Below are 72,089 nucleotides of genomic sequence, written 5' to 3' on the forward strand. Positions count from 1 at the left end.
GCGTGTAATTCGAGGAAAGGTCCTTAGCGCGTAAGCACGTCAGCACACGTACGCAGTTTCATTGGACCAAAGGCCCTTAGCGCGTAAGCGCATCTGTGACGTGACACGCGCAGGTGTTTCCCTCATAGCACGTGATGACAGAGCCCACGTGGAAAAAATGCACGTCCGAGTGTCAGTGCGTGTAATTGGAGGAAAGGGCCTGCGTACATGTGGAAGTGACTTGTACGTGTGGGCCGGTTTAAAAGGTACGTGTAGGACGCCATTTTCTTGTACGTTCTTTTCATGGAGAGCGAGTGGGTGAATTCTGTACTTCTTGTCGGTTCACACGCGATTACTTCACAGCGTTTCAAGTTCGTGCTCCCTGTTACCTCTGACAGCTTTTTTCTTTTTTTTGTTGGGCCTGTTTCCTCAAACAGCGTTCACTTCTTTTGTCCTGTCTCCTCAGACAGCGTATAATTCTTCTTTTGGCGGGGGTGTTGCCAACGTGCACACGCACGTCTTTTTCACCTTCTTTTTCCAGGCAGACGTTGAGTTGCGCACGTATTTACCAACTGTGCTTGCCCCGTGTGTCGCGTACCCCTTCAGAGGTCATTGTAGGCTGCGTGTATTACGCGTACGCTTATTTTTGTGTTTCTGGGTGCCACAGCGGAGTGCGGGTTCATTTTTCCACGCACGTGGTCTACGAGGGGTTGCGTGCACGTTAGTTTTTGTTTTTGGGCTGCCTGTGCGTTGCGTGACCCGTCATCCTCCCCCAGGGGTCACAGACAGCCTTGTTAGAGCACTAGGGTACGAATTCCATCTAGTACCCTACCCCTTTCACCCCCAATTGCCCAGGACAATAGTTTACTGCTCCTCCCATACGCACAACAACATCAGTGCCATGGTTGGGAGGCGACCAAGCGGTAAGGGAGGCAAAGGTGGCCGACCTTCAAAAGGTGGATATGGTGGGCGCGGTAGGGGACGTGGCCTCGATTTGCAGGGTGCCCCTAGGTCCCCATGCGTGGAGGAGCAATCAGGGATGCCCATGCCCCCCCCCATGGGTGAGGGAAACGTGGCTGACACCATCTCAGCTCAGCCCTTGTTGGACCAGCCCATTGTGGCACCTGACCTGGCAAAGGATGACTCCAAGGCTGACTTCCAGGTCAGCAAGTCTAGGCCACGTGTGTCGGTGTAAGTTGGTGTCACCAGGCCACGTGGATCTGGGGCAGCTATGTCATCTGCTGACCCAAGTAGGCAGGGTGGGGAGGCTGCAGGGGCAGCTGCAGCTCCATCCACCCCAGCTCTGACTGTCCCAGCCAGGACAGTGTCGGTCCTGGTCCATCAAACTGACATTCCCCCTGCCAACATTGCACTTCAGCCAAAGCCTGCACCAAGTCCTATGATCATTGTGCATTCGCACGCTCCTACTACCCAGTCCACCGGCGCTTCTGCCCCTACTGACCAGAGCGGCATAAGCCACTCAGACTCAGCTCCACCTTTAAAAAAGAGGAAGAAGGGTGCTCTAGCACTACAGTCTGAGACCCCAGGCACGGCTACACACTCCGGCACGTCAAGGAAGCCTAGCTTTAATGACCCGGAACTTGATGCACTTGTGGGCTATGTGTCGGCACATAAGCACGAAATGCTGGTGACTGCAGGGTGCAAGACCACAACTGGTCAACGTAAGGCACACTGGCAGATCATCGCGAACTGCATAAGTGCCCTTGGATTTGTGAGGCGCACAGCTGATGATTGCTACAAGCGGTGGAATGACCTGAAACGCAGAGCAAAGAACAAGCTGGCCTCAAATCATGCCGCTACTCTGGTGACTGGCGGTGGGTCTCCACCAGAGGACAGCGAACTCACTGAACATGAGTCTGTTGCTGGGGCCTTCATCACAGAGGAACAGATCCAAGGTGTGGGAGAACTACCTGATTACGACGCATTGTCCGGTGAGTGGCCATGCATGTGTGTGTAATCCATGTGTATGTTGTTTGGGTGACGGGTTCTGATTGAGTGGCAGGTGAGGGTGTGTGCACCTGAGTGGTATGGGTCACCCGTGTGCTTCCTCCCAGACATTCACGTGCCTTGGATTTGGGTATGACAGTATCCCTTCTGGCGAGAGTAGCCGTTTAGCGCCACATTAGTGCAGTTGCCCTTGAACTGTCATATTGCAACAACATTGTTCTGATTTTTTAAGTGTTCATTCAGGCTGATTGTTTAAATGCTCACACTTTTGCAAAGCATTTTTCACCACTAATGTCACATATGTGACATGCTTCTGTCATTGATTACACCCCACATTGGCCCACATTTGTTACCTTGTTAGGTGAATGATTTGACCATTCAGGCTGATTGAGTATTGGCCTGCTCACATTAATTTTTGGGGCCTGTTTGAATGTGGAACATGATAGATGTTTCCTGTCATGTTGAAGTGCACAACTATTGATGTGTACATCGGCCTGCAATTACTGTATTTTTGTACACTGGATGTTTTTGCAGTGTGTGGCACATGCGTATTTTGTCGGACTATGTAGCATTTTTCATCTCATCATGTCCATCTCACATGGATGGCTGACAGTACTCATTCACTGACATATGGATGTACTTGTGGAATGTATCATGGCTATGGTACATGCCATCTGTGTGTTGGCATGTGTCATGTATGTGTATTGGACATGCCACTCACAGGCTAATGTGTGATGCCAGTGCTACCCAGCATGCAGCAAATGTCTTGCTTTTCCATCTTGGTGTCCTCTGTGTCTGCTTTTTGCCTCCCCTTCCAACTCATTGACAGTGCATGCATGACAGGGTTATAGTCATGTGGGACATGTGTAAATCATGTACTGGATCTCTGGCTTGTCAGGCCTATGTGTGTGCTATGGTGCTCATGCCTGTTTCCATTTGTTGTCTTTCATGTTTGTGCTGGTGATGACGCACTTGATGTTGTTGAGGTTGAGGAGATGGTGCAGACCCAGGAGGAATCTGAGGCACGACCGGGCACCAGTGGGGGACGTGGTGTGGTGGTGGGTGAGAACCCAATCTTGCTGCAGACCATTCTGTCCAGGGGTGTCTCTGGGTACACCTCCCCAGACCTGTATTCAGGTGCTGAATCGGTTGATGAGACTCATGTGCCGTCGCAGGTAAGTGTTTCTGGCAGGGATTCGGTTCTGTCCAACCGACCTGCACCAGGGGTAGAACCCTCTATGGGGATGTCAGTGTTGGTATGTCCGCCTTTGGCGGTTATGGATGCAGGGTCACACTCCACAGCATCTGATCCTGTTCCTGGGCCAGCAGATCAGAGGGGGAATGCAGTCCTGCAGCCTCAGGCAGTGCCAGCACAGCAAGGTGCAGATCGCCTTGCCCCAAACAGGTGTGGTGCCCGTCGACGCGGTGGCCGTACACCACCAGGCACCAGGCAATACCGTATGGGAGAACTCCATGTACGGTATGGCGACCCAACAGGCAACATCGGTTGAAATGATGGCTCAGGCAATGGAGAGGGTGGCCACTTCCATTATCCCCCCTGAAAGGCAGATGGAGCAACAACAGCAGGCAACAGACTCCATTTGCCATTCACACAGGGAAGACATGTTGGCGTCCAACAGGGACCGACGGGCGGCACTGGAGACTCTGCGCCAATCCATATCAATAGAGTCACAGGCCCACAGGGAAGCCCTGAGGGAAGAACTACATAACCTCAGGCAGAGTCTGCTTGACCTTGAGGCTTCCAGTAATTTTAGGGCAGAACAGCAGCTGGAGCAGCTCACACGTTCGCTCTCAGCTGAGATGCAGGCAACACGTGAGGAGATCCGGGCATCACGCGAGGCCATGCATGCAGAAATGCATGCAACCCGGGAGGTGGTGCATGGGGATCTCCGCACTTTAATCCTCCAGAATCAGACCTTCCAGACCTGCATGCTTGCTGCCATTGAGGACCATAACAGGGCTTTGCCTGGGCTGCCTCCCATAGTGCCACCACCTCCTGATGCAGCAGCAGAGGCTGAAGAGAGCAACAGCAGTTCTCCCACAATGGCATAGCCGTGCAGGCCATGAGCCCAAGGAGGTCCTGTCCTCGAACCTCCTGGGAGGCCTCCCCCACCCCCTTACCCCCACATGGCCATTTTTGATTTTTGATTTTTGATTTTTGATTTTTGATTTTTGATTTTTGATTTTTTAAATTTCTTTACAGTGTGTTGCCTTGTGTGGCTCCCATGGGCATCCACAGTATTCCGACTGGGCACATGCAGGCTTGTCCTGAGTTTGGGTTAGATGCTTGGGTTTGTGAGACACACACCCCTCCTGCTTCCCGTTTCCATGGGCTTGCAAAGGGTGTGCCCAAGTGACAGTGAATTACACAGTGACATTGGACTCCCATGAGCTGTGTGGGCAGTCTCTAGTCAATACTGTGTATACATTCCTATTGGATATTGTTGTTGTATTGTACACTGCAGGGTGTATTGATATGTGCTTGTGCCATCTACTTTGGAGACGGAGTTCATGTTCTATGCAGTACACTGACAAATTTGGAAGGATGCAACACTACAGTTGGAAGGGGTTGATGTGGTGGCATATTCATGTTGTAAGACTACGACTACTTTAACTTAGTACTGTCATGTTTTTCCTATGTTTGAGGTTGTGTAGCTGCATTTTATTGTTGGTAAGTATTTGGTCATGTGTGTTGTTAGTTCTACATTACTGGGAGCATATTGTGTGTGGCCAGTTTCCATTAGGGACAGTGTACTTTGTGACACTTGTGTCAGGTTTTGGGGATTGCTTTGTTTGCTTTCACATAGCATGACATGCCATGGTGTGTTGGGTGGCGGAGCTGGGGAGGGGTTGGGTGACATGGCGCTGTTGTCATGTTGTATTTTGCAAGGGGGTCATGAATTTAGAAGCATAGAAGTGTCTTTTGATGACACAGCATTGGTGGTGTTTGTGTAGGTAGGGATGCACACAATGTAACACTTCCAGGTGACCAATCTCAGGCTGGTATGGTTGTGACAGTTGACTGTCCCTTATGTCATCATCATTGATTGTCAGCTGGTATGTGCCAGGGCTGTGTGCACTCTGCAGGGGTGTGATTTTAGGTGAAGTAATTAGCCACCAGCTGCGTACGGGCTGCCTCACCCTGTGCCCTTTCCCCTCCCATGCGCAGTGGGCGTGCAGGTGGTTGGGGATATGGGGGCACCACCATGTCCACCGGCAGGCCCCGGCATGTTGCAACGTCGTGCAGGACACATGGCACCACTATGATCCTGCACACTACTGAGGGAGCGTATAATAGCTGCCCGCCAGAACGGTCAAGGGAGCGAAAGCGTGACTTGAGCACTCCGAATGTGCGCTCCGCTATGCCGCGGGTTGCAATGTGGGCTGTGTTGTATCTTACCTTGGGTGGCATGGTGGTGTTCCGAATTGGCATCATCATGTGGGTGCTCAGAGGGTAGGCACTGTCCCCTGGGGAGGTTGTGATGGGTATCATTAGTGGGGTTGTGACATTACTCAGTATCTGACATGCATGCATGTGCTGTGGCATTTATACTGACCAAGCAGCCATGTATCGCCATGCCGCCCAGCTTCTAGGTCCCGGTTTAGGGTTGACATTCTGTAAATGAAACTGTCGTGGGTGGACCCTGGATAGTTGGCATATACTGAGGTGATGATTCCCTTGGCATCACATACTACCTGGACGTTGATGGAATGCCAGTGCTTGCGGTTTCTATAGATGTGCTCAGATGCCCTGGGAGGACGTAGAGTCACATGGGTGCAGTCAATGGCACCTAGCACTTTGGGGAAGTGTGCCACCCCGTAAAAATCCTGGACGACAGCCTGCCTTTCTGCAGGTGTTCTGGGCAGGTATATGTGCCTGCGGACTGATGGGCGTGCAGTCATAATGCCCAACACCTGGTGCAGGTAGCGTGACTGCGTGGCCTGTGACACCCCGCCCCACTATGGCACTTGTCCGCTGAAATGATCCAGTGGCCAAGAAGTGCAGTACATTCCGGACCTTCTCCAGGGGGCTGAGTGCTTGGGAGCACAGGGTGGGTAATGTGAGGTCATCCTCCAACTCACTCACCAGATCGAGTATTATGTGAGTTGGAAACCTATACCTCCCATACACCTGGTCATCAGACATCCCAAAAAGGCTGGTTCTGGGTGTGAAAATTCTGGGCCTGACTATCCTCCTCCTCCTGCGGTATCCCACGACTACTGCTGCTAGGAACGGTATATTCATCCTGGCGTATGAGCTTGTTTGCTGTTTGTGTGCACTTTTATGCTGCGCGGGTCCACGTACGCCTGCTTCCTGCTGGCGTATGTGTTTCCGGATTAGCGCGTCTTTTTTGGCGCACGCGTTAGCCCCGTTTGATTCCATGAATACGTGTTTTAGGCGAGCATGTGGGCGTTCCGCGCACTTGAATCCTGTACTTCCCCTGTGACACCCACATTTTCAGTGTTGTTCCCCATTCTGCGTGTCACGCCCCGTGTTACGCCTACTTTTGTTGTGTGCGCCGCGCTATGTGCTCTTTCACTGTGCGCTTAGCGCACGCTGTTTGAAGACGTGTGTGCCAGCGTGCGCCAAGCAGTATCTTGGCACATATCCATGGATTTCCACGCGCACGAACTTCCATGAATTGCTGTGCGCGGGTTTCGCTGCGATTTTCGCACTGGCACTGCGATTTGCACGCTTTCACACGCTTTTGCACGCTTTTGCTGACATTTTTGGTGCACATTAATTCCATGAATCGTGCTGAATATTGTTTGGTTGTATGAAAAGCAGCCAGGAACCCTCATTGCTTCTATTTGTCAAATTCCCATTTTTCATAGCAGTATTTTGAAAAAGTACTATAGAAGTGTACTAGACTGTGCATCAAGGAATGATAACCTTCTAGCAGGAAATACTTTAAATGGTTATTATAGGTTTTGATAATGTGCTTTGTTCAGTATGTCAAGTGTAGAATTATTATTATGGCTATAATATATGCAGGAATTAATCATTAGAAATGAACATGTTTAAAAGAGCCAATTTAGAATGTTTGTATTTAAAGACGTTCCTTATTTAACGCATTTTTTTTTAAAAAAAACACACAGCACACGCATCCCCAAGGTACCTGTGTGTTTATCTGGTGGTGTTGCTGTTAGAAATGGACGGGATGGTTCTCGCAAACGTGCACCAGACAGAACAACTCCCATCAACAGAAAGAGAGAGTGAGACAGATGCATAGAGTTTGAAAGAGAGAGTGAGAGGCAGTGCTTGGGAGACAGAGGGAGAGCTAGAGAGAGAAGTAGATAATGACAGAGACAAAGACGTAGAGTTTAGCAGAGAGCGTCAGACAAAGTGAGAGACAGAGAAACAAACAGAGCACAGTGCGAGACAGAGAGAGAGAAAGTGGGTGGTGGGGGGAGGGGGTGCGCGCAAGCTAGATCTGCAAATGATGTGCTGGCTACCTTTAGTGTGCTTATACGTCTGTCATGCGCATTTGCGACCGGATATGTCCCTCCACTCTCCTGCAAATGAGCAACACATTGGCCACTCTTGTCGCTTCACATTTCACAAGCTGCATCCAGATGAGTGTGTCTCACACTAGAAGTCACCGAAGTGAACAGAATGCTCCGAGACAGCCTTTGACCCCCGGACAGGGACACTCAACAAAGTCATCAAAGGGACACTCAGAGACAGCTACTGACGTCCGATATGGAGTCTCAAGGAAAAACATTGACAAAGAGCCACTCAGAATCTAAACTCGTACACGCACACAGTAGCACAACCATACACTCGCATTTCTCTACTTGTGTGGCCCTTACAAGGATTAGTGCACAGGTGTAGTGAGGACCTGTTTTGCTAGTGAGGATCGGACGGGGCAAGTGAGGAATTGTTTGTTACTTTACTATAGTTGTGAGAACCCATTTGAAGCACAGGTTGTTAGAGACAACTTAAGTGACTCCCACATTAAACATGTGTCATCTGTGGTGCATGTTTACACAGAGCATTTTATGCCACCGACCAGCCACCGTTGTGCCACATGGTGTCCTGCATAGTGACAACTTACACGGGATAAGAGTTGCCACCTTACATCGCCACTTCGATGATGCACTCCCCCACTGTTCATGCCACCCTTCCCCACTTCCACTATTTCCCAATGCCACCCTTCCCCAACCACTCCCACGACTTCCACGCGCAGCCACTAGAACCACCTGTGAAGTTACTTCTGCCCAGATGCTTCCAGCTGTGTCCAGTGTCCTCTTCCTGCCATTGCCCCGCCTCCCTACTTGGCTTACCGATCCGCCAGAGCACTAAGAAACCACGTAGGTGGGAACAGTTCATGGTCTAAGAACCTTTAACATAATATTGGTTCTGTAGCCAACTCCCCAACAGTGGCGTGAGAGTTTGCCCAACACAGGGTAGGGTCTGAGCGGGCAAGGCCCATCCAAAATCTGTAAATTCCCACTCAGTAGTGTGTGCGAGAATTTACAGATGTTAATGTCACTGTGGTGGGCTGTTACTGTGGTGGGCCCAACTACATTAGCTTCAGACCCCACTTGTTAGACAATCCTGGCTACACCGCTGCTGAGTGCACTACTGTTTATCCTGCACATGGCTTCTTGTACTCCTCAATGCTTGTGCGTGGGTATTGGTGGCTGAACATGGCACCTTTATGCATAGCAGAGAAGGAGAGGAGAACCTTCATCCATGCTCTGCAAAGCTTGTTTGCACCTCAACACGCCCCATCATTCGCATCCCTTTCTCTCACCCATTACAGGTCCACAATAGTTATTGGCTGGCCACAGCTCTGCCTTACCAGCGTACATCCTACTCCTTGGACATGTTTCCTTATAATTTCCAGGCATCATGTGAAGGCACAGACAAAGTTATGTATTCTTTTATTTTATTGATAATCCTTTATTTTATTTATTTATTGTATTTGTATTTAGTTCTAAAAGAACCTTTACAAACAACAAAATGTTCAACAAATGTCCCTCAATAAAACAAAACGTGCATTTACAACTACACATATATTTATAACTAACATATTGCACATTTCAAAATATTTAACAAATACACTTTAAAATTCACTGTAATTGGGCACGCACACTAACTTACACGATTAGCCTGTACATATTCATCAAATTCATTAAAATAATTTTCTGGTCCAGGCCCCAACAGGCCAAACTTGTCTCAGTGACTACAATTATTACATTCAAAGATCTTAAAACAGTGCAGGATATACGAACTAAAGGGGGCAAATTCAATTATTCTACACTATCTATTGTTAAAAGTTTCAAGATTGCACGCATAGTCAATGCAAAGCAATATGTACGCTTTTAGTGTCAGTGTTAAGGCAGTAGTTCCAAAATGCCTCGTTTTTTATAGCATCGAGATGATGAACATATTTGCCAAGAGTGGTCATATAGACTGGGCCCAGTTGTTTACAGTCAGTAATTAGATGCTTAGCGTTTTCAATATTCCCTGGGATTTTACATATTCAACAGATCCTGTCTGATAGGGGGTCCTGTTATAGGTAGGTACCCGTAAACACCAAGAGTGGAAGTTGGTTTGTGCGTAGTCTAAGCATCAGGTTCTGCACTGCCGGACTGGGACACCATAGTAGATACCTCTGGGCTTGAAGGTATCTGTGTGTGATGTTTGAAACTTATTTCTAGGTACTTGGAGTCGAAAGGTTAACATAATTATTAGTCCAATCCCATTGCATCAATTTATGTTTGAACACACGTTTCAGAGCAACAAACCTGGTTCCACGTGCAAAATCGGGATGCCAATTAATATAAATATACATTTTATTATTCAGGCAATTAAACTCAGTGCCAGTATGCTCTAGATTTGATCCTCTGGAACCTCCCACCAAGGCTAGCATTTGGCATTTGGGGTACGAGTTTGCTTTTAAATGTAGGGTCTCCTGCATAGCCAGAAAACTGCCTGTAAGGGAGACAAGACCCAACTCCACCCTCAGGTATTCAACCGAGGTTGAGGGGGAACGTTTCAATAACCTTTTCCAGAAATATCCTTCTAGTTTATCCAACACGCTTAGGTCCAGCATGGCCAGGGCCTCCAGTCTGTACAGACCCATGGGACAGAAACACTGTCTCTAGAGGGTTATTATGCCCTCCATTGAGAAGCCTGCCGTTTGCTTGGCAAACTGCTCAGTCAAGTGTGTGAAATGATGAGCCTTAGCCATCTTCGTCTCTTTTATGTAACAGTCATTATGGCTTTCAAGTCCCAGCTAAGGGTATTTCACAACATATTCCAGGTGTCCCAGGCTGGTGGTAAAGGTGGGGGTTTTGACCCTCCTGACTACTATCAACATTACCCTTGTTTTCTCCATGTTAATAATTAGGTAATTGTCTGCTGCACATGAGACCAGTGTATCAAACATTCCCCTGTCTCCACTAAAAGTATGGTTGAACATTAACAGGTTTTCGGCATGAAGCATGCATGGTAATGACTGCCCTCCGATTCTGGGGCAACAGCGGATGACCGAGGAGAAACCGGGGAGAAGGTCCACCAGGTATATATAATAGAGCAGTGGTGCCAATGTACATCCCTGCTTCACCCCTCTAAAAATCTGAAAAATAGCAGTCATAATACATCATCCAATCTCGCATGCTCCCCTGTTTTGTGGTGCAGCCCTTCCGTACACACATAAGCTACCCAGCATTGCATTTTTTCCTAAAGCTTTTCCGGATTCACTCTATCGAGGACAGCCTGAAAATCGACAAATATGGTGTACAGGCCCTTCCAAACAGTGTGTCCATTACCCTTAGGTTATGGGTGGTAGAAACCCTGTCTGTGTAAATTCAAGCAACTGCTTGTCGTCCACCCATGTCTGCAGAGCCTTTAAAACAAGGGTGGAGAAGACTTTCCCTGTAAAGTCCAAGAATTACACCAGTCTGTAGTTTTCTGGCATAAGCCTAAACCCCTTTTTGTAGACCAGGAGAAGTACAGACTGCTGACACAAGACTGGAATTTCCTGGGTAAGGCACACTCTGTCGAAAAGGATCTTTAAAATTGTGGTCCACCTACTACGGTCTTGTTTTTGGACAACATTGGCAAGCCCATTTGGGCCGGGAGCCCTTGAATTCTTAAGCTTCACTATTAATGTTTCTATATCGTCCTTGCTGGCCAACAAGGGCCAGCCCCCTAGAATGTACTGTGGGTCCGCCCGCCTTGTAGTATTATGTTCTGTGTCTTTCAAATACTTAAACCAGGCACTTTCATTTATGAGGTTTAAGGTTTGCCTCTTCCTGTTTCCCTTAGCGATTGCCAATATATCCCAGATTTTCCTAGTTTTGCCAGCGCTTAGTGCTGCGATGATTACTTGCCAGTGTCGATTTTTGTTCGAGTATCTCCAGTGCTTAAGTCAGCATTTGTATTCTTTCTTTATCACCATAATCTGGGAATGCGGCGTGCAAGCAGGGCCACCGATCCTGCTCACCGCTCTCAGTTTCTGTCTCATTTCTCTCTTCATATCACAGATGGCGCTATCAAATTGGTTCATATGTTTTCCAATCGTCACTGGATAACCTACTAGGTGACCTCCTGTTTGGGTGGCTAGTTTTTTAGTCAGTCTTCAATTTAATTACCATTTAGCCTCCTCAGTAATGCAATAGCGCCACTGGTGAGCAGCCCCACCGCTGTACTTGCCTTTTGGACATGTCTAGCAGTCCAGCGTATAGTGTTATCAGCATGGTTTACTTGTACTCCAGGGCAACTGGGGGAGGGTTTACCCCCATATGGTTACTGTGAGGGCCAAAACATTGTGGTCGCTATAGTCATTGGGCATCACCTTAAATTCCAATGTTGCCATAAGACATGCATTGTTCCCAAAGAAATAATACAAAGTGGCTCTGCTATTGTTTGCACCCCATGTATATTGCCCCTGGATGCCCCCCCTAGATCTACCATTCACCTAAATTAAATCCCAGTTTTTCAAGAGTTTACCCATTTTAATCCCTTGCGGTTGCTGGGATTCTGAGCCATTTCACATTTTCTGGTTATATTTCGATATGAGGTACACTCAATCTCATCGAAACATCTGCCATTCAGGTTGCCACCTAGCAGTACTAGTTGGTTATGTTGGGGCCCGCCTTGTGCTGCGAAAATGTCTTTCGAGTTGGGAATGGATTTCTTCCGTACAAAGCTTTTCGGGTGGTCTATAGATATTTATCATCCGTGCCTTCCTGTCCTCTGATTTCGAGTCGGGTCAGAGTTCAACAGCTTCAACCATCAATCTTTAACCACAATCCTTTATTCGATTGTAAAGTCTTCAGGCAAAATACATCAACATTCAATTGCATAAAAATGTTTTACTCCATTGGACAAGAAAGTATATTACAATAAAAACGTATCTACCCATTTGACATAATAACCATTGACCTTGATATAAACTCACACATTCATTATATTTCTAGTTCATTCAAAATCCGCTAATAAGCACCATAATTCCTTATTTACGTAGCTAGCATTTAAAAGTCCTCAATTACTTTACAAAAGAGAAGTATAACAGAAAATTAAATCTAGAATAAAAAGGGATAGCAGTAAACAATTTCAAGTGTGGCACTCTTAGGTCTAAAGTACTAGTAATTATCCTTTCCTTAGCCAGGCTCAGTGAATATACTTAGCCGCAAAACAAACTACTGACAGATCATCAGATTTTCTGGCAAATTGATTGCCATTACTTAAAGTGTGTACATCGTGCAAAATAAGCATTGGTTTGAGGTATTTGATCCTTAGGTCTTTCAACCGTTCGCATATAAACAAAAAATGCATAATGTCTTCCTTGATTGTGCCACATAACAGGCAATTAGGGCCTGTTGAATTTTTCCATTTACTTGTATATTCCCAAACTCTCAAGGCCCACACATAATTTGGTGCAATCATATCTAGGTAGGGTTCATACCCAGGCCTCAGTTTAAAAGCCAAATAATCCAGGCCCTGAGACAAACACCCCCCTTCCATGTAGTTGGATCTCAATATTGCGCAGGACTTTTTCATCACAAATTTCGTGGATTTGGAATCATACCTGGGTTCAGCCAATAACATAAGAGATCTAGGGCTGCCAAGGAGTTTTTGACGTGAAAAAACCATGGTAGAGACTTCCTCTCTTCCAACTTTATAACCTGCGCAAGAGCTGGGCTCCCCCATATTCTCAACAGAAGGCAGGTCTCATGGCGAGCTCCTCTTCCAAAGGGCACAGATTATATTCCATGCAGACCAGGGCTGTCGGGGCACCTTGATGCAATATGCATTGTATTGTAATTTACTGTACTTGTCATTTATATAGCACCTTTTACCATTATTATAGTCTCAATGCGCTGCTAATGGGAATGCCCTTGTTGGACCGAAGTCCAAAGTGCCGGAGATAATGGAGTAAGAATAGGATGTGTGTGTGCGTTTGGTCAAATAAGGCTTTGCACGGCTGGCCAGGCTGCGGTAGAGAGCAACTCATGCAGTCCGGCATTTGGATGGGTGCTGGGAGGAGTCAGGAGATGACCTGAGTGCTAGGGACTCGCTATGTGTTCAGCGTACCCAAATTTGTCATAGGTCTTCGCTGCATTCTGATGTCAGAGATGTTGAGGCATAATCTGGTATAAGTAGCCAGAAAATTAAATGAACAGCATGTCCACATTTTGTCATAGTCCTTACTGTATTCTGATTTGGGTGGGTAGCCATGCCTGCGGCCAGTGTTCACCTGAGCGTTGTTTTATACGTACCTGGCAGATTCAGTGATTTGTTTTATGCGTGTCTGGTCAGGTATTGGTTTCTTCCGTCGATTCTTGCGGCTACGATAAAACAGTTAGTGACGGCCACCATCTATGCTCCAACTATTTGCAACAAGAGGAGCCTGGGTTGTACTTCCAGGTTCTTTTTGGCAGACAGCGTGGGGCGTCGACCCAGATATTGTGCGCTTACTGAGCCTTTTCAGTTGTTACCTTTATCATGGGCGGCCCATTATATCGTTCAAAAATGCGCAATACCTGCTCATCCGTCAGGACCTTCCAAAGCAATTCCAGAGCTGGTTCTTGATTGCCCTCCTATAGTATTTTACGAGGGACCCCCACTTGACCTAGTGCATGAGACATGGCCATGGCACACATCACCCAATGACAATTAACCGTAGTGCATCGCAATCTGTTCAATTGCGATGGTGGTGATTCTAGTGCAGCCACTGTTAGTGCAATTTGCCTGTTTTCCCTACATGCCAGTTGCAGTGACTCATCATTTTCTGTGACATTTCATAGATGATGGGGTGTGATTCAGCCTGTGGTGCTTGAAGTAAACCAGGGTCATGATTGGTGTATGGTTTATAGTGAAAAGACCGAAAACAAAAATATCGAAAAAAAAGGTTGAACCAAAAAATCTCAAAAAAAAAAAAATCGAATCTTTTTTTCAATACGTTTTTTTTCGAAATGGGGGGTCCCCCCCAACTACCCTTTTTTTTATTTTACCGCTTTTTTTTACTTACCTGACCCCAAAAATACATATAAATAAATAAAAAATTCGATTTTCTTTTTTCGATATTTTTTTTTCGATATTTTTTTTTCAATATTTTTTTTCAGCCTTTTGACTGACCACCTTGGTGTATGATAGTGCATGTGGTCTGGACTGCCACAAATACAGCCGGCACCACCTGATGCTGAGTATTTCTAAGTTTGGATTGGGAAATGGACTTTTTTAGGGAGGGGTTTCATGATAAAGCGGCATATAGCCAGGTTTTGAGGACTTTATTGAAGAAAAGGTCATTTTTGGTGCAGCAGATGTGCAGAGGAGAAGTGTTTGAGATGGTGGGAGCTAGGCGAGAGCAAGCCCAGCTGCCAAATCTGGTATAGTGGTAAGAGGGAATAGTGAGGAGGAGAGCTGAGCCCAATCAAAGGTTTCTGGGGGGTTGGTAGTGGATGATTTTGTTCTGAAGAAACTCAGGTTCTGTATTATGGAGGGCTTGGTGTGTGATGCACATGACTTTAAAGGTTGCTCTTAGACTAACAGGATACCAGCGTAACATTCTGAGTGCGGGTGGATGTGTTCTCTGGACAAGAGTGCAAGGAGCAATATGCCTACTGCGTTTTGAATTCATTGGAGTTTCCTGAGCTGGCATGCTGGGATGCTGAGATAGAGGGAGTTGGCGTAGTCTAGGTGGGATATGTTGATGGCCAGTATTGCAGAGACTCTTTGAGGATAGGAGAGGTAGGAAAATATTCGTTTTGGATGCATGAGTGAAAGTGGCAGGTTTTGGATACAGAGTTGGTGTGTTTGGAGATAGCTCTGCGTCCATGGTGCATCCAAGATTTTTAGCAGAGGTGGCAGGTCGGGCTCCCAGGCAATTGGCCACGGTAAAGGTTGGGGGACCATATTAAGATTTCTGATTTGCCTGGGTTGAAGATTAGGTGGTTGGTCGTCATTCATAGGTTGATATCCGATAGGCAAGAGGCGAGGTTGGGAAGTGGGGAGGCTGGAGTCTTGGGATTTTGAAAATGATCTGGGTATCTTCTATGTAGTTGTAGCTGGTAAGGTTGTGTGAGTGGATGAGAGCTGGCAGTGGGCTTAGAAAGAGGTTGAAACGGAGGGGTGAAAGGGAGGCTCCATGTGGCACCTCTTTTGTGATGGGGCAAGGGGCAGAGGTGAAAGGAGGGAGGAGAATGATTTGCCAGCATTTGCAAATAGAATAGGTAATCCAATTAAGGGCGGTGTCTTTGATGCCTAGGGTGAGGAGCGTATTCCTGAATATTGTGTGGCCGATGGTATCAAAGGCTGCTGATAGATCTGGGAGGATGAGTGCTGCACACCCTTCTGAATCGGCAGTTCGTTATAGGTCGTCCCAGATAGAGACCAGCGAGGATTCTGTTCCACAGAGGGGCCGGAACCCTGATTGGGCAGGGTTGATGAGTCTATTGGCTTCTCTGAAAAGGACAAGTTGCTTGTATGCAGCGCAGTCCATTGATTTAGCAATGAAGCGGGTGTTGGAGATTGGGTGTTAGCTTGATGGGGAGAGGGTGTCAAGTGTGGGGGTTTTGAGTAGTTTTTTGGATGTCCAGTCATTTGGTCGACAGACAAATGGTTGACAGACAAATGTTCAACGCAATTTGGTCGAAAGACAAATGGTCCAATTTTTTTTTAATTTATATATATATTTTTCAGGTTTTTGTTTAGGAAAAAAAGGGTTTTTTAGCAAAAAAAAGGGGTTGGTGGGGGACCCCCCAAAAATGTTTTTTAAAAAAATGTGAAAATACAAAAAAAAAAAAATTCGACCATTTGTCTTTCGACCAAATTCAGTCGACCATTTGTCCTGGTGACCATTTATTTTCGACCAAATGACCTGTAACCGTTTTCTGACATGAGAAGTTTTGAAGGCCTCTGGGAAGGTGCCAGATGAGAGGGATTTATGTATGATGGAGTGGGCTACGCTGACTGCAGAGGTGGAGGTAAGGATGTGTCTAGAAGGGGTGGTGTGCAATGATCACCAGATGAGCTAGAGGGTCGGCAAGTGCTAGAAGGTTGCAGAAATCGAACTGATAACACGGTGTGAATAAACAGAAATGTGGTAGGAAGGGCAAGGTAAAGTTCGGGTTTGAGAGAGGGCTGGATATAGATGGCAGGATTGGAGCACGTTTTGTAGTGATGGTATGATGTCTGTCAAGCGCAACATTATGCAAGTGGTTGGAAAGTTAATCGCAGAGAGCATGTGGGTTGGGGGTCGGGGGTTATGCAACTAGGGGAATTGAAATCCCCTATGATTTTGTGGAGCTCCCTGTATGGATTTTTGGGGTTGGAGATTCTGTTTCCATCATTTTTTTTTTTGCTTCCTTGATTGCGTACAAATATGCCGTTTTCAGTCTTGCGAGGGCCATTTTGTTTTGTGGGTGTAGGTTTGGTTCTCCAGGTTTACTCTAGGCAATGCTTGAGGGTTTTGAGAGCATTAATGGAAGGAGTATACCACTTTTCTTGTGGGATTGTGCCCCCTAACTTAGCAGCAGTTGTGAGCGCAGAACTGGCTCAACTTCTCTGAGATCCTAGCGAGCATTTGAGCGCCTGTCCCTTGCCCCTTTTTACTGTGAGGTCCCAGTTGTGGCATCTCGCAGCAGGTGCTGGCCCTACTAGTCCTTCCCAGACTCCGGGTCGCAACTAACTCGATCCACCAGTTGCCTGCTTGACTCCAAAAAGGAAAATGGGAAGTGAGTAAAATAAAAAAAGAATAAGTTCTTTCTGCATCGTCATGTCTCGGCTGTTACTTCTGTTGACTTCTGATGGAACCTGAAAACACATTGGGCCTCATAACGACCCTGGCGGAACGGGTTAATGGGTGCCGCAAAAGGATGCAGACCCGTTAAACCCGTTCCGCCACATTATGAGATCCCCTCGCGGAAACCAGGCGTGCTTACCGGGTCCCGCGAGGGCAAGAGGGAGCAAACAACAGGCCAACTCGTAATCGGCCTGTTGTTTGCTCCCTCTCCCATTCCCATTCAGGCCTATGGGGCTGAAACGGGAATGGGGAAGGTCCGGGTCCGGGTCCTTGGAGGGAGGAATTACCGGGCCCTCCGAACTCGGAATGGCCCGGTAATTCCTCATTCTGGGAACCCGGACCCGGAGGCGATTTCGGCGCCAGCCATGCCGCCAATAGTGGCATGGGTACCGCTGAGGTCGTAATGAGTCCCATACACGTATTATTTACATTCTTATGCCTGTACCTTCTCTCCAGGCTGCTTGACATGCCTTCATTCCATCCACCCATATTTGTTTTGCCTCTACTTCCTGCCAGAGTCTGTAGTCATTACGTTATGCATTATTTACACCGCCTCTTGCCTTCTGTAGTGTTCCTCCCTGTGAGGGATGAGATAAACGGGGAAAAAATACAGTCTTTCTCACACCTTTTGTTCCTTTTTTTTTGCCCAATACAGCAATTGTTCTTGTAACTTCACATGCCAATACTTTCACTGACCATCCAAACGCTGGGCCTGCGCCCCATACTAAAAATGACACGCTCCGAGCAGGTTGCCCAGCAACCCCAACTGTTACGTCGAACAGCGAATGTGTCAGTAAATTCAATACAGGCTGCGCTGCTGTATCTATATACCAGTGCCAGCCCCGGGTCTGCCCTGCACGCGGGCAGTTCTGTTGTTCGCTAAACTGAGCCCCTGCTGTTTTTGTAAATTGTGTTTAAGGGCAGTGCCCAGCACGGCGTGATTCTTTAATAGGCCCTGGCACAGACCTATACTTAAGTAACCTCCAGCTCAGTGTCATTTACATGACCAGAGCTGGAGACAAGGCGCCAGTTGTTTGCTTTTTGGGCGGGGGTGGGATGGGGGAGTGAGGCTAGGCAGGGGAACTTTGGAACATGACGTCCTCCTTCTATTATGCTGAAATGTGAATTCTAAGACAAAACTGATATGTGATATCCCGACTATGTGTTTGGAAATTTCACAGGCACAGCTGATGAATAGATGATAGAGGTAGTCGGAGTTTCCGTTTACTGTGAGGCATTTTAACCTCAATATCCATTTAATTGAGGAAGCAGTACTGTTTGTCAAGAATACTGGCTAGCTGACCTTTGGCACCCTGAATGGGGCGGGTATGCCCAGACGTGGGTCCCGTGCCTGCTGCGCCTAGAGACCCAAGCTACTCCATACTGATGACGCCCAACAAGGCTGAGACATGTCTGGGGATGCTTGTGGTCTCGTGCAGAAGGGATGTGACCTAGCAGTTCAGGCTGGACGACCCCTTTGGGGGTGGGACCAAGCCTAATTTGCATATGGTTTTTCCTCTTTTGTAATGGCTTGGCAGGCGAAGAACGATGGTCTGGAGGGTTGCCCAGAGCAATGCCAGAGGTTAAGATTCATTCTAAACCTTCCAGTCATCATATCACCTCTTTTGTTTTGCTAATGACCTTTGGCACTAAATCAGAAATCTGGGGCCCATTTGAGAAGCAGACCCAAGTCTAAAACCACACAGTGGATCAATAGCCAAGATCCCTTACTTTGCCTTCTGTCAATGGAAAAGGACCCTTCCATTCATTCCTGAAGACCTGCCTGGGTCTGTTGTCGGTGCTCTTGTCTATTCCATGTGGGACGTTCCAAATGCCATCTAGGCCAGCATAACGGCGGGTCTTGTCTCCCACCTCCAGACTGTTTTAAATGCTGCCGCCCGTCTTCTATCTGGTGTGTGGAGATTCAAACCTGTTTCTCCTTTTTGATGGGATCTGCACTGCCTGCCAGTTCATAAGCCTATCAAATTTAAGATCTGTTGAATAGTCTTCAAGTGTCTCAATGGTTTTGCCCCAGACTATTTGACCAGGAAACTATGTCCCAATGTTCCACTTTATTCATTAAGGTCAGCAGAACATTGCGTTGTTGTCCCTGTTTTTAAATGCACAACACAAGGACGAAGGAGATTCTCTGTGCAGGGGCCTCTGCTCTGGAATTCCTTCTCCATTCAGCTTCAGCTCATGAATAATGTGACTTTTTTCACGAAATAATTTAAGATCTGTCGGTTTGCGTAAGCCTGCAATTTTGTCTGTTTGGACTATGTTCAAGTCCTCAGAGGCAATTACGTTTGCTAGGTTTTTACGTACACCAGCACTATATCAAAACCCAAATCCAAAATCAGACTATCATGGTATCCTTCACTGTGACTTATCCTGCAGCAATGGTAGCATATATGGCTTCAACGTGTTTATATTACAAAGGGGACACCCCAGTAGCAGAGGTAGCTTTTGGTGCCAGGAGGGGGCGGATAATAGGCCACCAGCTGGAGGTGGGGGGGGGGCGCTCTGGGCACCGGAGGAGAGGCAGGGGGGCATCCACCCTCCTTCCCTCCCCCCTGGTTCCCCCACTGGAACGCCCTTAGAGTAGGCTGTTGTGTTTTTGTAACTACTGTTTGTATTTAAGAGACGGAGAACACTCTGAATGCTGTGTCTTCAAGGTCTTGCGGTAGAACCCCTCGCGCACCATCAAAGTGCCATTCTTTGCAACCACAAAAGGCACTCAATTTTATCTAATGAATCTTATGTTTCTCTTGAGAGGTTCACTCTTGTAGTTATTCTTGAACTGAAGAGCAGAATGGTGCAGAGGGCCGTCTCACGCTATTAATGAACTTTGCATATTCAAAGCATTTGCAACATAGAGATCAGCTCCCAGACACCGTCCATTTTAGGGAAGTGTGGGTCCATACTCAGATTGATGGTTTCCAATATCTTGCCACGAATTTGTGATATAATGCATAGGAAGGTTTATCAATTACTCTCTGTAGAATAATTTAGTTTTACTGACTGCATTTGCAGTCAATAACACTTAACTGACCACATCGCTCTCGCTGATAACTGAGAACAAGATCATTTACTAATCATTGTTGCCTTCAACTGTGTTTATGTTTATGTTTGTTACACGCCTGTGTCATCGCGGTGCAATGTGCAAGCAACATGTGTGAGGAACTCTCAGAAGTTAACCACTTTGACATAAACTTTTCCCTTTTTCCTTTAATACACTCAGCGATAGAAAAGGTGTCGACATTGCGGGCAGCATTACAGAGAGAGAAATGCTTGCCCAAGCCCTAGTCCTTTGCCCTGGTGTAAAAATGCATCGACATGATATGTTTTTTGACCTAGAACAATTTTTGTCCTAGTGCAAATTGCACTTGTACAGATTCAATGTTTCTGTAATATGGCCCATCTTGTCCTAAATACCGACATTGTGCTAATCTGCATGATTGCTCAATGATGCAATGATGAACTTGCACCTTTTTTTTGAAATTGTGATTGGTTATACATTTAAACCTTAAACAAGATACAAATAAATTCAATACAATTTACAAACATACTACTACATAAATACACATATCATACATTTGCACTTGCTCATCTACACATTTTATTGTGAGGTGTGCTTTCACTGATGCACAGGTTTGGAAGTGAAGGACATGCAACAGTGTCCGTGACCTCATTGGTATATGCGTAGAACCTGCGTGCTTATGATGTCATCATTCATACGTCACATCAAATAAAATGCACCATCAGCAGTTACATGTGTTTCCCAGATGTTTTGTGAAGGTACATATGAAGCAGATGTGTACATTTTATGTGCCTTCTGTGATGACGCCTGAATAACATACATATACCGACCCACATTGCAGGACACATTCTAAACACACTATTCTACACATCAGGTCTGACTTTGCCCTCTGTGCTTATGTGGTGACTGGTGGTAATAGGCGATGCTGCTCGAGACTGCTCCTGCGTGGAGAATAGGGGGCAGGTGGGTATTTGTGTGCCCTAAGTCACGTCAATAACGAAAAAAAAAAAAAAAAAAACGTTTTGGTGCGCGATGACGTCATGACGTCACGTTTTCAAGCCGTTTTTACCCGCGAAAATCGCGGGACGCCAGATCCTAGCAGGAACACAGGATTGGTGCTTCTACGGGTTGGTGGTAAAGAGAAAGGATGTTCAAGTAAGTGAAGGCAGAATTTGGATGTTTAAATCCATGAAAAACTCCATGGTGGAGGTGACATTTGTAGAACTATAAGGACTATAGAAATCTGAATGGGGATCTATCTCTTACAGGAACTTGGCCCTATAAGGGGAGTGGAGTCTGGTACTCACCAGTATACAGGAGGAATCCTTACAGAACACTTGGGATCAAGATGTTCAGCCATACTGTAGCATAACCCTGCTTTGATATAGGTAAGACTTTGAACCTATTTTTTAGCCTAGGAAGTTGACATATATGGGAGGTTGTGTTAAATCCCATATCTTTTTGCCCTATTTACACACTACTAGAGAGAAGGGAGAGATAAGGAAGCGCTAGAATACCTGAAGAAATCGGGAATCTACAATATTTAACTGAGAAAGCCCAAGATTGAGCAGAGAGGTATGTAATTTAAGACATACTCTTTACCCTTGAGGGATGAGGGTATACATGTTTTATGTAAATAGAGATTGATACTCAATGACTAGATAATAATAGGGTGTTCACTTTTTGACCAACAGAGTTCTCCCCTAAGAAAGAAGAATTTTTAAATTGCGGCACAAGACAATTTCCCCTGAAGAATGTCCTACATCACTGTATCTTAAGGACAGAAACTTGTACAAGTCGGGTTGTTTGTATTATACCAATAGGAAATAGGCCATTAGTAGTGTGACATAGGAATCAGAGTGTGAGTTGTACACACAATGTAAGATCCTTATAGAACATCTGAAAACTTGCCGTACTTATGGTATTTCTACTTGTGTGGTTTTAAGCATAATGTATATGTTGTATGTACGATGATCATTTTTATGATTGTTTTGTGAAATTTAGAATCTTAATAAAAGTTTGTGATAATTGATACCACTTTTTGTTGTGGGAAGAGTGTTTAGTGACACCTAAGTAAATATCGGACTGTCTTTTTGTTTATATAAGTGTATGCGCACAGAGCAAGAAGTCTGTTTTATCCCTACCTGTGATTCAGTACCGTTTTGAGAATAGAGTTGTTGGAGACCAATAGGGTCTCGGAGGTTAACGTGACAAGTGACACGAATTTGTCCTTGACTCTCCCCGATTTCACGTAGTGTATATAGAGACTAGCTAAAGGGTTCTCATGATGGAATCCGAGAAATGTTTAGCTTATGATGATGAGTATGTTCGAAAGTTAATAGAATCTTTACCAATAGGAGGTCTCAATAAAGATTTAGAAGCATTCGATAAAGATGACCAATGGGATGAATTGGTCCAGATGAGGAAGAGGCTCATCCGTACAGAATTACATGCCATCATCATGCTAGAGTATGCCAAAAACCAGGCTTTACCTCAAGGACTTACTGTAAGAAATGAACCCAGATTATTTTTAGACAACCCAGAGTTCAAATTAAAATGGAGCTATATTTCCAATAAATGTGGCCGGGATTGGCTAATATTAATTATCGAAACAGCACAAGAAACAGCTAAAAAAATCGAAGTAGATTTGAAGAACTTAGAAGAAAAAATCAAGAGTAAATTTGATGTGGAAGCTTTTAAAAAAGGCTTAGATAAGCATCTTAAAGAGATGCAAGAATTCAAGAATGAAACTGTCTCTGAAAGAATTAAAAGAATGAAGAAGGATATTCTTAATTTCTCTCATGAAAAAGCTTTTCGTTATACTAACAAAGACTATAAATTTGGAGAGCCCGGACCCAATACTAAACAGAATCGGAGAGTACGGTTCCGGAATACATCGTATAGTTCGAGTGGAGGTGGCTCCTCGGACTATGACGAATCCGGCGATACAGATATTCCCAACAATAGGGGTGGAGGCCATCCCTTTAGAGGTAGAGGAAGAGGTACAAGGAACAACAGCCAGAGGGGGAATAACCAAAGGCAGTCTTTTTTAGGAAGAGGAGGAGATCAGAGACAGTGGGAACCAGAACGGATGCAAACGAGGAGTTACAGGGGTTGGTAGTGAACCTTTCAGATACTCATATCACTAAAAAGGAAGAAGAAGTACTCAGTAAGGGTTTGAACTTTGTACTCACCAAGTTTCATAATCCTTTTGAATTTAGGATTGAATTCAATCAGTTCATGCGGAAAGTTCACCTTAAAGAATTCTTTATGGATAACGCCTTTGATAAAAGTGATAATTGCAGTGGTTTGAGAAATCCCTCCGTTTTTTGTGCACCTAGCAGTGCACAATCAGCTGAATCTAAGGTTTTTGAAAAAAAGGTTTTGGAAGAGGTAACTAAGTTGGAAACTAAGGGTATTCCTCACCATTCTAATTTAAGTATAGCAGAGCAGAAGATTTTGAAGAACTTGGGGGCAAATGATAAGATTATTATTCGCCAAGCAGACAAAGGAGGCGCTATTGTCATAATGAATAGGAATGATTATATTCAGGAATGTGAGAAACTGTTATCTGACGAGAATCATTACCTTAAAATAGATAGAGATCCCAGTAATGACCTCTTAAATATCATTCGAAACAAGGTACATAAGGCAGTGGATGAACAGATGATTAGTAAACAAGAGGGTGAATATTTGACAAGAGAGAACGGGCGGGTACCCATTTTTTACACATTACCTAAGATTCACAAGAGTTTAGAGAACCCGCCGGGGAGACCTATTGTTTCGGGAGTGAGTTCCCTTTTGGAACCACTTTCTAAATTTGTAGATTTCTATTTGAGACCCTTCATTCCTATCATGAGAAGCTATATTAAGGACACCACTGATGCTATCAACAGAATAGAGGGCAACACTTTTGACCCCGCGGTTAATTTACTCATGTGCTTAGATATTCAAGCACTATACACCAACATACCCCAGTTGGCAACTTTGGAGGTAGTGGAGGAAACTTTATTGAAAAGAGATGATGGGCACCCGGTAGCCAGTTCTTTCATAAAATGGTGCACAGAGATTGCCCTCACTAAAAATTTCTTCCAATTCATGGGACAGTTCTACAAACAGATTGAAGGGACAGCAATGGGCTCAGCCCTGGCCCCAAATGTCGCCAATCTGTATGTCAACATGTTTGAAGAAACGGTAGTTTATAATGAACGTAATCCTTTTCAGAATAACATCATCTGTTGGTTACGTTATATAGATGATGTTTTCGTCATTTGGAAAGGGAACGAAGAGAAAGCAGACCAATTTTTACAATGGCTCAATCTACAAAATAGATATCTTAAATTCACTAGTAATATAAGTAACAAGGAAGTGAATTATTTAGATATCAGTATATACCACCAGAATGGATTACTTTTAGTTCGACCATATACTAAAACAACTGATAAGAATGCCTTATTACATTTCAAGAGTCATCATGCTCAACATGTGAAGAATAACCTCCCATTTGGCCAATTTTTGCGGTTAAAGAAAAATAGCAGCACTAATGAATCATACGAGAATGGAGCAAACAATCTGATTACCAAGCTGGTACATCGGGGATACCCGGCCTCTCTGGTAAAAAAAGCAGCCAAGAGGGCCTTTAATAATAATCGTGAATCCCTCCTTGACCAGCAAATTCAAAGAGAAAGAAAAACAAAGGAGAACCCTTTAGTATTTGTCAATACATTCAGCAATCTGTCATATAAAATTAAGGGTATTGTGACAAGAAATTGGAACAAGATCATGACCAAGGAAGTGGGCAAACCCATTGTAGCTTTTAAGAAAAGCACCACCGTACGAAATTTGATAATGAGAAATGATGTGAGTACCAAAAAGAGATCTTTGCAACAAACAAATCTATGGGGTTTACCCCCTGTTGTTGGACATTTTCCATGCGGTAATTGTTCTATGTGTACTCAAACAAGAAAAACAGTAAATGTAGATCTGGGACTGGACAGGATGTGGAACATTAATGAACATACCAATTGCAATACTAACAATGTGATTTATTTGATTGTATGTCCATGTAAACTGATCTACATTGGTAAAACTAATAGGAAATGCAGAACTAGAATGATTGAACATAGGAGCTGTATCAGGAATAAGGTGGAACAAGCGCCTATGGTCAAACATTTTATAGAAATGGAACATTCATGTAACGATTTCGAGTGGTGTATTTTGAAACAAGTCAAGGGACAGTCACAGATGGCTATCAACAGAAAATTATTACATCTAGAACAAAAACTTATTTTTTTGTCCAAAAGTCACATTAGGGGTTTGAATGAAGGAGTCGAATGGCATAATGCCTAATTAGGTAAATAGAGAATATGGACAATGGGGTTCTTCAATCTAGTAGAATATCTATGAATTCATATTCATATTAGTATAATTAGATCTGGAATTTCTGACACCCCTTGGTGATGAGGATTTAAGTTGCGATACCCATCTGGGGACTTTTTACCCATGACTTGCGTACAATGAAATGTAAAGTTGATGTATTACAAGATATTGCCAATGGGAAGAGTGTTATGAGTTTTTGACACCTTGAAGTTTGGCACATGACATCGGGGGACCCACCAGGGTTTTTATGACCTGTCTCCCGCACAATGAAATGTTAAGTTGATGTGTTACAAATTAATATCTATGAGAATAGCGCTATGTTGTACAGCTGAAGACACAGTTCCCTTTTTGTTTTCGACATGGAGACTGATTGTGTGGTATTTGTATCTTTGTTCTGCTATCTGGTGTTTATTCAGTTTACACCTAACTATGTTTGCGACTCTCCGTGGCCTTGTTGACTTCCACCTGGAAATAGAAGTTTAGATATGAAATTTGAGAAGTTGTCCCAAAGGGTGGGTATTTGTGTGCCCTAAGTCACGTCAATAACGAAAAAAAAAAAAAAAAAAAAAAAAAGGTTTTGGTGCGCGATGACGTCATGACGTCACGTTTTCAAGCCGTTTTTACCCGCGAAAATCGCGGGGCGCCAGATCCTAGCAGGAACACAGGATTGGTGCTTCTACGGGTTGGTGGTAAAGAGAAAGGATGTTCAAGTAAGTGAAGGCAGAATTTGGATGTTTAAATCCATGAAAAACTCCATGGTGGAGGTGACATTTGTAGAACTATAAGGACTATAGAAATCTGAATGGGGATCTATCTCTTACAGGAACTTGGCCCTATAAGGGGAGTGGAGTCTGGTACTCACCAGTATACAGGAGGAATCCTTACAGAACACTTGGGATCAAGATGTTCAGCCATACTGTAGCATAACCCTGCTTTGATATAGGTAAGACTTTGAACCTATTTTTTAGCCTAGGAAGTTGACATATATGGGAGGTTGTGTTAAATCCCATATCTGTTTGCCCTATTTACACACTACTAGAGAGAAGGGAGAGATAAGGAAGCGCTAGAATACCTGAAGAAATCGGGAATCTACAATATTTAACTGAGAAAGCCCAAGATTGAGCAGAGAGGTATGTAATTTAAGACATACTCTTTACCCTTGAGGGATGAGGGTATACATGTTTTATGTAAATAGAGATTGATACTCAATGACTAGATACTAATAGGGTGTTCACTTTTTGACCAACAGAGTTCTCCCCTAAGAAAGAAGAATTTTTAAATTGCGGCACAAGACAATTTCCCCTGAAGAATGTCCTACATCACTGTATCTTAAGGACAGAAACTTGTACAAGTCGGGTTGTTTGTATTATACCAATAGGAAATAGGCCATTAGTAGTGTGACATAGGAATCAGAGTGTGAGTTGTACACACAATGTAAGATCCTTATAGAACATCTGAAAACTTGCCGTACTTATGGCATTTCTACTTGTGTGGTTTTAAGCATAATGTATATGTTGTATGTACGATGATCATTTTTATGATTGTTTTGTGAAATTTAGAATCTTAATAAAATTTTGTGATAATTGATACCACTTTTTGTTGTGGGAAGAGTGTTTAGTGACACCTAAGTAAATATCGGACTGTCTTTTTGTTTATATAAGTGTATGCGCACAGAGCAAGAAGTCTGTTTTATCCCTACCTGTGATTCAGTACCGTTTTGAGAATAGAGTTGTTGGAGACCAATAGGGTCTCGGAGGTTAACGTGACAAGTGACACGAATTTGTCCTTGACTCTCCCCGATTTCACGTAGTGTATATAGAGACTAGCTAAAGGGTTCTCATGATGGAATCCGAGAAATGTTTAGCTTATGATGATGAGTATGTTCGAAAGTTAATAGAATCTTTACCAATAGGAGGTCTCAATAAAGATTTAGAAGCATTCGATAAAGATGACCAATGGGATGAATTGGTCCAGATGAGGAAGAGACTCATCCGTACAGAATTACATGCCATCATCATGCTAGAGTATGTCAAAAACCAGGCTTTACCTCAAGGTCTTACTGTAAGAAATGAACCCAGATTATTTTTAGACAACCCAGAGTTCAAATTAAAATGGAGCTATATTTCCAATAAATGTGGCCGGGATTGGCTAATATTAATTATCGAAACAGCACAAGAAACAGCTAAAAAAATCGAAGTAGATTTGAAGAACTTAGAAGAAAAAATCAAGAGTAAATTTGATGTGGAAGCTTTTAAAAAAGGCTTAGATAAGCATCTTAAAGAGATGCAAGAATTCAAGAATGAAACTGTCTCTGAAAGAATTAAAAGAATGAAGAAGGATATTCTTAATTTCTCTCATGAAAAAGCTTTTCATTATACTAACAAAGACTATAAATTTGGAGAGCCCGGACCCAATACTAAACAGAATCGGAGAGTACGGTTCCGGAATACATCGTATAGTTTGAGTGGAGGTGGCTCCTCGGACTATGACGAATCCGGCGATACAGATATTCCCAACAATAGGGGTGGAGGCCATCCCTTTAGAGGTAGAGGAAGAGGTACAAGGAACAACAGCCAGAGGGGGAATAACCAAAGGCAGTCTTTTTTAGGAAGAGGAGGAGATCAGAGACAGTGGGAACCAGAACGGATGCAAACGAGGAGTTACAGGGGTTGGTAGTGAACCTTTCAGATACTCATATCACTAAAAAGGAAGAAGAAGTACTCAGTAAGGGTTTGAACTTTGTACTCACCAAGTTTCATAATCCTTTTGAATTTAGGATTGAATTCAATCAGTTCATGCGGAAAGTTCACCTTAAAGAATTCTTTATGGATAACGCCTTTGATAAAAGTGATAATTGCAGTGGTTTGAGAAATCCCTCCGTTTTTTGTGCACCTAGCAGTGCACAATCAGCTGAATCTAAGGTTTTTGAAAAAAAGGTTTTGGAAGAGGTAACTAAGTTGGAAACTAAGGGTATTCCTCACCATTCTAATTTAAGTATAGCAGAGCAGAAGATTTTGAAGAACTTGGGGGCAAATGATAAGATTATTATTCGCCAAGCAGACAAAGGAGGCGCTATTGTCATAATGAATAGGAATGATTATATTCAGGAATGTGAGAAACTGTTATCTGACGAGAATCATTACCTTAAAATAGATAGAGATCCCAGTAATGACCTCTTAAATATCATTCGAAACAAGGTACATAAGGCAGTGGATGAACAGATGATTAGTAAACAAGAGGGTGAATATTTGACAAGAGAGAACGGGCGGGTACCCATTTTTTACACATTACCTAAGATTCACAAGAGTTTAGAGAACCCGCCGGGGAGACCTATTGTTTCGGGAGTGAGTTCCCTTTTGGAACCACTTTCTAAATTTGTAGATTTCTATTTGAGACCCTTCATTCCTATCATGAGAAGCTATATTAAGGACACCACTGATGCTATCAACAGAATAGAGGGCAACACTTTTGACCCCGCGGTTAATTTACTCATGTGCTTAGATATTCAAGCACTATACACCAACATACCCCAGTTGGCAACTTTGGAGGTAGTGGAGGAAACTTTATTGAAAAGAGATGATGGGCACCCGGTAGCCAGTTCTTTCATAAAATGGTGCACAGAGATTGCCCTCACTAAAAATTTCTTCCAATTCATGGGACAGTTCTACAAACAGATTGAAGGGACAGCAATGGGCTCAGCCATGGCCCCAAATGTCGCCAATCTGTATGTCAACATGTTTGAAGAAACGGTAGTTTATAATGAACGTAATCCTTTTCAGAATAACATCATCTGTTGGTTACGTTATATAGATGATGTTTTCGTCATTTGGAAAGGGAACGAAGAGAAAGCAGACCAATTTTTACAATGGCTCAATCTACAAAATAGATATCTTAAATTCACTAGTAATATAAGTAACAAGGAAGTGAATTATTTAGATATCAGTATATACCACCAGAATGGATTACTTTTAGTTCGACCATATACTAAAACAACTGATAAGAATGCCTTATTACATTTCAAGAGTCATCATGCTCAACATGTGAAGAATAACCTCCCATTTGGCCAATTTTTGCGGTTAAAGAAAAATAGCAGCACTAATGAATCATACGAGAATGGAGCAAACAATCTGATTACCAAGCTGGTACATCGGGGATACCCGGCCTCTCTGGTAAAAAAAGCAGCCAAGAGGGCCTTTAATAATAATCGTGAATCCCTCCTTGACCAGCAAATTCAAAGAGAAAGAAAAACAAAGGAGAACCCTTTAGTATTTGTCAATACATTCAGCAATCTGTCATATAAAATTAAGGGTATTGTGACAAGAAATTGGAACAAGATCATGACCAAGGAAGTGGGCAAACCCATTGTAGCTTTTAAGAAAAGCACCACCGTACGAAATTTGATAATGAGAAATGATGTGAGTACCAAAAAGAGATCTTTGCAACAAACAAATCTATGGGGTTTACCCCCTGTTGTTGGACATTTTCCATGCAGTAATTGTTCTATGTGTACTCAAACAAGAAAAACAGTAAATGTAGATCTGGGACTGGACAGGATGTGGAACATTAATGAACATACCAATTGCAATACTAACAATGTGATTTATTTGATTGTATGTCCATGTAAACTGATCTACATTGGTAAAACTAATAGGAAATGCAGAACTAGAATGATTGAACATAGGAGCTGTATCAGGAATAAGGTGGAACAAGCGCCTATGGTCAAACATTTTATAGAAATGGAACATTCATGTAACGATTTCGAGTGGTGTATTTTGAAACAAGTCAAGGGACAGTCACAGATGGCTATCAACAGAAAATTATTACATCTAGAACAAAAACTTATTTTTTTGTCCAAAAGTCACATTAGGGGTTTGAATGAAGGAGTCGAATGGCATAATGCCTAATTAGGTAAATAGAGAATATGGACAATGGGGTTCTTCAATCTAGTAGAATATCTATGAATTCATATTCATATTAGTATAATTAGATCTGGAATTTCTGACACCCCTTGGTGATGAGGATTTAAGTTGCGATACCCATCTGGGGACTTTTTACCCATGACTTGCGTACAATGAAATGTAAAGTTGATGTATTACAAGATATTGCCAATGGGAAGAGTGTTATGAGTTTTTGACACCTTGAAGTTTGGCACATGACATCGGGGGACCCACCAGGGTTTTTATGACCTGTCTCCCGCACAATGAAATGTTAAGTTGATGTGTTACAAATTAATATCTATGAGAATAGCGCTATGTTGTACAGCTGAAGACACAGTTCCCTTTTTGTTTTCGACATGGAGACTGATTGTGTGGTATTTGTATCTTTGTTCTGCTATCTGGTGTTTATTCAGTTTACACCTAACTATGTTTGCGACTCTCCGTGGCCTTGTTGACTTCCACCTGGAAATAGAAGTTTAGATATGAAATTTGAGAAGTTGTCCCAAAGGGTGGGTATTTGTGTGCCCTAAGTCACGTCAATAACGAAAAAAAAAAAAAAAAAAAAAAGATTTTGGTGCGCGATGACGTCATGACGTCACGTTTTCAAGCCGTTTTTACCCGGGAAAATCGCGGGGCGCCAGATCCTAGCAGGAACACAGGATTGGTGCTTCTACGGGTTGGTGGTAAAGAGAAAGGATGTTCAAGTAAGTGAAGGCAGAATTTGGATGTTTAAATCCATGAAAAACTCCATGGTGGAGGTGACATTTGTAGAACTATAAGGACTATAGAAATCTGAATGGGGATCTATCTCTTACAGGAACTTGGCCCTATAAGGGGAGTGGAGTCTGGTACTCACCAGTATACAGGAGGAATCCTTACAGAACACTTGGGATCAAGATGTTCAGCCATACTGTAGCATAACCCTGCTTTGATATAGGTAAGACTTTGAACCTATTTTTTAGCCTAGGAAGTTGACATATATGGGAGGTTGTGTTAAATCCCATATCTGTTTGCCCTATTTACACACTACTAGAGAGAAGGGAGAGATAAGGAAGCGCTAGAATACCTGAAGAAATCGGGAATCTACAATATTTAACTGAGAAAGCCCAAGATTGAGCAGAGAGGTATGTAATTTAAGACATACTCTTTACCCTTGAGGGATGAGGGTATACATGTTTTATGTAAATAGAGATTGATACTCAATGACTAGATACTAATAGGGTGTTCACTTTTTGACCAACAGAGTTCTCCCCTAAGAAAGAAGAATTTTTAAATTGCGGCACAAGACAATTTCCCCTGAAGAATGTCCTACATCACTGTATCTTAAGGACAGAAACTTGTACAAGTCGGGTTGTTTGTATTATACCAATAGGAAATAGGCCATTAGTAGTGTGACATAGGAATCAGAGTGTGAGTTGTACACACAATGTAAGATCCTTATAGAACATCTGAAAACTTGCCGTACTTATGGTATTTCTACTTGTGTGGTTTTAAGCATAATGTATATGTTGTATGTACGATGATCATTTTTATGATTGTTTTGTGAAATTTAGAATCTTAATAAAAGTTTGTGATAATTGATACCACTTTTTGTTGTGGGAAGAGTGTTTAGTGACACCTAAGTAAATATCGGACTGTCTTTTTGTTTATATAAGTGTATGCGCACAGAGCAAGAAGTCTGTTTTATCCCTACCTGTGATTCAGTACCGTTTTGAGAATAGAGTTGTTGGAGACCAATAGGGTCTCGGAGGTTAACGTGACAAGTGACACGAATTTGTCCTTGACTCTCCCCGATTTCACGTAGTGTATATAGAGACTAGCTAAAGGGTTCTCACGATGGAATCCGAGAAATGTTTAGCTTATGATGATGAGTATGTTCGAAAGTTAATAGAATCTTTACCAATAGGAGGTCTCAATAAAGATTTAGAAGCATTCGATAAAGATGACCAATGGGATGAATTGGTCCAGATGAGGAAGAGACTCATCCGTACAGAATTACATGCCATCATCATGCTAGAGTATGTCAAAAACCAGGCTTTACCTCAAGGTCTTACTGTAAGAAATGAACCCAGATTATTTTTAGACAACCCAGAGTTCAAATTAAAATGGAGCTATATTTCCAATAAATGTGGCCGGGATTGGCTAATATTAATTATCGAAACAGCACAAGAAACAGCTAAAAAAATCGAAGTAGATTTGAAGAACTTAGAAGAAAAAATCAAGAGTAAATTTGATGTGGAAGCTTTTAAAAAAGGCTTAGATAAGCATCTTAAAGAGATGCAAGAATTCAAGAATGAAACTGTCTCTGAAAGAATTAAAAGAATGAAGAAGGATATTCTTAATTTCTCTCATGAAAAAGCTTTTCGTTATACTAACAAAGACTATAAATTTGGAGAGCCCGGACCCAATACTAAACAGAATCGGAGAGTACGATTCCGGAATACATCGTATAGTTCGAGTGGAGGTGGCTCCTCGGACTATGACGAATCCGGCGATACAGATATTCCCAACAATAGGGGTGGAGGCCATCCCTTTAGAGGTAGAGGAAGAGGTACAAGGAACAACAGCCAGAGGGGGAATAACCAAAGGCAGTCTTTTTTAGGAAGAGGAGGAGATCAGAGACAGTGGGAACCAGAACGGATGCAAACGAGGAGTTACAGGGGTTGGTAGTGAACCTTTCAGATACTCATATCACTAAAAAGGAAGAAGAAGTACTCAGTAAGGGTTTGAACTTTGTACTCACCAAGTTTCATAATCCTTTTGAATTTAGGATTGAATTCAATCAGTTCATGCGGAAAGTTCACCTTAAAGAATTCTTTATGGATAACGCCTTTGATAAAAGTGATAATTGCAGTGGTTTGAGAAATCCCTCCGTTTTTTGTGCACCTAGCAGTGCACAATCAGCTGAATCTAAGGTTTTTGAAAAAAAGGTTTTGGAAGAGGTAACTAAGTTGGAAACTAAGGGTATTCCTCACCATTCTAATTTAAGTATAGCAGAGCAGAAGATTTTGAAGAACTTGGGGGCAAATGATAAGATTATTATTCGCCAAGCAGACAAAGGAGGCGCTATTGTCATAATGAATAGGAATGATTATATTCAGGAATGTGAGAAACTGTTATCTGACGAGAATCATTACCTTAAAATAGATAGAGATCCCAGTAATGACCTCTTAAATATCATTCGAAACAAGGTACATAAGGCAGTGGATGAACAGATGATTAGTAAACAAGAGGGTGAATATTTGACAAGAGAGAACGGGCGGGTACCCATTTTTTACACATTACCTAAGATTCACAAGAGTTTAGAGAACCCGCCGGGGAGACCTATTGTTTCGGGAGTGAGTTCCCTTTTGGAACCACTTTCTAAATTTGTAGATTTCTATTTGAGACCCTTCATTCCTATCATGAGAAGCTATATTAAGGACACCACTGATGCTATCAACAGAATAGAGGGCAACACTTTTGACCCCGCGGTTAATTTACTCATGTGCTTAGATATTCAAGCACTATACACCAACATACCCCAGTTGGCAACTTTGGAGGTAGTGGAGGAAACTTTATTGAAAAGAGATGATGGGCACCCGGTAGCCAGTTCTTTCATAAAATGGTGCACAGAGATTGCCCTCACTAAAAATTTCTTCCAATTCATGGGACAGTTCTACAAACAGATTGAAGGGACAGCAATGGGCTCAGCCATGGCCCCAAATGTCGCCAATCTGTATGTCAACATGTTTGAAGAAACGGTAGTTTATAATGAACGTAATCCTTTTCAGAATAACATCATCTGTTGGTTACGTTATATAGATGATGTTTTCGTCATTTGGAAAGGGAACGAAGAGAAAGCAGACCAATTTTTACAATGGCTCAATCTACAAAATAGATATCTTAAATTCACTAGTAATATAAGTAACAAGGAAGTGAATTATTTAGATATCAGTATATACCACCAGAATGGATTACTTTTAGTTCGACCATATACTAAAACAACTGATAAGAATGCCTTATTACATTTCAAGAGTCATCATGCTCAACATGTGAAGAATAACCTCCCATTTGGCCAATTTTTGCGGTTAAAGAAAAATAGCAGCACTAATGAATCATACGAGAATGGAGCAAACAATCTGATTACCAAGCTGGTACATCGGGGATACCCGGCCTCTCTGGTAAAAAAAGCAGCCAAGAGGGCCTTTAATAATAATCGTGAATCCCTCCTTGACCAGCAAATTCAAAGAGAAAGAAAAACAAAGGAGAACCCTTTAGTATTTGTCAATACATTCAGCAATCTGTCATATAAAATTAAGGGTATTGTGACAAGAAATTGGAACAAGATCATGACCAAGGAAGTGGGCAAACCCATTGTAGCTTTTAAGAAAAGCACCACCGTACGAAATTTGATAATGAGAAATGATGTGAGTACCAAAAAGAGATCTTTGCAACAAACAAATCTATGGGGTTTACCCCCTGTTGTTGGACATTTTCCATGCGGTAATTGTTCTATGTGTACTCAAACAAGAAAAACAGTAAATGTAGATCTGGGACTGGACAGGATGTGGAACATTAATGAACATACCAATTGCAATACTAACAATGTGATTTATTTGATTGTATGTCCATGTAAACTGATCTACATTGGTAAAACTAATAGGAAATGCAGAACTAGAATGATTGAACATAGGAGCTGTATCAGGAATAAGGTGGAACAAGCGCCTATGGTCAAACATTTTATAGAAATGGAACATTCATGTAACGATTTCGAGTGGTGTATTTTGAAACAAGTCAAGGGACAGTCACAGATGGCTATCAACAGAAAATTATTACATCTAGAACAAAAACTTATTTTTTTGTCCAAAAGTCACATTAGGGGTTTGAATGAAGGAGTCGAATGGCATAATGCCTAATTAGGTAAATAGAGAATATGGACAATGGGGTTCTTCAATCTAGTAGAATATCTATGAATTCATATTCATATTAGTATAATTAGATCTGGAATTTCTGACACCCCTTGGTGATGAGGATTTAAGTTGCGATACCCATCTGGGGACTTTTTACCCATGACTTGCGTACAATGAAATGTAAAGTTGATGTATTACAAGATATTGCCAATGGGAAGAGTGTTATGAGTTTTTGACACCTTGAAGTTTGGCACATGACATCGGGGGACCCACCAGGGTTTTTATGACCTGTCTCCCGCACAATGAAATGTTAAGTTGATGTGTTACAAATTAATATCTATGAGAATAGCGCTATGTTGTACAGCTGAAGACACAGTTCCCTTTTTGTTTTCGACATGGAGACTGATTGTGTGGTATTTGTATCTTTGTTCTGCTATCTGGTGTTTATTCAGTTTACACCTAACTATGTTTGCGACTCTCCGTGGCCTTGTTGACTTCCACCTGGAAATAGAAGTTTAGATATGAAATTTGAGAAGTTGTCCCAAAGGGTGGGTATTTGTGTGCCCTAAGTCACGTCAATAACGAAAAAAAAAAAAAAAAAAAAAAAAAAGGTTTTGGTGCGCGATGACGTCATGACGTCACGTTTTCAAGCCGTTTTTACCCGCGAAAATCGCGGGGCGCCAGATCCTAGCAGGAACACAGGATTGGTGCTTCTACGGGTTGGTGGTAAAGAGAAAGGATGTTCAAGTAAGTGAAGGCAGAATTTGGATGTTTAAATCCATGAAAAACTCCATGGTGGAGGTGACATTTGTAGAACTATAAGGACTATAGAAATCTGAATGGGGATCTATCTCTTACAGGAACTTGGCCCTATAAGGGGAGTGGAGTCTGGTACTCACCAGTATACAGGAGGAATCCTTACAGAACACTTGGGATCAAGATGTTCAGCCATACTGTAGCATAACCCTGCTTTGATATAGGTAAGACTTTGAACCTATTTTTTAGCCTAGGAAGTTGACATATATGGGAGGTTGTGTTAAATCCCATATCTGTTTGCCCTATTTACACACTACTAGAGAGAAGGGAGAGATAAGGAAGCGCTAGAATACCTGAAGAAATCGGGAATCTACAATATTTAACTGAGAAAGCCCAAGATTGAGCAGAGAGGTATGTAATTTAAGACATACTCTTTACCCTTGAGGGATGAGGGTATACATGTTTTATGTAAATAGAGATTGATACTCAATGACTAGATACTAATAGGGTGTTCACTTTTTGACCAACAGAGTTCTCCCCTAAGAAAGAAGAATTTTTAAATTGCGGCACAAGACAATTTCCCCTGAAGAATGTCCTACATCACTGTATCTTAAGGACAGAAACTTGTACAAGTCGGGTTGTTTGTATTATACCAATAGGAAATAGGCCATTAGTAGTGTGACATAGGAATCAGAGTGTGAGTTGTACACACAATGTAAGATCCTTATAGAACATCTGAAAACTTGCCGTACTTATGGTATTGCTACTTGTGTGGTTTTAAGCATAATGTATATGTTGTATGTACGATGATCATTTTTATGATTGTTTTATGAAATTTAGAATCTTAATAAAATTTTGTGATAATTGATACCACTTTTTGTTGTGGGAAGAGTGTTTAGTGACACCTAAGTAAATATCGGACTGTCTTTTTGTTTATATAAGTGTATGCGCACAGAGCAAGAGGTCTGTTTTATCCCTACCTGTGATTCAGTACCGTTTTGAGAATAGGCTTGCAAAACACTGCCAGCCCAAGAAGCAGAAAAACAACGAAGAGCAGCAGCACACTCGGAATTCAGAATTGCAAGAATTTGGGAATATCAGAGACAGGGTGCAACACACAAGGAACTAGAAACAAGGGGGTCCATCACAATTGCAGCAACAGAAACACTTCACCGATGATTGCCACTTGACTGAACCAGCCAGAGACTTTTAAAGATGAATTTTGATCACCAGACTTAGAGGTGATCAATGCTTGAAGATGCCAGCCAAAGGTGCTCTGCTTCCCTCAACCATAATTGGCATGCACAGGTGGAGATGAATCAGTGAGCAAGGTGTGCAAGGCATTCTGTGAAATGTAGTCTTTAGAATAAATAAAACGCCTATGGAAGAAACATTTTACAGGCAATGATGGTGCTTCCAGAACACTGCAGGCCTGAAAGCAAAGTGAAGGACAGGGAACACACAAGCACGTGATGCTGTAGAGGTGAGAACAAGAGCAAAGGCAGAAATTTGTGACGGATGACAATCACCATGATGAGAGGGTTTAAGGACGGCCCCTCTTCAGGATATTCGGGAGCAGTCAAGAAGGTGCAGAACAGACGCGAGGGCGGAGGACCAAAGGGTGGAGGCGAGGATCCCTCGTCCAAGAAGAGAGGCGACGGCAGGGGTTTCCACGGCCCCGCCGAGCCGGCGGCGACGGAGCAGCAGGACGGATGCCCCGAGTTCACCGGAAGAAGAGCTGCCCGGCCCGAGCATGTGTTCGCAACAGCCATGGTATTATATGAGGGATGATGAGGGGATGGAAGAGTTTGTGGGGCAGTGGGAGGAGGAGGAGGGGTTCGGAGTGGCGAGGAGAAGGGATGGAGGAATTAGGGGGTTAAGGTGGGAAGGTGAAAGGCAAGAGCAGGGTGGTGGGGGTGCAGGAGTTCAGAGGGGAGATTGGCTGGGTGAGACTGTTGACATATTTTCTCCCCGCAGCAGGAGCCCAGTGAGGAAGGAGTTGAGAAACGTTGGAGTGGAAGCCAGGCTGCAGATGGGCGATGGCAGGGCTGAAAGAGGTGAGAGAGAAAGGGATTGGTCAGCGGCTTGGCAGAGGGGGGGGACACAAGGTTGGGGTAGGCAAAAGACGATGTGGGTATGCTGGGGGCGAGGAAAGATATTGGCCTGCACGCTATGGGGGTCTTGGAGCTGGGGAAGAAAGTTTCTTCGGTGGAGGTGCAGACAGACAGGGTGATTGAACCCGTGGCACCCTAGGTGCAGGCTTCAAAGGAGAAGGATGCTGAGGGCAGGGTGAAGGAGAAGAGATTGCCATACATAGGCATTACGAAGCCACTGGGTGCGCACTTGATGGCGTCGACAAAGGACAAGATTTGGGCTGGGGAATTTGTGGATGTGTTCAAGTTATTGCATATGGAGGTCAGAGCCAAGGAGGGTTCTAAGGAGGAAGAGAGGGAGCTGGCTTCGCGTCCAAAGGCGCCGGTGACAAATGAGAATTGTATGTCGGCTTTTATCATCTATGCTGGTGTTTATTGCGAGAAATTCCCAGAGAGGTGCGTGGCTCTGTTGAAGTATATGGACATGATTAGAAAGGCTTTCACGAGTTTTGGAGGTTTCGCGTCGGTACGGTATGATGAGGAGTTTAGGGCAATGTTGGCGGAGCACAGCCAGGCGGTCTGGGGGGAGATAGACATGGATTTCTGGTTGCAGTGGATGGCGCCGACAAGGCCAGCTCCGATGTTACACACAGCAAGTGGGTTACCTGTGCCTTACCGGCCCTTTCTTGGTCGCCCCGCCCCTGAGGGGGTGGGGGGAGGAGGCAGGGGTCAGCAATCTGCAGCATGCTGGGCCTTCAATAAAGATGGCTGCACAAGGACAGCGTGTAGGTTCAAGCATGAGTGCACCAGATGTGCAGGGCGGCACCCAGTCACACAGTGCTTTCAGCAAGGGAACCGAGGGTGGGGCCTTGGTGCAGGCCGGGGGGTCGTGGGGACAGGCTTTTACTCCAGTTAAGGTTGAAGTTCTGGAGAAGTGGCTCAGTTTCTATCCAGACAGGGAAGGGGCGAATATTTTTTGAGACGGTTTTCGGGATGGTTTCAGGTTAGGGTACCGGGGTCCAAGGGGGCGTAGATGGGCGGAGAATTTGTAATCGGGCAGGGAAAAAGGGGAAGTGGTTAGGGAGAAGTTGCGCAAGGAGGTGGCTGCAGGGAGGGTGGCAGGTCCATTTTCAGATTTGCCGGGCGATCTAGTTATATCCCCGCTGGGGGTTTTGCCCAAGAAGGTGCCGGGGGAATTTAGATTGATACATCATTTATCTTGGCCGGAGGGCTTATCGGTGAATGATTTCATTTCCCCTGAGGATTGTGGGGTGTCATACGCGAGCGTGGTTCAGGCAGTGGAGTTGGTAAGGAAGGTGGGTTGTGGAGCATTTCTGGCTAATTGTGATATCAAGGCAGTGTTTCGGTTGCTGCCGGTGCATCAGAGGATTTTTTGCTGCTGGGGATGCAATTTGAGGATCGCTTTTATGTGGTTAAGGCTCTACCGATGGGCTGTGCTATCTCTTGTGCGTTGTTTGAGCTTTTTAGTTCATTTTGCAGTGGGCTTTTACATATAGCTCGGGGGTGGAAGGTGTTCTGCACTACTTGGATGATTTTTTGTTCATCAGCGGGGCAGGCGATGAATTGGGGTGCAAGAACATGCTGGGTACTTTTCAGGCTCTGGCGCAGGAGTTGGGGGTACCATTGGCAGAGGATAAAACAGAAGGGCTGGCGGTGGTTTTGACTTTTTTGGGGATCGAATTGGACTCAGTGGCTATGACCTCATGCTTGCCGCACGGCAAGGTGAGAGGGTTGGTAGGTTTGCTGGAGAAGACGGTGGTTGCACGGAAAATTACTTTATTGGAGATGCAGCATCTAGCGGGGCACGAGGATTATAGAATCTGGTTGTGCTTCCTGGAAGATTTTAATGGGGTGTCCATGTGGTTACAAGGGGATCCGGTAGCAGATGGGAGGTGCAAATATTTTCAGATGCAGCAGGAGCGGGGGGTTTGGGAGTTTTCTGGGGGGGGCAGATGGTGCGCAGAGAGGTGGCTGCTGCAATGGTTAAAGGACGGTAGGAGCATAGCATTTATTGAGTTCTTTCCTCTGTTGGTGGCATTGGAACTGTGTGGTGGGAATTTGAGAACAAGAAAGTTAATTTCAATGTGGACAATTAATGCGTTGTCAATGTGGTTAACAGGCAGTCGGCCAAAGACCAGAGGGTGGCGATGCTAATGAGGGAGTTTGTTTTGCGCTGTCTGGAGTGGAATGTGGTGTTTAAGGCAACACACGTGCTGGGTAAGGATAATGGCATTGCTGATGCATTATCTCGTTTTCAATGGTAGAGATTCCATGGATTGGAACCAGAAGCAGACCAGAGGGGGCAGCGGATCCTGGAGGAGCTGTTGAAGATAAGAAGTTGAGAGCGCTGTCCTTAGTGGAGGGTTCGCTGGCTCTGGCATCTAGAGCGGCCTACAGGAGGGCATGGGAAGAAATCTTGATGAGGGGAGCGGTAGCCGGAGGGGTAGGGAGGATGCTGAGGAACACAGAAGGGATGATGTGGTCAATTTCCTTTTGTGGTGTATGGATAGGGGTTGGTCCAAGGCAACTATAGCTGGGAAGTTGGCGGGAATAGCCTTCTATGGCAAATGGTTTTGGGGCTTCCAGCCGAGTGGTGGGGAAATGGCGAGTAGGATGTTAGAGGGCTGGGCGAGGGAAAATAGGAGGGAGAAGGATAGCAGAAGGGCAGTATCGGCGACCCTGTTGGTCAGTTTATGCCGGGCTTTGGAAGGGGTCTGGTGGTCGGCTCGGGAAGGAGTTATGTTTCAAGTTTGTTTTACGTGGTTGTTTTTTGGGGCATTCACAGTGTCAGAGCTTGTGGGGGTAAAGGGAGGAGCAGGTGGGTTGCAGTGGAAAGATGTCTATTTCTCGGATTTGGGGGTGGCTATTAGGATTGGGAGGTGAAAGACGGATCAGAAAGCGAGGGGCTGCTGGGTATCGCTGGGGTGGGGAAGTAGGGAGCTGTGCCCGGTCAGGTCAGGTCTGGCATGGAAGGATCTATCTGGGGGCAGGTTGGGGCTGGTTTTCTGGCATGAGGATGGGTCAGGAGTGTCAGCAGCACAGGTGCTGGGGGTGCTAAGGAAGGCATTGGTGGCAGTAGGGGAGAATCCAGAGGAGTTTGGAACTCATTAATTTAGGATGGGTGCAGCATCTGAGGGTAACCGTTTGGGGCTATCAGAGGACAAGGTTAAGAGTTTGGGCCGATGGAGGTCGGGGAAGTATAAGGGATATATTAGGTATCTGAGGAAAGGTTCTGGATGAGATGGGGTAGAGGGTTTGAGGGGAGGGCGGGAGGTTGAGTGGGTGAAGGATGCTGGAGTGACAATGTGATTTCTTTTTCAGAGACGGCGAGGAGGCCGGGGCATATACTGCAAATCTGGATTGTTGGGCATTCTATTGTGAAGTGGGTGGGCAGAGAGGCCGAGAAGAGGATTTTCGGCACGCAATTCGGCTGCAGCTATGAGGTGGTGATTGTGAGGTGGTCGGGTCTTGGGGGGTTGCGCTGAGATCAACTGATGCTCCTGTTGGCAGGGATGAAAGAGCGTTTTGGGGTCCCGGATGGGTTGATCATAGGGAGAATGACCTGGTACGGAATACGGGAGTAGCTCTGCTGAGGAAAATGAAAAGGCACCTGGTATGACTCAGGGAGATATGGCCTAAGGTAAGTTTGATATGGACTAAATTGTTACCGAGGAGAGTGTGGAGGCGGGCAGTAAGCGAGGGTGCAGTAGAGCAGACAAGAAAGAAAATAAATAGGGAGATGATAACGTTTTGTGGCTTGGCAGCAGTGCAAGTTTTGGAGCACAAGGAGATTGTATTTGAGAATTTGGAGGTTTTCAGGGTGGGGTTCATTTGTCGGTTCATGGAAATAGCTACTACCTCTTTGATCTGACGTTACAGGTGGGGGACATGGTAAAGAGTTGGAAGTAGTAGGATGTTTGGTGGTGGGGCAGAAAAGAACACCTCAGGGGAGGGTTTTTTCTGGTGCCGGGGGCATGGCCGCTTTGGATGAGGGGGGGAGGCAAGCACAATGGGGGAATAGCGCGGGTAAGGATGGGGGTGGTGATGTTTGCACGAATGGGCTACCGCGGGGGTGCAGAGAGGGGAGCAGGTCTTGAAGATGGAGGGGCATGGCCCCGGTGAGATGATGGGAGAAAGCGGGAACGAAGGCTTGAGAAGATGGTAAGGGGATGGTAAGGACCTGGGGATAGTTGGATTTATTTATTTATTTGGCAGGGTATAAAGAGTTATTTCTTTATTGAATGTTTTGGCAAATATTTAAAGCAGTTATTTTTAGCCTGTAAGGCCAGGGGCCAGGTTAGCGTTTATTTGTGAGCTTTGGCCTGTCACATTAAAGTAACCTTTTCCACTTCAAGCGAGTATGGGTTTTTGTGAAGTAAGCCCAAAGGCGGGGATCTGGGGGAACGCGTTAAGTTTTCCCCCTGGGGTGGATTTGGGTGCTGCACAGGCCAGTGAGCTGGCCTGCGCATAGCGCGTCTCTGGGAGGGGGTACTTAAGGTGGCAGGGAAGGTTCGGGAGCAGGTGACCGTTGAGGGCAAGCTTTTGTCCCCGCCCCTCCCCCCGTTTTTGTGAAGTCCATTGTGGTCAGAGAAATGGGTAGTTGATCTGTGAGTGGGAAGTTTTTCTTTTCCCCCATACATCGGGTTTTTCTGCGATTTTGGGTTTAAGGATATAGGTCTGGGGGTAAGCTGGTAGTTTTCGTCTGACAGGTCAGGGCGTTAGTTGGGGGTTATGTTCTAAGGTTCTTGTTGCTGATGTGACAGGTCGTCCTGGCCACGGGTCTGAGGAAGGGGGAGTTTGGTGTAGAGGGGAATTGAAGGGGCTTGAGTACGGGGGTTGCCGGGGGCATGGCCCCTTTGGATGAGGCGGGAGGCAAGCACAATTGGGGAATACCACGGGTAAGGATGGGGTTGGTGCTGTTTGCATGAATGGGCAACCCCAGGGGTGCAGAGAGGGGAGCAGGTCTTGAAGATGGAGGGGCATGGCCCCTGGGAGATGATGGGAGAAAGCGGGAACAAAGGTTTGAGAAGATGGTAAGGGGATGGTAAGGACCTGGGGATAGGTAGGGAGGAAGTTGGGTTTATTTATTTATTTGTTGGGGGTATAAAGAGTTATTTATTTATTTAATATTTTGGCAAATTGTTAAAGCAGTTATTTTTAGCCTGTAAGGCCAGGGGCCAGGTTAGTGTTTATTTGTGAGCTTTGGCCAGTCACATTAAAGCAATCTTTTCCACTTCAAGCGAGTATGGGTTTTGTGCAGTAAGCCCAAAAGCAAAGTCAAGGACAGGGAATACACAAGTGCGTGATGCTGTAGAGGTGAGAACAAGGGCAAAGGCAGAAATTTGTGCCGGATGCCAATCACCATGATGACATGGCAAAGCTGCCACACAGCGATGCTGTCCCATATAAATCGGTGGCACTGGTAGTGTTGCTCAGAATCTCCATCAGTGTCTTTACGCTAGTGCAGTTCCTGTCATGACTCACTGATAGATCACCAACGATCAGCGGCGTGCCTGGTTGGGAAGCAGGGGAAGTTCAAGTGTGGAGGTGTGTGGCTCTTGGTTATTAGGTAGTGTGGGTTTCGGATGCCACATCCGACTCCACAGTGCAGGCTCATGCCAGGATGCCTGCATTTAGGGAAGCACCAGATGTCGAGAATCAAGACAGTTTCTCACACACTAATGGCTACCCCAAGAGCTCGGAATCTTGTCTCTGCATGCTTCCCCAATCCATCATGGTGGATCATCCTTACTATCAGAGGAGTCCTGACTCCTCCATTTGACACATTTTTAGGATTCATTCAGTGTACAGCAGCGCTCCTTGTTCCCTTTGTGGCAGCTTTTCACGACCTTCCTGTCATGTCTAAATATCTGTTGATCCTGCCTTGACTCCCGCTGATAGGTTGTTCCATTAGTCCGTCCTTTACCTCCTTTTTGAATTCTGGTTTCTGCTTCAATTATTTCTGAATGTACTACAGTATTATCCTGCGTCTGACTTCCCATTTCCCTTCCTTCTTGTGCGTTCCCCTGTTCAGAATAATTCTGAGATAAAGTCTGCCTGGCTCTCCAGATCCTTGCTTGATCCCAAAAACACATAACGTTCTCTGGCTTCTGTCTTTATCATCTGCTAGTTCTGAAGAGCTCTAATCTTCATAGTATGCTATTTCTGAAAAGCTCCAACCTGTTATGAGGTTTTTTTCTGTTACAGTTTTCCCCCTGGTGCCTTGATACCCTGCCATAGTATTACTTGTTTGTCAGCTGTTTCCCAGCTTTTAATATGGTGGCTCCAAAAAGTGAAAGCTCATTTCTCAACCCGAAAAGAGGCATCCAGATAGCACCTGATGTCCCCGGACAAAAAAGTCGCTGTTTTTATGGGAGCAGGGGACATCCTGGGAGGATAGTTCAGTGGCAAAGACTGCACGAAGCAACACAGGTTCGATCCCCGGGTCCGTGCTTAGAAACCTGTGGTTATTTAAGCATGTTATAAATGCGCAACTAAGACACACAACCATATATAAAGTTGCCAATGGCTTTTACCCGGCACATTATGTATGGGGACCTTATTACCTGAAACCCCAGGCACATAGCAGAACACAAAATATTTCTTCTAAAAAAAGTCAGAGAGAGATGCTCTTGCATTGACAACCCTAATTTGTCAGAATCTTTAGTGTTTTCTAGTCTGGATCGTAGCCTCAAAAGCCTATCAACACTTTATCATCTTCTTGAACTTCAGCCCCTTGGCAGAGAATGTGGTTCTAATGCATTTTGGACAATAAAAAAATGCTTATGTCAGTAGCTACAGTACTTCGTGACCAGACAATAGGGATCATTCTGATTTTGGTGATGTGATAATAAGTGGGCAAGCGGATAGCTCAGGGGTAATGCGTTTGCAGTTAGAAGCAAGATAACACATATCAACACAGGTTCAAATCCCGGGCTCCTGCTTAGAAACCGTCCTAACATTAAGCACTTTTATGAAAGAACAATTCCTTTTTTTTTAATTTGAGAAAATGGCCGTCATTTATCTGCTGCCTTTTTTTGCTGGTAACGGTATTACTGCTATTTATACTGCACCGCCAAATTCCAAGTTTGACCTTGCGGTGGAGTATTTAATTCCAGCAAGGTGTTGGCGATAAATACTCCACTTTGATGCCAATCATTGGCAGGATGGCCACCCACGTTAATTCCACCAATATACCCATTGAGCCCTATGGACTTCAAAAATGGGGTTTACACAGCCATACTGCCATGTGGAATCTGGCAGTGAAGGTATTCTAGATTGGTGGTAATTCAGCACAACAACGCCAGAATTAACGCCACACTCAAAATGAGGCCCAACGTGCCAGATGTATTGTGTCCTCAATAGACATTCCCCACCCCTCTCCCTCCACTGCTTATATGCCCTCCCCTTTTGGGACATCACTGTAGATACTTTTCACATCAACTATGAACAAACTTAGATTCATGTTTCTTAATTTGTAAATTCTTATTCTTCTCCCATAAAGGTTCTCTGTCCTTCACGTGCAGCTGACTAAATGGAAATATTTCCTGCAAGCCTGTTACCATATTCTGCGATGGGCTTCAAGCATGAGTTTGCTTCGGCTGCTAAGAACGTTACCATTGGGTCTGTCTTATTTTTATGGACCAAAGGGGCTGCGGAAAAGGGCAATATTGGTGAGTGAGAGGTTCCTTTACAAATGCAGTTTGATCTTTGTACTTGTCCATATACACTTTTGAGTCACCTCTTGCATTTTCCCTTACTCTCTTGGTAGCGTGTAACAGGATCTCTGGCTCATCCAAAGTCATTATTCATATTGTTAATTGGCTTATACTCTGTCTTGCACAGATTTCACTGTTCTAAATTACTATTGCCTGGCCAATATTAGCTTGATTGTAAATTGCCTTTCGGATTACCGTTATGTTCTTCACTAACCCTTGGAGAAACTAGTAGGATGATGAAGTGTTCAGCTGTAATCCATTGGGTTGTCACGGTTTATAAAACGGCACACTCCAGCCAAAGACTCTATCCCAGACAATGAATGCAACATACAACAAAGCATTTTTTATCTTTAATAAACCACAGATTCGTTTTGAGTAGGCCTCCAACCCGTATCGCACCCAACCGTCACAAACACCCCTTGTCACAATGGACTAGGAACCAGGACGGTGTGTAATAAGATATTTATTTATGGTTTAATGAAAAAGCAAAATCAAACAATTTTACAATGGCCACCAATATTGTGGCAATACAAATGCAATGATTCCTACAGAACAATTGGTTCAGAAATCCTAACACAGTTTACACAGATCTTTAATAGCAAAACAGGAAAAATGACAGTTTTAAATCAAATGATAGCACCAAGTTTAAGCACTCCGCCCTGCAGCACTCACCTCCAAACATCAGCTAACTTAATTCCCTTTGAATGGAAGGCAGTAGCAAGGAGTAAGGATAGAGTGAGAAAAATCAGAATAAAGCCCACCACCCCAAGTTGGGAAGTCAGAAAAGAAAATGAAAACCCATTTTGGAGCAAAACGGCAGAATCGGATTTTGGATTATTACTCGCACGGCTACTCACAGCTGCTATGGGAGAGCTAGAAAGGAAATTTGTGTTGCTACACTTGAGGAGATAGGGAAGCTTAAAGTCTACTAAACAGTAAACAGAACAACATGGAAATGAGGTAAGGAAATCGATTTTGAGGAGCAAGCAAATGCAAAAGAAAATACAAACGGCAAATGGAAATTCGCTTTACACAGGAATGAGAATGACAGATAGCTAAGGAAAGGGGGTTAGCTTTCGAAATCGGAAATCCGTTTTCAAGGACAAGGACAGAAGCACATAATAGGTAAGATTCTAGCAAAAGGGATTGCTCTGAATGGGAATACGGTTTGGGGTTTTCAGTAGGACAGATGCAATTTAGGAGTTTGTGGTGGGGTACACACAATGCACGGGTGAATTCTGTTTTCAGTACACAGACTCTAATTCTTTTGAGACTATACTTTAATGACTATAGTTATTAAAGAAAGACACTAGCACAAGAATGTTAACCAACTTACACCGTTGTTACTGGACCGGCACACTCTGATGCCCGCAGACCTTGATGGTAGCACCAACATTGTTATGAATGGAGCCGGTGCTTCCGTCCTCCCCATTCCCATTGAGTCACATGGGACTTGAATGAGAATGGGGAGTTTCTTTTTCCGGCGTCTGGCTGTAGGGACCGCAGGGGCTGTATTGCCTCAGTGATTCCCGAAAGCCAGGCGCTGGGAAAAATGCACAACTTTGGCAGTAGCCTGCCGTTTTTACCAGCATGGCTACTGCCAGAGTTATAATGAGGCCATAATTCTTTTGAGGCTATAATTTAATGACTATAGTTATTAGAGAAAGACACTAGGCACAAGGGGGTAAGTTCTGAATTTTAACCAACTTACTCCGTGAATTTCCTTATAGGGGAATTAGTTGATTTACTTCAAAAAAATGCTAAGCATGTATACAGACAACTGAGAGATTTATCAAAGGAATATGCTAACATACACAGGCTAAAAAGATTATACTGTGGGGAGGTGAATTAATTATACTGGCAATTTGGCACTTTCAATGGGATTTTCAATGGTCTATGCCCTGTCCTGGATGGGATCAGCTGGACAGCTAGGCAAGGGGTCTGGTCTCTGCAATCTCCTGGATGGCATCAGCTGGATAGCTAGGCAAGGGGTCTGGTCTCAGCACTCTCCTGGATAGGATCAGCTGGACAGCTAGGCAAGGGGTCTGGGCTCTGCACTCTTCAAGATGGTAAGGGTCAGCTTTCCCTCCGCCCTCCTTCTTCTGTCTCCCTGGATTCTTTTGTCTCCCTCTGTCTAGTACAGTCCCCCCTTATATAGCCCAAATTACATCATTCACTTTTAGAATCTAGGGCAATACTCTAGAATTACCCCTAGCCCCAGATAGGACAGTTTAACATTCCTCTCTCCACCCCTTGGCCTTATTGGTTCAAGGGGAGAGAGTATCATCAGTCCGTTTGTTATTTATTACAGTTCTTTGTTCCCCAGGTCAACTTTTTAGGAAAACTAAATTATGTATCATAACTTCAATCTTATCCTTTCCACCGCCATAAGAAATAGATATGCAGTTTCAGTGTGTCACAGGGAAAAAGACAAGCCGATCTCCAACCCTGTGCGAGGTAGTATGGCCCCTGGGAACATTTCTGTCCTTTTCATGAAATGCATAACAGTTATAATTCTGCAAATGATTAAGCATGTTCACAATCTCATTTTCCATCTTTCCACCAAATCTTATGCTTGAAAATGTTTTCTAATCAGCCAGAACAAGTCTTTACTGGCCATTTCCGTTCACAAAGTCCTAGGAACATGTACTTAGGCTCTATCCACCTGGAAATTGCATAGTCAAATAGCATAAAATGAAGTTCTTTTCTTTGTTCTGAGTGCTGCAAAAAATGCCTAAATTGAAATCAATCTTTATTGTCAATTTGGAAGATCTGTCACATGTGGGAGGGTGGTGCTTCATCCCCCACTGAAAACTGTCTCCCCCTGGCTCAGCTTGCAACAAAAAACTTTTATTACACTCTTTGAGTTTTATCAGTTTGTTCTTGGTAGCGGGTGCTGGAGGAACTCACACTTCCCGGTCAAGCTGTAGCCACACTTAACTTCTTTGTCCTTCCTGCTAGTACTTCCTTCCGATCTGGCAGAGCCATGAATTATAACACCCACAGCCATGTCACATGTCATTGAGGAATAGTTCACTCATAGATGTGACTTCCAGTGGAGGCAAGGCTTTCAATTGAGCAGTGTCCTGCCTGAGCCCAAAAACTGGTTTTACCGGTTTTCTGCACTTTCTCCTAGTTGATTGAAGTCTTGTGGGGACAAACATAATGCACATTGCTTAGCCAGCCCCCCCCACCCACATGTTCACTGACATTTCTGTGCAAGCAAAGCTATCCTTTCACAGGGCTTTTAAAAGCCACTTTTCTCATTTTCCTTCACAAATGTGCAAGCCGTATTTCATCTAATGTTTGCAATGTGGTTCTTTAGGTCATAGGGGTTTCTTTTTAATTTGTCCTTTTGAGTGGGTCTGCATTTGCAGTTGATCCATTGACACAGAGGGGTAGCCCCTCTGCACAGGGCTCTTTGATTTAACACAGGATAAAAAGAAAAAAACAAGCCGGTTTTCATTTATGCTTAGAGCACTGCAGTTCACATGAAAGGGAAAACAAAAGCTGTGTCGGGTTGAACTGTTGAAATCCTTGCCCTTCATGTGATTTAACAGTAAGACAAGGGCGTTTTGGATGTAGTGCATAACTTTGATGTTCCGATGCAATTAAAATCAATGCAGGGCCGTTTTTAAAGGCATGGCATAACTTCTTATTATTCAGATGAAAGAAAAGCAAATGCAGAGCTGTTTTTCAATGCAGTGCATAACTTGTTGTTATTCAGATGAAAGAGAAGCAAATGCAGGGCTGTTCTAGATGATATGTTTAAATTCTTTTGTCATTTAATGGAATAAAAACAAATGCAGAGCCATTTTTTGGGTTGCAGTGTTGAAATGCTTGCCACACATTTCCAAGGGAACGCGAAGCACAGTCTTTTTTGTGGCAAAGTTTAATGCAGCTTTTCAGGTGACAGGCATTTCTGTTTCAGGGCCTAAATGCATCTCACAGACCCCCCCCCCTACTCTTGCATTACTTTTTGTTGGGGAATAGTAGGGCAGAGTGGGGTTTTCTTTGGCAGAATTCTCCTTCATCAGGGAGTGGTACTGAAGGATCCCCTTCCATCTTTGGGTTGGAGAGTATGGTGCAGTAACTTCTTCCATTCCTTCTCTTCCAGGTACTCAGGGTGTTCCTCTCCATGCTGGAATGTAAGGATGTTAATTCTCTAATAGAAGATAGGAAAAAAAACAAGTTTTAGTACTTTTTACTGACATTTTTGCCAGAAGATGTACAACAATGGAACAACGACAACAACTTGCAACTTCCATGACATTTTCTTTTTCATTTTTACGATAATACCAAGTAACTTACTCCCTGTTATATAGATATACCTATGCATCTGAATACTTCTGTCTGCTTTATACTCCTTTCTTTTCATTCTTCCAATGGTTCCTCTGCTCAAATTTCATTTGGCTCATCAATCAGCCGCAAAGCGTGTCTGAGGTGACAGCTTTTCAACTGATTGATGTGGACCCACTTTTATTCTGCCTGTTCTCCTTTGAGGATGCGGATCTTATAGGCAACAGGTGAAATTTTGTCTACAATTTCAAAGGGGCTGCGCCAGGAGGGGAGGAATTTACACTCCTTGGTCTGGTTCCTCTGAAAATTGTACAAGTAGACCCTGTCTCCTACCTGATATTCTTTTTTAGTAGTCTTTAAATCGTAGTGGGTATTCATCCCCTCTGCCGATTTCTACAGGTTCCGCTGAGCGTACGCAAAAGCATGCTGTAGGTGTTTTCTCAGATTCTCAATATATTCATGTGTTGTGGACGCATTCATCAGTGTCTGCTCTTGTGTTCTGTAGAGCGGAAGCTGGTGAAGCACCAATTTTCATCTAGACATTAGCTGAAATGGAGACATTTTGGTTGCAGAAGATAGTTTCGAACTGATGGCCATCAAGACAAGCAGTAGACGGATGTCCCAAATAGGTCCACAGTCCACCACAAATTTCTTAAGGATGCTCACAATTGTTTTATTGTACCTCTCATCTCCCCACTGGAGGCTGGCGGTAGGCAATAACAAGTTTTCTCTTTACCCAAAGTATCTCCCACATCTTTGTCATTACCTCGCTGGTGAAGTGACTTCCTCTGTCTGACTCAATCCTTTGGGGAAGGCCGAAACGCGAGAAGATGTGGTTGATCATCAGGGCAGCTGCTGTTTCTGCGTTGCAATTGGGGGCCGGGAGACATTCCACCCATTTGGCGAACAAGCATGTTACTGTTAACATGTACTTGTTTCTCCTAGAGGAGCGAATCACGGGCCTGATAAAATCTACTTGTAAATCTGACCAAGGCAGTGTCATCCCCCTTTTCTGGAGGGGAGCTCAGTGTGTGAGTGAACTTGGCTGAAATTGTGCACACACAAGACACCCCTTCAAATATTGGTCAAGGTCCTGAACCATGTGTGGCCAGTATGCGACCTCTCGCAAGATTTCCAAAATAGTATGAAACCCCTGATGACTGGCTGTGGTCGTGTCATGGGCGTGACTTAGCATCAGGCTTTGAAATGAGGTAGGTACCACCCACTTGTCACACCCAGAGAGGAATCTCCTTACCAACAAATCATCTTGGATTCAGAACATTTTGGGAAACTTCATCAACACCCGGAGATCCTCTTTCCTGCTGTAATCGGCTTCAGCCAGAGAGGTTTTCAATGTGTTGATAACATTTCCCAATAATTGCATCCCTTATTTGTGCTGTGATCAAATCAGCATGTGGGGTCTTCTTACTCCACTGGGCAGTTGAGAGTTCATTTTGGGCAAGTGTTTGGGACCTGGTGACAGCAGTGACCCAGTTTTCCCCCAACAGGGACTTGATCTCAAGGAGATCCCTCTCGATGGCTCCGGTTTTGGCCAACTTACCTGGATTCTAATTTCTCCTTCAAAAGACAGGTAAACTCCCTAGCCTCCTCCACGGCATACATGTGCAAATTGATCCGCACAGCCAAACCTTTCCTGCCTGACGCCAGCTACCTTACCATCGCTAGAGCCCCCATTCTGTCAGGCTTGGACTATTGTAATGCCCTCTATTTGGAATCCTCTAAAGCCACCACTAGCAAACTACAAACTCTTTAGAATAATGCTCTTAGGGCGGCTTTGGGCATTTCTAGAAGAGAGCACATGACTGGACACAGCCAACAGAACAACTGGCTCTTTATTAAAGACAAAATTACCCTAAAAACAGCGTCCCTCACTCACAATTCCCTTAACAACGCTGCCCCAACATACTTAATTGACAGATTTCATAGACAGTCCTCTGAGAGACCGTTAAGAACAGCTTACAAGGACTGCCTTTCTATACCAAACTTTAAACGTTCTACAATCGGGGGAAACAGTTTCCCAGTGCAAGCAGCCAAGCTGTGGAACTCACTACCGCCAACCCTCAGAAAGAACTTGCCATAACAAAGCTTCCATTCAAAGGTAGCTTCATGGTTGAAAAGGAAGCATCAAACTCACGCCGGTGCCTAGCGTGCCCTACCCATGCCTGTCGCACATTCTGTAACCAACTGTGCCTACTTGTACATATGTACATTATCTTGTGTTCTACTTACATTGTGTTTATGTATATCTTATGATTGCTGTAACTAAGCTTCGCCTCTCCATGTAAAGGCTGCGCCCTGCAACCCTAGGGTATGTTCGCGCATTACAAATAATAAACAAACAAACAAACAACTGGTCAGCCAGATAATTTCCGGTTTTGTCTGGTCCCTCTATTTTGGAATGACTCTTGATCTTTTTCCAGTAGATGGTCATCCCTTTAGAGGTGACCAGATCATCAATGGATTGTATTAGTTTGCCATGCTTGAGTGGTTTATTGCTTGCACACAGCATTTTCCAATTGGAAATTGTTTTTTCTTATTAATCAAGTGCTCCAAGAACCATTTTCGGACATAATCTGAATCAGTGATTATGACCAGTTTGTGAAGTCGGTGTTGCACGGCCGTGAGGATGGCCTGGTGAACTGCCATCAACTCTGTCACCTGACTACTTCGGGGACCGATATTGTACCCAGTGGAGGTTTCCGCAGCATCATTCACCCAGGCATTCCCAACACCGGCTACCAGTTCCTTTTCCCCATTGTTATCAACATGGTAGGAGCACCCATCCACATAAACTGTGGGCACCCCTTTGCACGTGTCTTCTTCATAGACTTTGTTCAGGGAATTCAGGTACGCCTCTATGTTGTCTTGTGTTTTGAGACTTTCGTTCTCAGACAGTTTTCTCAGGCACAATCATGCAAGTCAGCCAAACCTTGCGCAAGGGGACTCTTCTTGTTTTGGCCATATCTGGCCTCTACAGAAAAGCCTGGCATGGACAGAATTCAGTAAGTAATTCTGGAATTACTCACATTTCCTGCATGGATTCTGTCACTTTTGAGGTATTGCAAAAGCTGGCGGGGAGTCTCAACGATGATGTGCTCCCCAAGGATGAACGGGCGGTAATCTTTCAATACCCACACTGTTGCCAGGAGTGCCTTCTCACAATCGTTGCATTTTTCCGCCACAGAGGATAAAATCTTACTCACATAGGAGATGACTTTATTGACCTTGCCAAGCTTTTGGTATAATACTGCTGTTCAGCACATATTTGAGAACTCTGTCTCCAATAAGAACTCCTTGTTTTTGACGGGGTAAGCTAGACAAGGTGCTTTTGAGAGGCTTCTCTTCAGTTGTTTCACTGCCTGAGCTTGTTCTGGACCCCACCCCCACTTAACCCCAGCCTTTAATAAATGAACCACGGGTCTCGTGACCTATGCGTAAACCTCAATGAACTTTCTACTGTAATTAGTCAGTTCAAGAAGGCTCCTTAGTTCACACAGAGTTGTGGGGTATTTCAGTTATACTAGTGCTTCCACTTTTTTCGCCTGGGGACAGAGACCATCCGGGGTGATTTCATTGCCTAAGAAGTTCACGTGGGTCCTACACCACTGTGCCTTCTGAAATAACAGTTTTGCTCCAGCAACCTTTAACTGGGTCAGAATATAGCAGATTTCCACTATGTGTCCCTCCACAGTTGAGCTTTTAATTGGGACATCATTCATAAAGGCCAGGTTACCCCTTTCACCCAAGTCAAGCATAGCCTTATGCAGAAAGATGTTAAATTCATTGCCAGAGTTTATATATCCAAAGGGAGTTCGGGTCCATGTGTACTGCTGCCCCAAAGTGAAAGCCAGCCTGTACTGGTCTTCCCTACTTACGGGTAGTGTCCATTGGTATCCATTGTATCCATTGGTCAGATCAATGGAGGTGTAAACCTTTGACCCCTAGATCTGGGCCAGTCCCTGGTCAATGTAGGGAAGAGGTCATTGGGACATGTGGGCCTGTTTGTTTCTGATCCCTAAGGTCTGTGCATATTCTCCATTGGCCATTAGGATTTAGCCTCCCCAATACCGGATTGTTAAAGGTACTGTGGACTGGACAAATTATCCCACGGGACTCTAGGTTTTTTATGATTTCCGTGAGTGACTCCATAGACGCAAGAGGCAACTGATATTGCTTCACGAATATGGGAGTCATCCCAAGGTCCGTGGCTAGGGAGGTAGAATATATTTCGGTGCGACCACAGTCGTACGAGTACACAGCAAAGATTTCTTGAAAATCTAAAAATACCTGCTCCAGCTTTTGCTTTTGCTCCTCGATCACAAAGGCATAAGAGAGGTTGACCCGTTCCTCAACCATCTGCTTGAAGCCTGGAAAGTCCTCAGGTTTTGCAATCTCCGCGATATCCTCCAACTGCATGGAGAGATCTCTGGTTCTGGTGTTGACCTGGACAGGAGGTTTCAGGTAGGAGAGGCAGTCTTTGTGGACCCTGTAAGGGCAGGAAGAGTACACCAAGAAATTCCCCCCCTTGCCAGGTAAAGATCTTTTCTGGCGGTATGTCATTGTCACTGTCATGGCAGTCATTCATTGGGGATCGATCCTATGATTTCATTCCCTAGGTCAATGGAGAAATGCTGGTCATCAACCGCCATTCCAATAAAGGTGTCTGCGCCCAGAGTGATACTCCTAGGGTCACTCTTTTCCACCCGAATTGGAATGGTGTTGTGTTCTAAATCAACTAATGGTGTTGGGTTCAAACCCAACCCCTGCTGTTGGAGATGGTGATTTAAATGTACATAATGGTCTGGGTTTTGGAGTTTCTGTCCTCTCTTAATTTTTAGGGAATTGTCGGGTCCGTCCTGGGATGGTGACCTCCTCTCCAATTTAAATCTCAACTGCATACAGTAGCAATTGAGCTGACCGAAATGCATTTTCAGGATTATCAAAGCCCATGGGGTTTCCCCCCAGTCGGGACCAGGCTTTATAATTAATGAGGTCCAAATTCATTGCGAACCGATTGAGAATGTCACTGCCTAAGTAGAATGAAGAGGGGACATCTCGCACAACCCAGCAATTATGCTCTATGCTTTTATCACCAATGGACATTTTATAGCATGCACCTGCTGTGCAGGAGATGTTTGGAATTGGGAGTTTCCAAGCCTATTTCCCACTTATCAATCAATTTAAATGTGGGAATGGTCTGATCTTTTGGGAGTTTCCTGAATAACGCATCGCTGATGAAGCTTTTTCCATTATTCAGGCATAGTCTGGCGAGAACAGGCTCTCTCCCCTCATTTACCTGAATGGGGAGGAACAGCTGTTCACCCTTTTTCTGAATATCGGCCACGCTTTGGGCTGGTTTTTCATCAAATTTTATCATGTAACTTGTGTTTTTAAATTGTGGATTGGTATAAAATTTCAGGGTATTTCCTTCCAGTGTGGAATGCCACTTGGAACTGGAAGGAAGGTTGATTTTCAGGAATGGAGAAGGGTTCCCATCACCAGTTTGTTGTCCTGCAGAAATTACAGTAATGTCTGAGACTTAATTGTTCTGAAAATGGAACTCCATTTTGTCAGATCACTGCTCAACCATGTGGCATGTGCCATTTAGACTGACGTAGTTGGTGCTCTGTTTTAATTTTATTGGCCGGTTAGCCTGAATACAGGGGACTTGTTCACACAGTCTATTAGTGGAGACAACCTCCAAAGGAGGTCATTCCCTAAGAGACAGGGTTTCCCCTCTGGAGTAACAACTATAACTGGGTTTTTCACCATGTGTTGCCCAATTTTCTTTTTTTTTTTTATCTCCAGATCTGCAGTCCCCTCAATGGGAATGTCATTCCCGCCAAAGTTCTGGAGTTGTCCAAGAAGAGGTGTGAGGGGAATTTGATGGCTTTCCCCCCTTCCTAAATTAAGTTGCTCAAATCCCCTTTTGGACAGAAGAGTGGCTTGGGATCCGGTGTGCACCAGCGCTGAAATTGCACACTGCCCTTGCACCCAGTTGGGGGCATAAAACCTACCTTCTTTCTCCTCCAGGGGCAAAGGAAGTGGGCATTTTGGGCCAGCTGGGCGATTAATTTCTTTATTTTAGACTCTGACATTGTGAGATCTTGGGCAGTTTTCTGTGTCGTAGTTCATGAATCTCTAAATAAAATTTGGCATCCTGAGATTGGTGGGATTTTGGAATCTCCTTTTTCCCTTACTGTCCCACTTCTCCCAGAGACAGTCACTCGAATTGGTTTGGGGGATTTGGGGATCCCCTTTCTCCCTGATTCTGTGTTCTCAGGGTGACATTTCTGGGGTTTGGGGATAGGCAGTTCCAAGTCAGTCCCCATACATACCCAGTTTGAGTAATGGTCTTTTGGGACCCATTTTTCTTTGGGAGGAATCCCCCCATCCTTGAAAGAGAATACCTTCTTCCCAGAATCCTCTAAGGATTCTTCCCCTTCAAACTGGGGGACCCTGACTTCTTCCACAAAATGGGTCTTCTTGATCCCTGGGTTTCTCCTACTTACCCTCTGTTCCCTAGGTTGCAGTTTTTCGGCTCCAGTTGTAGCACCCTCTCTGGCTGATATGCTCTCGGCAAGGGTAACTGTTCCTTCTCCCAGAGTAACCTTGATATGGAAGGTTTCCCTGGTAACCCTCCATTCTTGGCCTTCCTTCTCCCTGATTTGGTGGTCCAGACTCCTGAAAGCGGTGAGAGAAAGGAGGGTTGTTCTGAACATTGGGGTTTTGAGGGTACCTGGGGAAGAAACTTAAACTAGAGGATGGAAGATTACTGCCCTCCTGAGGGAAGTTCCCTGGGGCTATATTCACCTGATTGGACCCCCCCCCATGTGCTGGGGTGTCCACAAGTACCCCAAGATGGGTCTGTTCCCCTTGTACCTTGGGCTGATGTTGGAGTCAGGTGACACACTGGTGGGGTACCCTTACTGGATACAACCTACTCGAGACTGGTCAGAGGGTCTTCTCTGCCTCTGGTTTGGTTGGTTAGTGGGAGGTGTATTTTTAGGCCCCCCATTTCTAGGTCCAATATTCTATTTGGAGACTGAGGCCTGATACCTAGGGTACATGTTTTTAGATGGCGCCTTTACATTGTAGCACAGTTTTCTAGCCACTAAAAGTAACACTACCTTCAATGGGTTAGTCTGCCATGTTGGACTGTCACAGGTGAAAACTCTAACCTCAATCACGGCATGAGCCAACACTTTATCACGGTTTATAACACATCACACACTCTAGCCAAGGACTCCTTCCTCGACAATGAATGCAGCATATAATAAAGTGCTTTTTATCTTTAATAAACCATGGATTTGTTTCGAGTAGCCCTCCAACCCGTCTCGCACCCAACCTTAACAAACACCCCGTGTCACAATGGACTGGGGACCAGGCCGGTGTATATCAATAAGATATTTATTAATGTATGGTTTAATGAAAAAGCAAAATCAGACAATTTTACAACGGCCACCAATAGTGTGGCAATACAAATGCAATGATTCCTACAGAACAATTGATTCAGAAATCCTAACATAGTTTACACAGATCTTTAATAGCAAAACAGGAAAAATGACAGTATTAAATCAAATGATAGCACCAAGGTTAAGCACTCCCCCCTGCAACACTCACCCCCAAAGATCAGCTAACTTAATTCCTTTTGAATGGTAGGCAGTGGAAAGGACTAAGGATAGAGTAAGGACAGAGGGAGAAACATCAGATTTGGAATAAAGCCCACTAACCCAAGATGGGAAGTCAGAAAAGAAAATGAAAACCCATTTTTGGACCAAAATGGCAGAATCAGATTTTAGATTATTACTTGCATGGCTACTCACAGCTGCTATGGGACAGCTAGAAAGGAAATTTGTGTTGCTACACTTCAGGAGATAGGGAAGTTTCAAGACTACTAATCAGTACACAGAACAACGTGGCAATGAGGTAAGGAAATCAATTTTGGGGAGAAAGCAAATGCAAATGAAAATACAAACGGCAAATGGAAATTTGTTTTACACAGGATTGGGAATGACAGGTAGTTAAGGAAAGGGGCTTAGCTTTCAAAATCGGAAATCGGTTTTCAAGGACAAGGACAGAAGCACATAACAGGTAAGATTCTAGCAAAAGGGATTTCTCTCAATGGGACTACACTTTGGGATTTTCAGTAAGACAGATGCAATTTAGGAGTTTGTGGGGTCATACACACAATACATGGGTGAATTTGGTTTTAAGTACACAGAGACTAATTATTTTGAGGCTTTACTTTAATGACTATAGTTATTAAAGAAAGACACTAGGCATAAGGGGGTTAATTTCGAATTTTAACCAATTTACACAGTGAATTTACTTATAGGGGAATTTGTTGATTTACTTCAAAATAATGCTAAGGATTTATACAAACAACTGAGAGATTTATGAAAGGGATATGCTAACATACACAGGCTAAACAGATTCTGCTATGGGGAGGTGAATGAATTATTCTGGCAATTTGGGACTTTCAATGGTGGTTCAAAGGGGGGAATATTGAATGCAATGTTACAAAAGTAGAAGGGTATGCAATTGGGGGTGGGGTTATTTGCTACTTACAATGATGTAAGCCTTGATTTGGGATTCTGGACAGCCAGCTGGATCTCAGGACCCTCTGGACAACTAGGCAAGGGGTCTGGTCTCTGCACTCTCCTAGAGGGGATCAGCTGGACAGCTAGAAAAGGGGTCTGGTCTCTGCACTCTCCTGGATGGGACCGCTGGATAGCTAGTCAAGGGTTCTGGTTTCTGCACTCTCATGGATGGGATCAGCTGGCCATCTAGGCAAGGGGTCTGGTCTCTGCATTCTGCTGGATGGGATCAGCTGGACAGCCAGGCAAGGGGTCTGGTCTCTGCACTCTTCAAGATGGTAAGGTTCAGCTTTCCCTCTGTCCTCTTTCTTCTGTCTCCATGGATTATTTTGTGTCTCTCTGTCTAGTACAGTCCCCCCTTATGCCTTAAGCCTAAATGACATCATTCACTTTTACAATTTAGGGGGAATACTCTAGAATTAACCCTAACCCCAGCTAGGACAGTTTATCATTCCTCTCTCCGCTCCCTGGTCTTATTGGTTCAGGGGGGGGGGGCACATCATCAGTCAGTTTGTCATTTATTACAGTTCTTTGTTCCCCGGATCAACTTTTTAGCAAAACTAAGTGTCACACTCAGCCCCTTGTCTCACCTGTTTGTCCTTTGTCGTTTTCTTCTTTGGAGATCTTTCTTTCCTGGACGTCCGGGACTTGTACAGGTATGGGCGGGTATCCTCTGCCTCCAGCGTGGAGACCGAGACTAGCTCGGGGAGATGGAAGTTCAGAATTCCAGGAAGGTAAGAGATGGGCGGTCAGTGTCCGCGTTGGAGTTTGGAGCCAGGAAGGGGTTTGTAATACTCACAGAGAGCAGGGGACTGGCAGCGAGCAAGGAGGAACGGGACAGGGGTCCAGGAAGGAAGAGGAACGAGCGTCCCTCAGGCTGAAGCGTAAGGGCAGCAATATAGAACACCAGGAAGGGATTAGGAGCCAATAACATTGGAGAAGTAGCACAGAAAGGAGAGGTAGTCATTAGCACACTTGCCGAGAACTCGGAAGGGTAGCGTTGAAACACACAGAGCCGCCAGGGCGTGTCTGTTTTCTAGAAATCAACGGATCTTGCGTAAACACTACTCTTCAGCGCTTCTGTGGCGCTGGCCATGTTGGGAGGATAGCAGATCCAACATTGCGGTGCACAATGGACCATGAAGTCCAAACGGGGCAGAAACAGCGAATCATGACAGCATGCCCCTCTTAAACCCCGATCCACTGGGTTTACCTGGATGAGTTAGATGAAATCTCCCTACTAAATGGGGGGCATTCATGTTGGAGACTGGTTCTCACGTTCATTCTCTGGGGGATATCCTTTCCATTCCACTAAGTACTGTAGTCAACCTCTTTTATATCTGGAATCACATATCCTGGAAATCTCGAATTCATTCTGATCATTGACGAGCACAGGGTTAGGTCGATGAGCTGATCTGGTGGATTGAAAATAGGGTTTGAGCAATGAAGTGTGAAAAACAGGATGAATCTTCTTCCAGAATTCTGGTAACTGAAGTCGATACGCCACTGGGTTAATGATTTCCTTGATAGAAAAAGGCCTGTAGAATCTGGGGGCTAGTTTATTAGGTCGCAGATGTCGAGGCAAGAGTTTAGAGGACAGCCAGACTTTGTTACCAATTCCATACACGGGACCGGGTCTGCGTTTAGTATCAGCATGTCTTTTGACATCCATTCTGGCCTTATCCAAATGGTCTTTAAAATCCTTATGTGCAGTGACCAGACGTTCAATCCAGGAATCGACCGAAGGAACCGGGGTGGAATGAGGTAGGATTGTTGGCAGGACAGATGGATGGAACCCTTGACTGCAAAAGAAGGAACTCGTCTTGATAGCAGAGTGGTCAGAGTTATTGTAGGCAAATTCAGCAACTGGAATTAAAAGCGACCAATCATCTTGGACCTTGGCTACAAAGCATCGCAAATACTGTTCTAGGGTTTGATTTACTCGCTCTGTTATCCCATTGGTCTGAGGATGATATCCGGAAGACAAGGCACATTGAATACCTAGCATTTGACACAGGTGCTTCCAGAATTGGGATATGTATTGAGGGCCACGGTCTGAAATGATCTTGGAAGGGAGACCATGCAGTCTAAAGATGTGATTTAGAAATATTCCTGCCATCTTTTGTGCTGAAGGTAACTTGTACAAGGGGGTAAAGTGAGCCATATGGGTGAATAGATCGATAGTAACCATTATGGTAGTAAATCTCTTGGAAGGAGGTAATTCCACGATGAAATCGGTGGCAATTATTTCCCAAGGGCGCTCTGGCAATGTAGGCTGGTGCAGAAGACCTGCAGGTTTTCTATTATCGTACTTATTCTGACTGCAGACAGAGCAAGCTTGGACATATGCCTTTACTCCGTCGATAATTTTAGGCCACCAAAATTGTCTCTAAATGAGGCGTAGAGTGGCAGTAATGCCTCGATGCCCGGAATGGAAGGTGTCATGACAGAGGTTTATAATCTTGGTTCGCAGTTTTTGCGTGGTTATCACCAATCTCTTGTCTTTAAAAAGGTAACCATCTTTAGCGACTAATGTCCATTGATTGGCCTTGATGTAATCCTTCGAGAGATCAGAAAGTGGTGTTTCGGCATGGACATTTTCCAATAAGGAATTGGCCTGGGCCACGAAAACTGTGTTGGGAAACATCTTCGGGAAGGCACGTGCCTCAACTGGCTCGTAATCAGGGCGTCTGAATAGGGCATCAGCGATTATGTTGTTAGTTCCAGGGACGTGATGTATGCGGAACTGATACTGGGCAAAGAAAAAGCCCAGCGAGCTTGACAACTGTTCCTGCACTCCAGGGATTGCAGGATCTGCAGGTTTCTGCGATCGGTTCGTACTTGTACAGGGAACTTGGCACCCAAAAGTAAATGATCCCACTCAGTAAAGGCCTGCCGGATGGCTAACAATTCTTTCTCCAGGACTGAGTAATGGGTCTCGCTGGGATTCAATGTTCGGGATAGGTAAGCGATGGGATGTTCCACCTTATCCTCGGATTCTTGTTTTAAGACTGCCCCAATAGCATAATCTGAGACATCGGTTTCTACCAGGAAGGGTTTATTGATGTCAGGTTGAGCCAGGATGGAACCTTGAGTAAATCTTTGTTTTAGCTCCTGAAAGGTTCTTTCTTGAGCATCGGACCAATTGAAGGGAATATCTTTCTTTAGCAATGCAACTATAAGTTGTACAATGTCAGAGAATGTAGGAATGAATTTCCTGTAAAAATGTGCAAGTCCCAGGAAGGATTGAATCTGTTTTACTGTTGTAGGGGCTGGCCATGAAAGAATATAGTCAATCTTAGCTGGATCCATTTCTGTTCCTTTGGGACTCAGAATGAATCATAGGTGGTATTGAACGGTTTGGACATGAAAGATGCATTTTTCTCGTTTAGCCAGGAGCTTATTTTCTCATAAATGTTGTAAAACCAAGGTCACAGGTTCTTGATGTACTTGGGGATCATTGGAATAGATCAATATGTCATCCAAGTACACAATGACAAAGACAAACAGCACATCTGAAAAGACTCTGTCCATGAAGCGTTGAAAAACCGCAGGGGCGTTGGCAAGGCCATATGGCATAACCGGGTATTCAAAATGACCAAAGGGCATCCTGAAGGCGGTCTTCCACTCATCGCCTTCCTTTATACGGATGAGATGGTAAGCGCCCCGTAAGTCGAGTTTAGTAAAGATACCTAACATTTGACACAGGTGCTTCCAGAATTGGGATATGTATTGAGGGCCACGGTCTGAAATGATCTTGGAAGGGAGACCATGCAGTTTAAAGATGTGATTTAGAAATTTTCCTGCCATCTCTTGTGCTGAAGGTAACTTGTACAAGGGGGTAAAGTGAGCCATATGGGTGAATAGATCGATGGTAACCATTATGGTAGTAAATCTCTTGGAAGGAGGTAATTCCACGATGAAATCGTTGGCAATTATTTCCCAACTCGAACAGCTTCCAATATGTTGGAAATGAGTGGCAGAGGATAACGATCTTTAAGGGTGTATTGGTTAAGGCCCCGGTAGTCCAGGCAGGGCCGGAGTTCCTTAGTGTCCTTCTTGGGCACAAAAAACAAGGAGGCCCCGGCTGGAGATTTAGAAGGTCGAATGGTCCAATTGGCAAGATTGGTGTCCAGGTATTCCCGTAGTGCTCTTTTCTCTGGATCGCAAAGAATAAACATCCTCCCAAATGGTATCAATGCAGAATCTTGTATATCGATTGCACAATCCTCTGGTCGATGGGGTGGTAGTGATTGGACAGTGGCTGTTGAAAACACATCTGAGTATTGTTGGTAGACCTCAGGTACTTGGGTAATGTTGGAAACACATATAGATGGTTGTTCCGGGACCTGGGGTTCTATAGATCTGACCTGTACCACGTTCTGGGATAAACAATGAGACAAGCAGAATTCGGAGCCTAAAAATAAAGATCCGGCCGCCCAGTTGATATATGGGTTGTGCTTTTGAAGCCGGGCATGCCCAGAACCATGGGGTAGTGCGCTGCCTTTATGATATCAAAACGAAGCAGCGCCTGATGGTTGTTTACTGAGAGCAACAATTCTGTGGTTTGCTGGGTTATGGGCCCTGAAGACAGTGGTTTCCCGTCAATCCCTTCGACAGCTTGGATTGTTTCTTTGGATTCTCGAGGAATTTTGTGCTTTAAGGCCCATTCGTGATCCAAGAATATTCCCATAGCACCACAATCCACTAGGGCCAGGATGGAATGTGTCTCCTTATTGATGGAAGTCAAGAATGTTTGCAGAACCACCAAAGTATTTTGTCGAAGACAGTTCAAGGAAGGAGAGGAAGCGGAGCAAATATCTTACCCCTGAAGCTGGGCTCCGTTCAAGATCGGGAGCTGGTGTTTCCTGAACGCCTGGGTGGAGCTATAGGACAATTTCTTACAAGATGTTTATTAGAAGCACAATACATACATAGTCCAGTATTGATCCTACGAATCCTTTCTTGTGGAGAAATCGGACCTCACAAGGAACCTAGTTGCATAGGTTATGGATCAGGAGAGTGCGGAGTGATCATTTCCTTAGGGCTCGGGTAATCCATGGAAACCTTTGGAGGAACAGTTTTTGTCTTTCTTTTCTCTGCCTTTCTCTCCTGGATTCGGAATTCGATTTGTAGAGACAAATCTATTAAAGCCTGGAAGGAACCTGGACTGGCTACTCTGGCTACTTTGTCCTTGATTTCATCATTTAACCCTCTCCGAAACAGGGTACAATTTGCCTCCTGACACGAATCAGCCTCTTTGGCCAATTGCTTGAAGCGTGTTACATAAAACAGCATGTCTTGGTTCCCTTGTTGGAACTCCAGGAGCTTCTCCTGAGCACAGTAAACTTGTTCCGGGTGGTCAAACATGGTTTTGAAGGCTTCCACGAATCTGTCATAGTTGTCCAGGAGCGGGTCTCCTGCATTCACCAAGGGGGTGCCCAGGCTAAAGCATTCCCAGAAAGGTGTGAGATTATAAATCCCACCTTGGCCCTGGGCGTGGAAAAATAGTAGGGTTTAAATGTGAAATGCACTTTGAACCTCTGTTGTCAGTTCTTGCATTCCTCTCATGAGGTCCTGGACAGCAGCCTCCATGTTGAATTCAGTATCAAGTCGTGGGCGTCTCAAACTGTCACACTCAGCCCCTTGTCTCACCTGTTTGTCCTTTGTCGTTTTCTTCTTTGGAGATATTTCTTTCCTGGACATTTGGACTTGTACAGGTACTGGCGGGTATCCTCCGCCTCCAGCGTGGGGGCCGAGACCAGCCTCGGGGAGATGGAAGTTCAGAATTCCAGGAAGGTAAGAGATTGGCGGTCAGTGTCCGGAATGCAACTTGGAGCCAGGAAGGGGTTCGTAATACTCGCAGAGAGCAGGGAACTGGCAGCGAGCACAGAGGAACAGGACAGGGGTCCGGGAAGGAAGAGGAATGAGTGTCCCTCAGGCTGAAGTGTAAGGGCAGCAATATAGAACACCAGGAAGGGATTAGGAGCCATAGCTAATAGCGCCGGATCACGAGTTCGGCGGTAATGTAAGTCCCCATTCCCCACTGAGCCCATTCGGGAATGCCCCATTCCCCGTTGGGCTCAATGGGGAATCTTCGCGCTAATACCGCCGGCGGATTTCCCGCTGTTGGTAATAGCGCACATTTTCGGCAGATCTCCCCCCAGCTCAGAGCTGGGGCAAAATCCGCTGAAGCCCTGATTCGGCGGACCCTTAAATCCAGCGGTAATAGCGCTACCGCCGGATTTAAGGGTTACCGCCGAAGTCGTGATGAGGCCCCAAATTATGTATCGTAACTTCAAATTTATCCTAGCCACTGCCATAAGAAATAGATATGCGGTTTCAGTGGGTCATAGAAAATTAGACAAGCCGATTGCCAACTCTGTGTGAGTTAGTATGGCTCTTGGGCACATTTTTGTCGTTTTCATGAAATGCATAACAGTTATAATTCTGCAAATGATTAAGCATCTTCACCATCTCATTTTCCGTTTTTCCACCAAATCTCATGCTTGTCACATTTTTTTAATCAGCCAGAACAAGTCTTTACTGCCCATTTCAGTTCACAAAGTCCTAGGAACATGTACTAAGTGTTTTAAAATCCACCTTGAAATTGCATAGAAAAATAGCATGAAACAAAATTGTTTTATTATTCTGAGTGATGTGAAAAAAGGCCTAAATTGGAATCTAACTTTAATGTCAATTTAGAGGATCTGTCACATATGGGAGGGCAGAGCTTCCTCCCCCACAGCAAACTGTCTCCTCCTGGCTCAGCTTGCAACAAAAAAACTTTTATTACACCCTTTGAAGTTTGTCAGTTTGTCCTTGGTAGCGGGTGCTGGAGGAACTCACACTTCTTGGTCAAGCTGTGGCCACACTTGCCTTCTTTGTCGTTTTTGCTAGTACTGTCTTCCAGTCTGGCAGAGCCGGGAATTAAAATGCCCTCAGCCATATCACATGCCATTGCAGAATAGTTCACTTATAGATGCGACTTCCAGTGGGGGGCAAGGCTTTCAATTGAGCAGTGTCCTGTATGAGCCCCAAAAACTGATTTTACCGGTTTTCTGCGCTTCCTCCAAGTTGATTGAAGTCTTGTGGGGACAAACATAATGTAGATTGCTTAGCCAAACCCCTCATACTTTGTCCTTTTGAGTGCGTCTGCATTTGCAGTTGATCCATTGACACTGAGTGGTAGTCCCCTGCACAGGGTCTTTGATTTGACACAGGATAAAAAGAAAAATCAAGCCATTTTTCATTTATAATGTTTAGAGCACTGCTGTTCACATGAAAGGGAAAACAAAAGCTGTGTCGGGTTGAACTATTGACATTCTTGCCCCTCATATGATTTGACAGTAAGACAAGGCTGTTTTGGTTGTAGTGCATAACTTTGATGTTCAGATGCAAGAAAAACCAACGCAGGGCCATTTATGAAGGCAGGGCACAACTTCTTATTATTCAGATGATAGAAAAGCAAACACAGGCATGTTTTTCAATGCAGTGCATAACATCTTGTTATTCAGATGAAAGGGAAGCAAATGCAGGGCCGTTCTTGATGAAATGTTTAAATGCTTTGGTCATTCAATGGAATAGAAGAAATTGTGTAGGGCCGTCCTTAGTGACATGTTTTTTACTTTTGTCATTCAATGGAATAGAAGCAAATGCAGAGTCATTCTTTGGGTTGCAGTGTTTAAATGCAAAGCACAGCTGTTTTTGTGGCGCTGTTTAATGCAGCTTTTCAGGTGACAGTGATTGCTATTTCAGGGCCTTAAATGCACCCCACAGGGTGATCTTGGTAATTGCTTTCAATGTAGGTTTCTCTGCATTTGCAGTGAATCCAATGACCGCATTTACTTTCTAGTCTTGTAGTTCGACTCTTAAATGTCGACTTTATTTGTCTTTTATATATATATATATATTTATAAGTGTGTGTGTGTGTGTGTTTGTGTGTGTGTGTGTAGGGGTAGTATGGAGGGAGGGGCGTGGTAGGGAACTGGGCCTATTGGGGCTACCCCGTTTAAAAACCAAAAATGAAAATAAGTTGACATTCAAGCATCTAACAAGAAGATCACAAACTAATTGTGGCCGATGCCATCACACAGAACCCTTTCTGTGAAGGTGCCTGGTGGCCAGCAGAGTCTGCTTTTTCTACACATGGCAGTGACTACAGCTGTGGCTATTCTATTTTCTATGCAGTAGGCGGTGGTGGTTGATATATGCAAATAGCCAGAACTGCAGCCACTGCCATGTGTAGAGAACACAACCCTACTAGGCCCCAGTACACCTTCACAGAAAGTGAAAGAAAGGAGCTGGGTCTTGGATGTCAGTGTGCCACCCTGTTTTTAAGTAGTAAAGAATAAATCAAAAATAAGTAGTCATCAAATTGATTGGAGCTCTCAACTAAGTATAACATCTCAACAATGTTTAACTATCCCATTGGCAAAGTTGTTCAGCCGGCACAAGTTGACCCAGTTGGTTTTCAATGGTTGAATCAAATCCCAATCCTATGCCAAGTATCATTAATCTCCAACTGGAGTTGTTAATATGGGTATGAGCTGGATACAATTCCGGGTTAAATCCCAAAACGTAACGCTGTCACATATAGTATCGCTTATTTTATGTTTTGGGATTTAACCTGGAATTGTATCCAGCTCATACCCAAATTAACAACTCCAGTTGGAGATTAATGATACTTGGCATAGGATTGGGATTTGATTCAACCATTGAAAACCATCTGGGTCAACTTGTATAAGGATCAGACAAACTCTTTACTTTTACCGTTCCACATGCGGTCTTTGAACAGGAAGTTAGCATACAGACTGAACTGCCTTGAGGACGACCCAGAGGGGGTCGAAACACTTGTTGGCTGAACAACTTTGCCTATGGGATAATTAAACATTGTTGACATTTTATACTTGGTTGATAGCTCCAATCAATTTGATGACTACTTCTTTTTCATTTATTCTTTAAAACTTAAAAACAGGGTAGAGCGCTGACATCCAAGACCCAGCTCCTTTCTTTTGTTTCTGATATATATATCATAGACCTCACGGGTGGTGTATGGTTTTTGGAGCACGCAGCCTTCCGTCTATATAATTACTTTGGGGCCCTAGCGCCTTCCATGCAAGGATCGTACCCGCAAGTATCTTCACAGAAAGTGTTCTATAATATTACTCCTCTATAGTAACCACCCATCATTATCACCCGTTCTACCGCCAAACACAGCACCCACTGGAGTCATCTCATCACACTATGCCACTGTAACCCCTATGCCGTGTATGCCCATCACTTACCACTCCACTGCCATATTCATTCACCACAACCATTCATTCTGCCTGCACTCACAGCACTGCCACCCCCACCACAGCGCAGACAGCACCCACAACTGCAGCTCTGTGCCCCTTTCCACAATCAGCACTCACGTCCCCCATCCATACCATTTCGGAGTCCAAAATTATAATTAGAACCAACTGGAAACGCAGTACTCACCACTGCTATCTTCTCAACTCGCCATAGAAAACTGCCACGGCTGGCACACTTTCTACCTCCAGTACAGCACCTATAAATACTATATTTTTTACCTTCACAAGCAGCACCCACTCCACTGAGAGACCTGCACTGCTAATGATTCGATTTCCACACACAGCACACCCCAATATCACCCTATCCATCTGCACATACTTGTCCTACTATTGCCAACCTTTCTATCTCGACACACAGTGAGCATTACAGCTGTTCCTTCTAACTCTACACATCGCACTGACCACTGACGTCACTTTAACTACGGCACCCAGCACATACCACTGCTAAACCTTCCGGCTCCACAATTCTCACCACTGTCATTTCTTCGATAACCACACTGATCAACCACTGTAATCAATGTTCCCTCCACACACAGCGCACACCATTGCCATTCCTTTTACCTACACAAGCAGCAACTACTACTCCTAACCTTTCCTCCCCACAGAAAGCCCCCACGGTCACCACCCCTTGCCACGTTCATAAAGCGCTCTTCGCTTCTGTATCTGCCCTGCCCACAGCAGGCATCGACTGGTGCTGCCCTCTGTGCAGCAATCCATAGACAAGACAGCCCTCTACCCTTTTAGCAGCAATCTCCAGAGGATAGCTCAGGGGCAATGTGCTCGCCTTGGAAGCGACACGACATAGAGCACCACATGTTCGATCCCTGTGTCTGCACTTAGAAACCTCTCGGTATTAGGTGCGTTATAAATAACCTATCATCAATACAACCTGCCTCGCTGCCTCAAGAATACACAAACTACGCCTACCACAGCACACTGCCACTTGCAGCTCCACCCCACCAAAAAAAGTACTGCATACCCATCCTGACGGCACAGCAGACTACTGCTGCTCGTTCAAGCCCTCCAAAGAAGGCTTCACACCCTCCTGACACTTTGGACCATCTTTAATACACACCAAACTGTGCTATCCGTGCCAGCACTCTTTAAAACATCGTTTTTGATAAAATAGAGTCTCACGGGATATTTTCTGCTATAGTGACATTAACATTAACAAGTTGAGGCATTGCCACTTTTGGTGCTACTTTCCATTCCATAGGAACCAGCATACCAAATAACATGGAAAACTGTTCAATACATCCAGATAATCTATTGATACACATGTTGAGCCTGGTTCCAAGGGTAATCCCCTTCTCTGCTGCAAACCTATGTGTTTTTGTCATTTATTCCCTCTGGTGGCATTTGATTGATTGCTATAATCCACTCTTCAGTTGTTGCAGGGACTTCACCTTTGCTCCCTTCAGATATCTTTCTCCTGACAAAAACTAAAGAGGATGACGGGAATCTAAAAGCATTGCGTCCACAGTCTTCTGGGCTAGAAAATCACAGTGCGCGGGATACAGTGGTGTATCTTTATTTCACTCAGACGCCATTTTGAGCATCTGCTTTAGGGACTAGTGTTTCAAATGTTGGTATCAAAACTGAAATGGACTTTGCTCAATCTATGAAGATATATGGAAGGTGACATTGTAGCTAATGGTGTCATCATGCCTGATAACCACGAGGATCAGAAGTTGCCATCTACACGCCAACATCATGCCTGTTGGGAAATTACCATTGAACAAGCATAGAGGATAAGTAAGGTAAGCCATTATATAAAGGGGAAGAAGGGTGCAAAATGGGAATAATGGAAAATCGATCCCTTATTTATTAAACCTTCACAATAAAAATGGGCATATGCAGTGTGTTCCCCTTAAAATAGACGGGAAATGCTATGTTATTGTTTTATACCGCACACTGCTGCCCTTTCCGTGGTCTCCAGTTGCTCGGGCGGATCTGAAAGCAAAGGGGGTTAGTTAGTGGGATTGAGAGGGAAAAGCACAAGACAGCTTTGATGTGCTGTTGGTAGCTTCAGTAAAACGGTCACAGTGTGCTGGTTTGTTTTTAGTTTGTCAACGTTATGTGGTATTTGGTGCATGATTGTATATGGATGTTTATGTGCGATTGGTTTAGTGTCATGCTGGGTGTTGTGGAGTGTCTGTAGTTTGCAGTGTTTTCTTGCGGCAGAGGTGTGTCTGGTTTCTTCGGTGTTTGAGGGTGAGTACACACAGTATTATTGAGTCTTTAGTGGGGTTAGTGGGCAGTCATCTGAGTCCTTTTCTGCAGTTTAGGATGATCCACCTAATTGATACTATTCTATGGCGATTGGTGGTAGGATGCTTTATTTCTTTGGATGGCCCTTTTTCAGCCAATTAGGTTTTAGTTGTTTTCGGTGTTTGCATTGTGTTTTGTTCGTGGCTTTCCTTCAATGTTTCTTATTTAGCTAGTGCATTAAGTAGCCATATTTTTAACAGTTTTCTAAACTTTAGGTGATTTTCTGCTGTTCGTATTTCCTTTGGGAGTAAGTTCCAAAGTCTTGCAGCTATGCAGGAGAATGCTGATCCCCTGAATTTATGTTTCGCGTTTTGTTTTGATACGAGGTGAATGTCGTTGCTTGACCTTAATGTTCATTTTGATTTGTATATGGAGATATTCTTCTGCTCCTTGGCCGTGGATTGCTGTGTGTGTTATGCAGAGTGTTTTGAAGAAAATGTGTTTGTTGAACCGGCAGCCAATGTAGTGTTCTCAGTGCTGATGTGTTCTCTCTTAGTGAGTCTGAGGAGTAGTCTTGCTGCTGTGTTCTGTATTTGTTGTAGTTTTTTCATAAGGTATTATTCCGAGATTGATGCTGTTGGTGTAGTCTATTCTTGACATGACAAGGGAGATGACGGTGAGTGTTCTGTGTGGGAAGGTGAGGAAGGGGAGTATCCTCTTGATTGTGTGTAGGTGGAAGAAGCATTTCTTTACTACTGCTTTGACTTGCGGTTCGAGTCTTAGTTTATTCCAAGATTTTTGACCACTTTGGATGGTACTGGTGGGTTTCCCAGTTCGGTAAGCCAAGGAATGTTGTGATGGTTCAATGGGTTCTTTGGCGTGATCATGATTTCTGTTTTGTCAAGGTTGAGTTTAAGGCTGTTGGTGCTCGTCCAATGGTTTATTTATGTGAGGCACTTGGTAAAGGATGAGTTTTGTTCTTTGCTAGCATTGATTTTGTAGATGATTTGTGTGTCGACTGTGCAGTTGTAGCAGGCGAGGGCATGTCTTTTGATGAGGTTAATCAGCGGGGTCATGTAGATGTCGAAAAGTGGTTGGCAGAGTGACGAGCTTTGTGGGACTCCAAATGTTGTTTTGCAGGGTGTTGACTCGAATGGTGTTACCCAAGTCATTTCTGTCATGAAGGAGTTTAGCCAGAGTAGTGCTGTGTTGCCGATTCCTATATCTTTGAGTCTTTTGATGAAAGTTTCATGGTGGACTGTGTCAAAGGCTGCTGATAGATCAAGTAGTATTAGTGCTGATTTGATATGGAGTCTGTGTTGGTTTTTAGATCGTCCCATATCAACAGTAATGCTGTTTCAATTCCTCTCATGGGTCTGAAGCCTATTTGTGCCTGGTCTAGTGTCCGATTGTTTTCTACATGTTCCAGGATTTGTTCGTAGACATAGCTTCCTAGTAGCTTCGCCTGTTAAGGGAAGTTTGAGATTGATCGGTAGATGGTTAGGTCTCTCATGTTTCCTGATGGGTCCTTAAGG

This window comes from Ambystoma mexicanum, chromosome 10 (assembly GCF_040938575.1).
Source record: "Ambystoma mexicanum isolate Mex_15411 chromosome 10, UKY_AmexF1_1, whole genome shotgun sequence".
Taxonomy (NCBI): Eukaryota; Metazoa; Chordata; class Amphibia; order Caudata; family Ambystomatidae; genus Ambystoma; species Ambystoma mexicanum.